This window comes from Lepisma saccharinum, chromosome 15 (genome assembly GCF_977018435.1).
Source record: "Lepisma saccharinum chromosome 15, izLepSacc3.1, whole genome shotgun sequence".
NCBI classification, from domain to species: Eukaryota; Metazoa; Arthropoda; class Insecta; order Zygentoma; family Lepismatidae; genus Lepisma; species Lepisma saccharinum.
The window spans coordinates 65,810,719-65,878,766 of record NC_139243.1 but is presented as its reverse complement, the minus strand read 5'-3'; the positions used below and the strand labels follow the sequence as shown (position 1 = coordinate 65,878,766).

Genomic DNA, 68,048 nt, shown 5'->3' with positions numbered 1-68,048 from the left:
CCTCTAAAGGCACAGTTGCCACATGACCAGTTTTCCCGAAAAAACAGGCGACCATTTGTTTCAATGTGCTTCGAGTGGGAACAAATTTTGTTGGATTGGGTTCATCTTGAAACACCCATACAGTCGACTGCTGTTTACGTTCCGGCTCATATGCATATATCCATGATTCGTCACCTGTTACAATCTTATATACGTCTTTTGAAGCACCACGATTGTATTTCTTGAGCATTTGTTTGCACCAATTGACGCGAGCGTCTTTTTGAGTTTTTGTCAAATTGTGTGGGATCCAACGAGAACATACCTTTCTCACAGCTAAATGATCATGTAATATTTTATATATGCTGGTGGGACTAATGCCTATGGTTGCCTCAATTTCACAGTATGTCACATGACGATCTTGCAGTATTAGGTTTTGCACAGCATCAATGTTTTCTTGAACAACAACTGATTTTGGACGACCTTCGCGAATCTCGTCGGTGAGCGAATGGCGGGCACGATTAAATTCGTTATACCAGCGTTGCACAGTGGCAAAGGATGGGGCTTCTCGTTTGTTACGAACTTGCCATCAAAGCATGCCAATTTTAACAAAGAAAACACTATGCATTGCATTAAACAGCAAAAATACCAGCTTCCTTCCTTCATGCAATTCCTGCAAGAACATTTGACGGAGCCGAGAGTTGAAACACAGAAATGCTCATGCATCCACATAATGTATTTCTTTTGAGCAATTCTAAAGTGATGAAGTATGAACAATAGTACTGGAGGCATTATGGAATTCAATGTTCACTAACCAAACAGCCACATACACATGCAATACATGCACACAACATCAAACTGGTCAAGTACTTAAAATAATATTATGGTGCTTCCAATCCAACAAAACTCACAGTCACTTTGTCTTTGCCCTTCCATGATAGAAAAGTGCTTCATTAATACAGTTGGCACACTAGTTGCTAACTAGCCAATGAAAATGCACTGCATGAAAGAAGCAACCATTACGTCATGATATATTTCCAAATGAATGTCCCTGTTGGACAGTGTAAGCTGGAGCTCTATTCAATTGTTTTCAATTATGTTTGCATGAGTGTGTCCAGGAATGGAATGAGAATTGGCAACAATGGCGAAGGTTAGCGAGCAGGGTAGAGCACGTGATGCTAAGAGGCAGGGAGATGAAACAAAAATTGTTATCTGGGCCGCGGCAGAGATGAGTGTGTCGGCCTTTAATCACACAGACTCTTTAGATTGTTAATTATATTTGTGGGAGGGTGAGAGGTGGTAATATGTAAGGTTGAAATAGAGAAAACATCTGTTTATACCCTTGATTTTTTGGAAAGTTTGCCTTAAACCAGGAATTATACTTGTATTTTATCATGGTCCAATAGTGGCCATACTGAGTAAGAGATGTGAATGTAGCTAGGAAAGTGAGGACACACAATATATAACTGGAATGAGCAAAATATAATAGGAATAGAAATATGCAAAGCTTTGTATAATTTTAAAATGCAGTTTACATTAAATTTTACAGGAAATCCAGATGTTCAACTGTAACAATTGCAAAGAGGAATGTTCATAGTTTTGTCTCAAGACAAAATATAAACGGAACATTTAATTTGTAATAAATATCTACTTTTGAGGTAGATAACTAAAAAAAAAAAGGCATAGGTATTCCAGTTTGTTGTGCACACATGCTGTGAAGGCACATGGGGTGTGTGAAGGTATAGTGCTCCACATATTCTTGATCATAGCCATAGTTGTGATGTTGATTAGTATCCTGCCTTTACCCTCCAGGTACTGATTTATATGAGTCTGGGTGAACCTCAGAGCCATGCAGAAACAGGGAAAATTTTCCCTTGTGCAGATCACCTGCCCCGGGATGAGCTTAGTTCTTGCGAGTGATAGCCAGATGCTCTACGAACTGAGCTATGGTGGTTCTTGGTAGATGACTATAATTTTCATAAATACCCTGCATTTACCCAAATTTTATTTAGCTACCCAGTGTTTAAATACCCATGTCCCAACCCTACCCTACTTATGACTTCAGATTTCTTCATTCTAGGTTTGAGATGATGACAGTTTGCCAAAGTTTGTGTGCTATCCGTGCATAGACAAGCCAGACAATCTTGCAGGACTTCCATAACATGTCTTCTGAATCGGAAAACCTTCTGAATGAAAACCCATCATCTGCAGAAGAGAAGCAGAGAAAGGAGATGTGCTTTGAGGTAAAGTTACTATTTTTTACTTGAAGGAGTTGTGATGTACTAAAAAATACAGTCAACTCTTATTTGCTCTTGGGGTGGTAATAGATGTATTTCTAAGAAATGAAAAGTATTATTTTTACACCTGCTGTTACTAATAATGTAAGCATGTATACTTCCTTGAATAACCACTGTGAAAGGGATATGTTAGTATCAGATTTCTTGTGAATAAAATTGTGTTTCATATTACACTATTCTCTCCTGTTTGGCGCAGCAAATCAATTTTGTGTGTGGCATGGACCTCATTGTAAAACTATTTTAAAATACCTGAGGAATGGAATATATCTACAGAACAAGATATTGCCATGTTAAAAAATATATTTAAAATTCAATTGAGTTACGTAATGTGCAAGAGTTGCATGTGTTCATTATATTTTACCATACATTCTTGATAAATGTCGATGTTAATGCACTTATCATAATAAAATACTAGTAATGAAAGTCGCACCTAGAGTGGATAATGAAATCACCACATCCAACTTTTCAATCTTATGACATGAGTGTTCATCAGGAACTTTGTAAAATGAGGAGGTTGAAAGGCTAATTTGTAGGACAAATGTATAATAACATATAACAACATTCCTGATGGAAACCTTTGTTTAGAAGATCAAAACACTGCATTTTATCTTTTAATAACCAGTCATAGAAGGTATTTCATAGCTTTTGTATATTTTACACAACAAAATCGAATCACACACACACTGGAACCCCAATTTCAAGTTTCTGTTTTTTTCGCCCTCAACTTTAGTTTACCCTTTTAGCTACTACCCCCTGAGGAATATTTATTCTAAGTTACACTGTAAGTGTATGAAATGCTTGTTATGATTTTCTTACTTGGAGCAGCATTCAAATACAGCATGGACAAAATGGACCAAAGAATTATTTACCACTGTTATATTAGATTGCTCCATTGGAACATGCTGACTGTCTTCTGTATTATTTCAAGTATTTCTGCCTGTCTATTCAAGTCTCTGCCCATCTGTCTTTTTTCAGAAACCATAGAGCATGTTTCATGCCCAAGTGGGTGATCTGAGGTCAGAATTTTTCTACCCTTGTCCATGTGTATAAAGCACCTCTGAGGTTCATCCAGCCTCAAATAAATAGATACCTGGGGGTAAAGAGCAGCTGGAGAATGGTGCTGATCACATCACCTCCATAGTGAACCAAGATTGAGAATGTGTGTAGCTCTATCCCCCACATCCCCTTCCCCTAAATGTGCCTTAATGGCACGGTGCAATATGCATGGGGGACTTTTATTATAGTGCACGCCACAATTGATATTGAAAAGAGGTGCTACATCTGGTTGTAGCTAATTTTCTTTGCCCTTGTATCCACTAGGGTGTATCAAAACTCACACCCCCTTTGTTTTAGAAAGTCTTAAGGCATGCAGTGTGCAGACGTTTCTGTGGTGTTTTTGTTTTTTTTAACAACCTGTGATTTTTGAGGCTCAGTCAATAAATAATGAGGCAGAGGATATTACACCAAATCTATGGTAGTTAGAAATGGGTTGATGGGCCTGAAATCGAGGTGCAGGTGTGACAAAACTGATTCGCACATGTTTTCTAGCTAGATGATGTTACGAGTCTGGCAAGGTATGTGCAAAGGCTGCTAACTGAGCAGCGGCCGTGTCCAGTCATTCCGTGTAGGGGCTCGTGAAATCCATCGACGAATGGAAATGATATATGGGTATATGGGGTGCACTGTATGTCCCGGACAAGAGTGCAGGAGTGGAACAAAACTTAGGAGTGTACCAACCAGCATTCTTTTTGGTATTTTCTTCTTATTAACTTTAAGACTAACTTCACACTTTTTCTGGGGAATACCCCTATCATCAATATCTAAAAATACTGTTAGAAACTTTTCAAATGTTACATCAGCCAATGTGTGTTCTGTATCCAAGGACTAGAGGTTTACTTAACAGATCTAGCCAGTTTATATTACAGAGCAAGTTCCTGAAGTTTAATATTTTATCATCCGTTATTGGTCTTGAGATCTCTAGTTTAGATTCCTTACAGTTACAATCACATGGTTTTAAGTTATGTATTTTTAGCCAAGGAGAATCATGATCTGAGTATGCAAATACAGTTACATCACATATTATACGAGATGTTTTTATGTTTGTAAATACCGTATTTATGAGTGTATAATGGGCACCCTTGTTTTTGAAGGGTAAAAGTTACAAAAAATTATATCTCGTTTATAATGCACACTACAATCCAGTTTCAAGAAATTGATTCCTTAGTTGTAGGTCGTAGAGCTGTTGCTATGCTGATCAAGAGTGAATAACATCATACCTATTCAATGAGTCACCTGTTGCTATGTGACCAAGAGGAGAATATCCTCTTGTGTAAACAGTAAGTCTCCAACACATACCACCTCCCCCTTCTCCCTCTTCTGTGTTTAGCATCCCAAAGCTTTCACTCTTTAACCACCTTATTTTATTCTGTAATAGTAGAAAGCGAGATCAAAATTACGTTATGGATTTGCAGTGCTCAGGAAGTTATTTTCTATTATTTCTCGCCCAACAAATACTGCTGATATGCATCCCATGTGAGGGAAGGTGCAGGCTGTAATTCTGCCAGAGTTGCACTGCTTTTCTTGGTGTCGTAGAACATTGCATAATTTCAAAGTGAAAAATCGTGTGAAATGACCTTCAAAATTTTATACGTGGTTTTGCTCATTCCTTTTTAATTTTTCTAAAATAACATCAAAATATATACTTTTACCATGAATAATGTAACATTTATGCAAGGCACATTCAGGACCTTCAAACTAACAGTTAGCAGCACAAGATTTATTCTATTAAGGAATTTACACACGCCATATATATATATATATATATATATATATATATATATTATTTGGCCAGTAATACATTTTAATTATTGTTTTATTTTTCCTTATGTTTTCTTTCATCCAAAGCACCATAGAAATCAGAACGTTCCTTCATTTTGTGATGAACTTATTTCAACCGCATTTCACATTAGTGTCGTTATCTTGGATTGAATACTGTTGCCATATTCAGAAACTGCAGGATTTAAGCTTTACAACGATATATAACATGATAATGTTCCATAAACATGAAAAATCAATTCAAGTGTCCCAAAATCATGGAATGACCCTGTACGGTGTCACGTTGGCTGTCAGAATTATTCCGTGAATAATACGCATCACAGTTCTTGGGAGCAAAAATGTTAGAAGGAAGTGTGCATTATACATGAGTAAATACGGTATATTATCCAGGCATGCTGAACCTCTAGTGGGTTTATTATTCATATAGTTAAAGTTAAATTGCCTGAACAGATTTTTACATCATCACACTTTGTTTATCTCCTGTTACATCAAAATGAGAGTTTAGGTCACCACCAATTATGATACTAAAGTGTTTCCATTGAGACTTACTGAAAAAATCTAACATTTCCTCAAGTTTTTCAAGAAAAACAGTAGGAACCCCATTTGGTGATCTATAAAGCACAACTATTACAAGTTTCAAGTCTCTAATAAATAAACCTTTGGCTTCAAAGTTTAATTCACTACAGAGGAATTCAAAATATAACTTATGACTACCATGTACAAATGCATTTTTTACATATATAGACACTCCACCATGTTGAATTTTTCCCTACTATAACTATTAAACAGATAGAAGTCATCTAGTGTTTCGAAGGAAATTTCACTTTTATGACACAAATCCTCACTTAGACAAACAGCATCAAAACTATTTTCATTAGCAAAATCATTAATAAATTTCATGTTTTTTTGCCGAATCCCTGTGTATTGAGATAACCTATCTTTAAATCCAATGGAGTGTGAGAGTTAGAACAACATGCTCTAACTTCCTCATGAGAATTCTCAAAACAAAATTAACACATGATTGTTCAGAATATGAAGAAGTGATACATTCGGGTTTACTGATGATATTGTTAGGAATACTTAAGTTAGATTGGTTTGTAGATATAGATATAGGCCAAGTTTCACTAGTATTACACTTGGCCACTATTACAGGTTTCCCTGCTCCGTATGATCAGTTACAGCAATATTCTTATGTTGTCTAACAATTAGCATATCCTGAATAACCCTGTGTATAATTTTACACAATTCCAATTTTCCATTTGCATTGAAATGTTGGCCATGCCTGGTATGCATTTCTCTAGCAAGTATGGAACTATCCATAGCCGTTACATTTTCAAAATTTTTACATACATTACTGTACATGCTATTAGCTTTCTCTACTTCTTTATTGACAATAGAGGAGCTTCTGAGATCACGCCAGTGTGGAACATTTACTACAATCACATTTGTGTGAGTCAGCCTCCCCGAAGTCTTTTACAGTGTAGCTACAGCATCAAATGTTTGATCTTTGCTTACGTCATTTTATCCACCAAGTAATATGGCAAAGTCATCACATGATAATTTTGAATATTCTTTGTTCCCTACCACCTGTTCAAAAGTTGCACCTGGTTTCACAACACTTTCAATTTTTAGATTATCAGCACATTTTGAAGAAGTTAGCATTGAAGATAAACCATGCCCATGACTATCAGAGTATATCTTGATCCTACCCATTATTTTATTCTTATTTCTTTGTATCTTAGGTTGCACGTCACCTATTTCAACTTTCCCAGTGAGCCCTGGTTCACCAACCTGGTCCCCTTATGTATCCTCCTCTCTGCCCAAGACTGCATACCTATTATCACTAATAACAACACCTTCACCCATTATGCGATTCCTCTTCTGGCTCATAGAGTGTATTCTCTTCCCATGTGAAACAATTTGCCACACAGTTGAGCCCTCGATACCACTTCACCACAAGATAATCCCTTGCCCAACTGCAGGTCACATGCCTCCAGGTTTTTATTTAACTGCGCATTCTCACCCAGCACTGTTTCAATATCAGCACAGATATTATCTCCAGAAGAGTGCCTTCTTCCCCCTTACCACCACCACTCTGTGCACTCGCCACATGTGTAACGGCCATATTGGACTGTAGACCTACATACCTCGGACACATCCATTCAGTTCCCTCACTTGGCAACTCGTTGTCACTTATGCCTACGCATCTAAAATGGTTCCACAAATCACACAAATCGCATAAGATACCATTTCGAACAGTTCTTCTACATTTAACACACTTAATATCAGTGATCACACGATTTTTTGAAAGAGCTACACAGGATCGGACCGACTCAAAGGAATGTCTGAAAACATTCAAGTGGGAAGTCTTGAGCCCCTTCCCTGCTCTCTATAGTCCAGATCTGTCCCCGTGTGACTTCCATATCTTCGGTGAGCTCAAAAAAAGAAAAAAAAAAAAACACTGAGGAGACAACAGTTTCAATTGGACGATGAACATCAAGGAGTACGTGTCCAGTTGGTTCCAACAGCAGCCAAAGGAGTTCTACAAACATGCCATTTTGTGACTGGTGTCACAATGGGATAAATGCCTAACAGTGGCAGACAATACTTCTGAGGGACGTTACATAAGTACTGTGAAATATATCCTCTGCCTCATTATTTATTGACTGAGCCTCATAAATAAAAAAAATCTGATTATTTTTTTTATAAAAAGTAAAAAGACATTTAAATTAAACATCATTTTTAATCCACACTGCTTGTGATTGTCTTTCAGAAGGCTTCTCCATCCTGGTCTGATGATTGTGAAGACAGTTTGGCTGTTCAAGTGTCTGACAGAAGTGTCTCTCCTGTGAAAGTGCTCATAAAGTCTGAATCAGAAAGTGCCAATCCATTCGTTTGTGAACAAACATCTCTGGAGAATGTGTGGCTTCCGGATGAGTCATGTGTCAAGACTGAAACAGAATCCTTCAAGGAGCCTCCTGATGTTGATATCTCTGTTGACATCAAACCATCTAATCAGTACAAACAGGATGCTTCTGTTGACCTCAAACCATCTAATGAGTGCATAGAGGATGCTTCTGTTGACAGCAAACTATCGAGTGAGTACATGAAAGGAACTTCAGTTTGTAAAGTAAAAAATGTGAGTGGTGATAGTTGAATTCAATTTGAAGGCAGAAATCAGGAAGTTCCTAGTGGGCAAAATGTTCATCAAAGTGAAGAATTTTATCCATGTTATCATGAACAACTTGTTACAAAAATGCCATCTGAGGACAGTGACAATGGTGAATTAATTTTAAGTGAAGATAAAGACATGAAGTATAGTGTAGAGAATCCTGATGAGGTGGAAGGCGAAATGGCAGATCCCGCAGATAGGTAGGTGAAGAAAATTTTAGTAGAAGCATTGAAAATGAGCATGACAGTACTAAGGTTCATAATTGGACCTTTTTGCTTGTAGATTATGATTCATGTAATTTCTCTATTGTGCCAGCAGTGCTGCAGGGTTACTGGTCATTCAATACAAGATTCTCCAGAAGTGTCCACCCCACCATGTCAGATTGGGATAAAATTTGTTACGTGATATACTTAGACATATATAGCAGGGTGGCTACTCACCGGAAATTCCTATGCATGAATTCTACTTGAATTTTTCTCCATAGACGTAAAAAATTACAATTTTTATTACCGCCCACAACTTCACCTTTTATGCAAATAAAAATACTTTTGTAAAAATTTCTTGCTCGCTTCTCTCGCAATTCCTGTTTTTCTTAGTCTTCCGGACTGCTGTCCCATGTGCCTCCACCTGGTATCGAACCTGGGACCCTTTGATCACAAGGCGACGATGTTACCACTACACCATCGGGGGTCACCAAAGTTGTTAAAGAGAGAATGCATTGGCATCCCGTGAAATTAGTTGCGCCCTATTAAATCAATATTGATTTCAGGCTGCAAAAAATTGGATCATTGGAAATTGGTCAAAAGTGGCACAAGAAGCGAAGTGAAATAAAGCAAATCAATAATAGTAATAATGTTATAATAATAACATTATTATTAACACTATTATTATTATTGTTAGTTTATTCTGGAACTTGCCCTGTGAAAAAAATTCGTGGTTGCGCCTCTGATAGTAAATAGAAACTCAGCACCTTAAATTAAATATTTTAATTATATTGCGTATACCGTTTAATTGAATCAGAATTTTTGGATGTTGGAATCACATAGACCCTTGATATTATTAAGATATTTGTCTGTGGATGTTGAGAGACACTAGTATACGTAAGGTTAAAATAGAAAAAAAAATCTGCTTGAATTTTTGGAAAGTTCGCCTTGAAATCCGGGAATTATACTTGAATTCTATCATGGTCCTAGAGTAGCCACCGTGTATAAGAACCCATATATTTATTTTTGCTTCTGGAATATGAACTCTAGTTTTGAATTTATAGTCCTCTAAAATTTCCTGCCATTTGACGCCTTTTTTTTTTTATGAGATCAAGCCGTGTGTAGAGTGGTGTATCCAGGATTTTTGGAAGGAGGAGGGGGGTTATATATACTTTTTTGATAGTCAGCCCTCATTTTGTCGTCTTTTCCTGGCTTTAATTTTTTCTTAGGAATAGAGGGCCAAAGGGGAGATATGTCCCCTACATTTTCCCATCCCCTTAAGGTTACACAGCATGTAAATATTTTGGGCCCAGGTTCCTTTTGTTTTATTGCGATTTCATCATGCTACGAATGCAATACAGGAAAACCTCGTTAATACGATATTGGTTAATACGAAGTACCCATTAATCCGAAGTTCTTCCCATTCCCCAGCCGATAAGATAGGATTTATAATGTATTTCAGTATGGATAAATCGAAATACGGATAAATTTTAATACCAAGTTGTTTAGAAGACCCTTCCGCAAAACTGGTTTCACTTAATTCGAAGTAGACACCTGCGTCAGTCGACAAGAGAAGATCGAAAGTGGAGAGAGCTTGGACGTTATTTTAACTGGACTTTGACATGTTTCCTTGTACTAAGAGCTGCTGACAACTGAGGGAAGCAGCCCGAAATGCCCGCTGGACATTGACATTCTTTGTCAATGTGTATGGGAGGTCAAGCTCTTTCCCCGCTAATCGTTTTGGCCACGATTTTCTTGCTCGTGTGCGCACACAGGCTCCTTTCCTTTGGCGTCTAAAAAAAAAAAACAGTTCTGAATACCTTCTTTAAGACGAACCAAAACCGCATGATAAGTAAAAGAAAAGTGACCCCCTTCCTTCTCCTACAACAGCTCATTATCCGCCACTGGTGTGCATGGTTTCGGTCTTCGACAACTGCGTTATCTTTAAAATGCGGATGATTTCTCTTCTGCCGAATCTTGCAAAGCCATATAATCCCCACTTTTCTTCAGAACCATTAGCGTGCTGCTGTTAAAAAAAATAAAGAAAAATGCAATGCTCAATGTAGGAATACGAGAGGAAAAGTTTTGGCGGAGCGAGTGTTTGACCTCCAGAATACTCCTGAAACCTACAATAAATTGTCGATTAATCTGAAAATACGCAAGTTTCCTAAAAAACGGACAATGTTCTAGTGAACGCACATAAAATCCAATATTCCTTCTGTCCAATTATCTCCCCTCTCTTGCTCGCTCGCGCTAGTGTCACTACTGTCAAGATTCTTCCGAGTTTCACTTATTGCAATAAACAATATTGTTTTCCTTTCCGTAGGTCTCTGTAAAAACGGGTTTCTTATGAACTAAAATTTTTAGAATTTCATGGAAGAGCAAGGACTTTGCACAATTAAAAGAAAATACCGTTTTTTATAAGACTTTTTGCCACAACATGCATCTCGTGCATAACCGGTTGTATAACTAGCCAGGATAAATGGTGTTAACCGTCTCCTTGGAATCATTGTGTCCGAATTAAGCTCCGTGTTCTCATTTTGTGTAACATTTTTTACACTTTCTTTAAAACGTACAATATTATTATATAGTACATATAAAGCTTATTTTCTGAGCTACCACCAAGTATAAAACATCCTTTGTGGGGGTAATTTATACTCTACTTTATTTACACCTGAAAACAGGCGCCATCTTGAAAAGTTTGGATAACTTGAAGTCGTTTAATACGAAGTTGACATTTTTTGGTCCCTTGAACTTCGTATTAACGAGGTTTTCCTGTATTTACATGGTTCATTTTTGATTTATGTTTGTTAACACATACTGGGGAGTTTTAGCAATTACTTAAGTTTTGTTAAATATATGCTTTCATGGTTAGGTTAGGCAGATTAGGTTTGGTTTTCTTAGCATTAAAATAAAGTCCCCCAAATGCATTCTACTAAGGTTCTGATTTGCTTCTACATTCATTCCCACTAGTCTACCATACTAACTGTAACTTGTCAATGAAGAATACCTTGTCCATGGGAAGCACACATGCTTGTGTAAGGTAATTTTTAAGTTTTATTTTTCAACATAAATAAAGGGCCTCCCCTATGGTATAGTGGTAACGTTGTCGCCTTGTAATCAAGGTGTCCCTTTTTCGATACCCAGTGGAAGCACATAGTGTTTCGGATCCCACTTTAAATTGTAGGTTCAGTCCCGATTAGCTTACTGTGCATAAAGTGGACTTAAAACAACAATTCAATCAATCAATCAACATAAATAACTTTTTTTAGAATCCAAGCAGTGCTTCTTTAAGAAAGTTTCAAATTTCGTGTGACAATGATTTCCAAAATTCTACGATAATTAGTTTTTCTGCTAGGAGAACTTTAAAAAAATCATAAAACAGTCGGATCTGTTACCTTTAAAATAGTTAAAAAATTAAGTTTGATGCAGCATGCATATCACCATGCCAAGCAACATAAATGTTATCAATGTTTTAAGCAAAAATGTGCACACCTGAGATGAGATACCAGATTGTGGCATTACGTGTGTAGTAGGGGTGTTCAGAAAAAAAATATTGTCAGGTGGAATTTCACATAGTGGCTTATTTTGTTGCTTTCACATTAGAGGATATACCTACCAAAATTCAAGAAGATCGGTTTGTGTTTAGAGGTTGCTCAGCAACCTCGAAATAATACTTCTAAATTGATTTACAGAAAATGTATTTTTTCTATATCTCAACTGCTTTTAGACACTAAGAAATTAATCTAAAATATTGAAGTAAGAGTGTGTAGATGTGTTGTTCATGAAATAAATTAATCATCCATCAGCTATTCATTAATTTAAAAAAAGCATATGATTCGGTCAAAAGAGATAAATTATATAATATATTAGTCGAGTTTGGAATACCCAAGAAGCTTGTTAGTATGATAAAAGTATGCACCAGTGAAACAGAAAGTAAAATTCGTGTGCGTATTAATGTGTCTGACAAATTTACAATTCTTTATGGGCAGTGGCGGATTAAGCTTCCTCGCCCACCCTAGGCACAAACGTAATGTGCGCCCTTCTCAAAAGAAAAGTAATAACTTATTTGCACTGACCCAGTACGTAAGTTCCGTCTGAATATGTGATTGAAAATGGTTCCCCAAGGTCCCAACAGATTTCTGCCTTGTTAAGAGCGCCAACTCGCAGTTTTTGTGTTCTTCAGAATTTTCGTGTGATGCTAGAATATTTGAAATGTTTTTCCAGTCTGAAATGCCGTGAGTTGCGATGTTTGTCTTGCCCTTGAACAATCAGCATGATGCACAATAAACGGCACCAGTGCTGCACGGATATACCAAATAATTCCGCAAAATTGATTCTCCATTTACAAGTTTACGAAAAAAACACTATTATTTAAAAATCTTGTCTTACCTGCTATGAGTATTTGCGATTTAGAAAAATCGTTTTCAGCATTCTGATTAATTCCACGTCTTAGAACAATGTCAATTGTAGACTCATTCAGACACCACTCGGCAGGATCGTCACTAACGAAATTTGCACTCTCACTGTCACAATCAGGAACTCCTACGAACTGAGGGGACACTACCTCAGGTGCACTTTCTTCCTCCACTAAACCCACAATATTTTCGACATTTTGCGTTTCACAGAGTTCACTCGATGTAGCCGCTTCCACTTCAATTTTTGGACGGCTTTCGGAAATCACTTGTTCCTTTCGCCTAAAAAAACGTGTCCACTGTACCAAGCTTTTTCTGTAAGGTTGCTTCTCTTTCACGCTTTTCGTTTGCAAGTTTACGATAAGCCACCTCACTTAACTTTATTCGCTTCATGCTTCCTTCTGCATAAAGAAAAAAAAATCTCAAACGCACTAGCAACAAACTGAATGCACCAGCCAGAGAATCCAGTAAGACAAAAACTAGTTGCGGTCCACGTGAAAGCTGCACTCACTCACTCACTCACTCACTTATCAGCAGTGTTTATGTGTTTATTTTTTTTTTAAGACTGGCATTGTTACAGATGCGAGTTTCAAACAATCAGTCTGCTTTCCTGCCTGGACATAACAAACGCTTAGTGGAAGATCGAGGGGTATGTATTTACAAAAACAAATCAACAATGGCTGGGCGGCTTGCATTGTCATTGTAAACGATAAAAGCCACAGCACGGGTTAAAAACAAATTGATTGGCGCCTGAAGGAGGCAGAGCAACGAAACATTTTTTGATAACACATAAATCCGATACATCAAGGTTTCTTTCCTATGAAGCGAAAGTGTTGCAAACCGTTGATTTGAAACATTGGTTTCATAGGTCTAAATTGTCACTGTGTACGTAAGACACTTTTTATTATTCTTGATATTCTAGAAAAAGATTTGCCGCCCCAAGAGTTGCCGCCCCTAGGCACGTGCCTAGTGGGCCTAGTTGGTAATCCGCCACTGATTATGGGTTAAAACAAGGAGATGCATTATCTACATTGTTATTTAATTTTGCGTTAGAATATGCTGTTAGGAAGGTAAGAGAAACTAAAGAAGGACTAAAATTAAATGGTGTGACTCAGTTGTTAGCATATGCAGATGATGTAGACTTACTGGGGGATGATGTGAATACAATTAAGAATAATGCTAAAATATTTTTCAAAACTGCTAAAGAGAATGGTTTGGAAGTTAACAAAGAGAAAACTAAATATATGCTTACAGGCCGAAACCAAGTGTTAGGTAATAATCAAAATCTAATTATTGATAACAATTCGTTTGAACCAGTTTCTAAATTCAATTACTTAGGAGTAATACTAACAAATGAAAATGATATTAAAGAGGAAATAAAAAGTAGGCTTAATTCAGGAAATACATGTTACTTCTCTCTTCATAAACTTTTGTCTTCTCGTTTAATATCTAAGAAACTAAAAGTTAAAATATACAAAAGAGTAATTTGCCTGTAGTATTATATGGGTGTGAAACTTGGTCCCTTACATTGAAAGAGGAACATAAATTGAGAGTATTTGAAAACAAGATCCTTAGGAAAATATTTGGACCTAAAAGGGATGAGGAGACTGGTGAGTGGAGACGGTTACATAATTAGAAGTACATAATTTGTATTCATGTCCAGATATTATTAGAATAATTAAATCAAGAAGACTTAGGTGGGCAGGCCATGTGGCACGAATGGGAGAGGAAAGAGGAGTTTACAGGATTGTTGTTGGGAAACCTGATGGTAAAAGACATGTAGGAAGGCCAAGACGAAGATGGAGGGACAACGTTGAGATGGACCTAAAGGAAATCGGTAGGGATGGAAAGGATTATATAGATCTTGCTCAAGATAGGGACAGATGGAAGGCCTGTGTTGCTGCAGCCATGAACCTTCGGGTTTAAGAAGGCTAGAGAGTTAATTAGTTAGTTAGTTGGATATGGTGACGACAAGCAAAATATAGCAAGTTACGATCGATGTTATTTTCGAGAAGTGAACAAGCACCTTTTCTTAGTCCTGTGTTTGATGCAGTAGTGTCGAAACTCGTCCCTACAATGTCATCACACAGTTCCCACAATTGAAGCAGCTCATAAGTAGCTTTGCTTGTGCTTCTCCTGTTCCAGATAGTATTTTGGCAATTCCGAGTATTTTTTCCAAGATATGGCCAGTGACAATGACAGCCAGTCTCTCTAAACTAGTTGTTCTGTAAGCAGTTTCATCAGCTCTGCTGTTTTTCATAATTCTTGCATTCCAGTGAACAGTAAGGGTTGGTTTCGCTGCTTGTGTGAAATAGGCTTTATTTTGTCTGTGGTTTTGGCGCGATGAGCTGACCTTCTATGTTGCACAGTTGAACGTGAGAGTGGAGCGTCTGCAAGATCCTGACAATCTGCTTTTGCTATAGCTGCAGCTAAAATTGTAAATTTGATGTCTGACATATTAATACAATCTAATGTTGAAGAAACTTCTGGGGAACTCAGCATGTTTTGTAAAATTCGGGACTTCTTGGAGGTACTTGGGCCAGGATCATCAGATTCAGCCCGAGATATGTCACGTTTTTTTTTATATAATAAAGTGGTATCTGAATATCATAAGCGTCATCATCACTATTTGCATCACTGCTATTGTCTTCCTCACTGCTATTGGAAATGCCAACTGCTGCAATGGGCGTCATTTCCTCTTTTCTTCGTTTCTCACATTCCATTCACTTTTCATCTGCTTCTTTCCATAATTTTGCCCTTTCTTCCTGTTTTGCCAAATGCACATCTACACCAGCCATTCACATCTTTTGCTTCTCCACACTGATCCTTCAAGAATTGTCTGTCGTCTTCAATCTTGATCAAAGTCATTGCTTCTTTATGAGCAATGTCAAAAATAAAATTTTTTGACATTCTCTTTGAAAATACTTCCTCCCTGTCTCTCTGTGCTTGTGACTCTCATGATATGTTTTTCTTGATCAAATTATATTAATCTACAACACCCTTCATCTTCGAGATAATGTTTGGCTCAAAAGCCGTAGGGATACGGGCTTTTTCCAATATGGTCACCAGCTCCTCACAAGTGCACTTCAAACTGACAGGAACTGTCTCTTTCAGTGAGATACGGTAATGGAAGAAGGTTCGAAGAACATCTCCTGTTGTAGGTAACACATAATCCGGTAGATGAGGCTCTTGATGTCCAATAAGCCATACAGCGGTCTTGTTTCTAGTGGTGAGGTGTTTAGACTCCATTGCTCAAAACAGCTCAGTAACCTGGAAAAGTAATATTATTTCAGTAACACTGTCAACATTTTCAACAGTACAACTCCACACACAAATATTCATTTCTTCTCAGTACAGAGACTTTCATAGTGTAAGAAAACTATACAAAGTATACAATACCACAGTCAAAATATATGTGCCTTGAGCAACCTCTGAATGTTATCCAATCTGGAAAAAAATTCACACATTAGTTTATTGGACAAAGTGGAACAAAATGAGCAACTATGCAAAAAGATCAGAAAATATTTTTTAACCCATATGTGTATGAGCAGCCCTTGTGCATAGTTTTGAATGCAGAAAGGGCGTTGCTGGTGTAGTCTTGTGCATTCTAGCAAGTTTAATTTTGTGGACATTATGCCTATATGTACAGTGGGATCCATGAGTATTACCATGCAAATTGTCATCACCATGTTCATGCCCTCTATTTGACCCAATAAGAGCTTCAAGAATGAAAAGAAAACTCAAAACAAGCTGTTGACAACTTCTGCACAAGCATACATAAAAATCCATTGCTTAAAATCACACAGGTTGAAAGAGAAATATTAATGAAAATAGTCGTGGACAATTTGCACCTTAATAATCATGGATCCCACTGTACTGTCTAGATTATAATTTTACCTCATGAAACTAACCTGTTTTCTTCTCTCTTCATGTGATGGTTATAACCAAAATCTCATCAGATAACTCAAACCACCTTAACTATAGGACTCACAATTTTTGCTCTTCATTTTGATTTATTTATCCAATTCTCAAACAAGCTTGAGGGCCTCCCTGATGGCGCAGTGGTAGCGTCTTTGCCTTGTAATCAAGGGGTCCCAGGTTCGATACCCGGTGGAGGCACATAGTGGTTCGGATCCCACTTTAAACTGTAGGTCCAGTCCCAATTAGCCTTACTGTGCATAAAACACCAAATCAATCCAATCCAATCAAACAAGCTTGAGATTTTGCATATTTATTGTGCAAATAAAATATGAAACTTGTTTTTAGTAATAACTCCTGTAACCAAACTGAAGCATATAACTTGACTTTACAATTTTGACCAGTATTTCCCCCTCCCATCCAAAAATTACTGAAGCAAGTTTGGACCCAGTCACTAAAGCCTGCATCACACGGAACTGGATTTCCAGTAGGTATGCCCTAGTTGGCGCTGGACTGACTACCAATTTACTAGTTTTCGCCTCACACAATAATTATCAGCGTACTTGTCGATAAACTTTTGTTCCCATACGAGGGAAGTTGTAATGGCAGCTGCGTGAGATGTCAACAATGTATCACTTCACATTTGTAAAAGCTGATAACTATTCAACTGAACGTTATTAGGTACAAAACAATGGCGCTGCTTAAATACATGCTTTACAACTTTTACTGTACATGTATGGAAGAATATTTTACTTGTTTCAAATGTAAACACCGTGCACTCAGCATAGATGGTGTAACTCAATGCGCCTTTCATGCTGTATATGTTATACATTGCTGGAGTAACACTCTGAAACCACAGACAAAAGTGCTCCTTTGGACACTCACAGATTATCTTCACATGGTGAAACTTTGCTCGGATTGGCTGTTCCACAGAATCCAGTCGAAGAAAGCAAATAGCAATTAGAACATGTCCTATTCCTCCAAACCAGTGAAGCAGTCAACCAGGCGGCCATGATTGCTACCTAGAAAGTTAGTTCAGCGCCAACTAGGGCATTCCTACTAGAAATCTAGTCCCGTGTGATTGGGGCTTTACATATGTGTGTGTGTGTTAAACAAGGGAAGTACTGCATGAATGACAGAGCACACTGACCAATATCATCCACAGTTTTCGTTTTCGCACTTCAGTGGCCTTTTTTTTAATAATATTAATGTTTTTATCTTCCAGTACATTTTATTGCCATGTTCTTATAGCACTGATTGTTGTAATCACTGAATGTTAGCAGTAACACAATAAAGAAACAACGGTCCAGACTCAAAATTGTAAATTGAGTAACTGTTGCAAGCAATGAATGTGTAATCATGTTGATAATGAACACAAACAAAGCATAAGGCCACAGTATTGAGAATGCAGTGAAATATTTTACAAAGCACCCAGTTGGCAGGGAGGAAAAATGTTTCTTTGACCAAGTGGGGAATCAAGACTTAGTATTAGAGCTTATAGACAACACTACGGAGCCGAAGTTTTGTCAGCATACACAAGCGTCATGTGCCTAATATTGGCCACATATTTATATAACCCATGGTGCAACAACCCAATGAGGGCCCAAGTCTACCACCAACTGTCGGCCTCACTCCCACCTGATCCTACTTACTCACTCGCCCGAGGTGGCAGATCATCCAACCAGTTACAGGGTTTCGTGTGGTCAGCACGACAAACCTCCAGTCTTTGTTGTAGGTTTCCATGGCTGTGTTACGCTACTCAATTGCAGCTCCCCAATTTCCTCACAATGGTGGGTGGCCACCGGTCCCACACACAGGCCGAAATCTGTTACTGCGCTTTCCCTAGGGGACTCAAACCTATGCAGGTCTCATTGTCTGAGTGCAAAGCATGGCACCTTAGACTGCACAGCCATGGTGAGCGAACATATATTTACAAGGAAAATCATAAATTATAATTTCCCACTGAAATTTCACACCTAGGTGTAAAATTCTATACACCTGGCATTGCTATCAGTACATGCCAGATGATGTAACTTGTTTTGAAATTGCAAACTGGTATTCATTTTAATCTCTATTACTTCCTTTTAAAAAAAGTACACTTTGGCCATTAAATGTGCCAACTAAGTCTTCAATCTAATGATGTACGCTATCATTGAGTCAATAAATTTATACAGTTCCACATACATGTTTTCTTGGAACACACTTGCATGCAAGGACCTCCCCAGTGATGTTGTGGTTACATGTCACACAGCTGAGGCACACAGCATTTTGGATTCCACTCCAAACTGTTAGTCTGGGTGCCAAATGCCAAAAAGTGGCATAACCTTGTTTTGAGGTATGAATAAAATGTTTTGACTGTTTTTGAAAGCTTTTGTTACGTATATTTCAGATCCGATTGATGCCAGTCTGTCAACCTTGAGCAATTTGAGTAATTCAAGATGGCATCCAAATATGGCGGACTATGCAGTTAATGACCTACATCTCAGTAACCAATGTTTGTAAAAATATTTTTTATTATTATTATTATTATTATTTATCCTCATTAGAAGGACTACAAAAAAGATTTGGTGTAGTTTTTTGCTAATGTCAGTAGTTTTACCGTAATTTAAAAAAAAATTCCTTAAAATATGTAATTTTTCTAGCACCTTTTGAAGTTTTTGCCTTGTGACTTTTGAACAAATTAAATGACAGAAAATTGTTTTTTTTTTTAATAAAAGTGGTAGCCCAATTCATAACCTTTACAACAATATAAGACTTCATGCATTTGATTGAAAAATACACTATAAAATGTGTCCCAAAATGGAGGATAGTGCCAAAAAAGTGCATCTTTATCACAAGCCGGCAGCTAAGTCTCGAATCATTGACTTTTTGATAAAAGCAAGAGACTTGGTAGGATTAATTGTTAATTCTATCATTAAAGATATTTTCAGTCGAGTAGAATCGATATCTGCACTTTGACGGCTGCCATCTTCAAAATTAAATGTCATATTATCAGATATATTTTTGGTTTGTCATATCTCGGGAATGGTGTCTCCTACCAAAGTCCGGTTTTCTCAGAAATGTTCCAAATAATGTAAACTTTCATAATAAATCAATAAATCAATTTTTTTGAAAAATAAGAAGTAGAAGTTTGCAGAGAAACTATTTTATTTAGATTTATTTTTTCAAGTGCAAGCCATAAGCTCTACGCACTACATAACATTTGGATATTTTTCTACAATGCATACATACATATATATATTTTCTGCAACTAGTTTATCTTATATGCTGTCTCTTATTTTCTCCCCTATGTTCACCTTCTTTCTCCTCCCCTAACAGCTCATTCATTCCACTCATTCTTCCTCCAGTCTTTCTTCCTTCTTCCTCGCCTCACTTCCCTTTTCCTTCACTTTCACCAAAAACACTCCCACTTTCTCCAACTTTTCCACACTTGCTGCACTCTGTTCCACAACTAATTTCAGTTCTTCTTCTTTTCCCGATTAGCGAACCAAACGATGGTATTTTCTATTTTGTAAGATTACGAAGTGTTTGTTAGAAGTCTTTAGATGAACTGAACCCCTATTTTTTTTAGATTTATAAAATTACCTTAAATAACATTTTAAGAGAAATAAATTTACAAACAAGTCAACATAATTTCTCAAAAAGAAAAAGAGTCATTGAAATTTATATAATATGAAATTGTTGCATTATTTGAAAGAAAAAACACATCTTTATTGTAATTTATGATAAAAAAACTAGTGAAAATTGTCTAGATTTAACAATTAATCCTACCAAGTCTCTTGCTTTTATCAAGAAGTCAATGATTCGAGACTTAGCTTCCGTCCTGTTATAATGAAGCACTTTTTTGGCACTATCCTCCATTTTGGGACATATTTTATGTAAAGGTTATGAATTGGGCTAACACATTTATTCAAAACAATTTCCAGTCTTTTAATATATTCAAAAGTTACAAGTCAAAAACTTCAAAAGGTGCGAGAAAAATTACATATTTTAAGTATTAGTTTTTTAATTATGGTAATTTAGCAAAAAACTACACAGAATCTTTTTCGTAGTGCTTCTAATGACGATCAAAACTAGAAAAAATATTTTCTGTTTATGGCCATTGGTTACTGAGATATTGGACACCATCTTGAATTACTCAAATCGCTCAAGGTTTACAGTGTGGCATCCATCGGATCTCAAATATACTTAACATAAGCATTCAAAATCAGTCAAAATATTTTATTCATATCTCAAGTCAAACTTTTCCATTTGGCACCCGGACTGTGTAGGTCCAGTCTCAATTAGCCCAAATATGCATAAAGTGGATTTAAAACAAGAAACTCAAACAAACTCTTGCATACAAGTTTAAGGACAAGTAGTACAGAAAATGCTCTAAGAATGCACACGTGCTTTTCCAATGAACCTTTTGAGAACTGGGCATTCCAGGCAGGCACTTTTTAAATATGATGGTGACATGTTCAAAAGTGGTATTTTGTCATGATTACCTGCAAATTTCAAACTATTTGCATTCACAGGGCCGATGCGAGAGCCTGACTTCTATAACACAAATCCTTCAGAAAAATCATTTTTACAATGTATTTCATTATTCGAGCATGTCATAAAATCAATAGTATATTAATGAAATACAAACAGATCTAGAAGTATCATTAATAGTTTTGGAAATATGTTGTTTTAAATGCAGTCATGTGTTACTGATCTAGTAGTGTAGCAAGGGTTGCATTCGATCCACTTGGGATTCCCAGTTTTGGTGCAAAATACAGGATTTGTGGTGTTTCATTTAAATGCAGTGTTCAAATTGAAGAAAATGCAGAGAGGGGAAATACTTCAGAACTACTGATCAGTAGGGGGAAGGACTAAGGGAGCATGGTGGGGCACTTGCCCCCTCCTCCCAGCCAGTTTTTGATCTACATTATGACCTCTTAATGCTAAGCCTTGTTTACACAGAAAAATTAAACTCCTTTTGCTTCTCCCTCCTCCCCTCAGTTTTGGCACCCAATCCCTGCTACTGATTTCAATGTGTAAATGATGTGTTGCAGTATGGTCTCCTTCCTGTAGCCTCATTTCAGAAAATTTTGTCACAGGAAGGTAGAGTTGAAAATTACCTGGAAAATAGGCTTTTTTTTGGAGGTGGGGGAATCTGTTTTTCCTGTGGCTTTTTGTTGGCTTTCTTTCTACCTCTTTTGCAAAATTTGTCATTACATACCTCAAAACTCACAACTAAAGCTGGAAGTGAAATACTGTAGTTTGAAGAAAAAAAATCATACATTCAAAAAATCTGGATTTTTTGCAACTGACTTTAGAGTTCTTCACAGCCAGTAGTGTAGCAAGGGGTGGGCAAAGTGGGCAACCGCCTGGGCCCTCGTGCCTGAAGGGGCCTCGCATCCCATGGAGCTTATACAAAAAATTTAATAAATAGAAGTGAAAAAAAAGATGGAAAAGGAAATAAAACTGAATGCAATAATATTAAAACATTTTGTTTTTATCTGGCATAAATTGTAGTTAAACGTTATAATTTGAATGAGTACATTAATACAGGAGTAACTAGTGATGTTGATTAAGGCGGAACCACTTTTTGCTACTTTCGCTCCCGCACTATGCTAAACCTAATGAATCTAGGGAAAGTAAACTGTTATTGCCCCCAAGCTTTGGAACCCAATTGCCGCCACTGGGCATAACATACAGGCAGGAAGTCCCAAAGTGTAAGGAAGCCAGAAATAAGTAAAAATTATTGCCGTGTTTCTTATGTGAAACATTTACTAAAAATTCACGATAGCTTGCTTGGATATTTACCCATTCATTATTTTCTTGACTAAGAAACTGTGTGTCTTGTCTTTTCATCTTTCTCTTGACCTTGCATTCCCAATTATAATATGATAACAATAAAGCACTACCAACTGCCACGAAGTAAGCGTGAGGGCATTTAAATGCTTGCATTGTTTTCAACTCAAGGAGGGTTTGAATAATATTAGTTTCTTCCTTCCTTCCTACAGCTTTAGATTTCAGCTTGCGGAAAACAGAGAAAGACATTTTTAAAGTGAGTAAAATTATTATATATAATTTTCGTCAGTAATTTTTTATTATTATTTAAATATGAAAATTTCCTGACATATCCCTGAAGATTTTGTATCAATTCACATTGAGATGTCAAATTTAAAGAACGGATGGGGGCCTCACATACTAATCTCACCCAGGGCCTCACGATATGTTCCTACACCATGTTCACAGGGATAAATAACAATGCTTATAGTGTTCCATCCTTCGTTCGATTTCGTTGTTTGGTAAGAACCACATACATTTACTGAAACCTCTTCCACAATCAGTTGTTGATATTGGAATGGTCTGTAGTTTACAAAATGTTCACTCAGCAAAGCACCTATTGAGCTTGTCTTTGTTTTTGCATTCATTGAAAACTAACCAGTCTCTTTCTATTTTAACCCTACCACACATCAAAGTGATTTCTTTGTCACCGTAAAACATATGTTTTGTTTCATTCTCTGGCTGCTTCTCATGGTTCAAAACAGTAGTTCCTTCGAATATTTCATGATCTTCAAATCTGGAATTAATGTTTATCAGCAAGTCCCTAAAAGAAATGATGATCTGAAAATATGATATTTTTTTTCAACGTATTCAGATGTTTCGGTTAGCAGTACACTCATAAATGCTTTGTTTTGAGAAAACTAAAATTCTGCATCTTTACACTTTCTCCAAGGTACTCTTTCATTGAAGTTAGTGATTTCATTTCCACAACCAGTTTCTACTGTGCAGTAAATACACTTGCACCCTGTAGAAGGAAGCAATGAAAACTGTTTGAGGAAATCTATTCTTTCTTTTCAACTGATAGCTGCACTGAGCTCAGGACTCTACTGCCGACACAAATTGATAAGATGCCACCCAACAAATGTTCAACATTTTGTTAATTTCCATTATTGTTGTTGCCACTGCTTGACAACTCTCGAAGAGATCCCTCTGATTTTGCTGTTTTGACTGAATATACAAAAATAAAGTACACCCATAAAAGATTTTAAGTGCAATGGCTGTATCTTTTCTTCACAACAGCAAGCTTGAATTTATGACTCAAGCAGTGAATAACTGTCATGACATCCAAACTAATAATAGAATACACATTCAGAGGAGGGAATTTTCTTTCTCTGGTTGGGAATAAAAATATAAATGTAGAGCCGGGGATGGAAAAAGTAGAAGGGGGAATTTCCCTGGGGAAATTCAATTCAAACACTGTGTATGGCCAATACTTGAGTACATTTGATCTGTGTCTGTTGACAAAATTTCCACCAACCACAATGCGAGGAATACGAATACAGCAGTCCTTTTTAGGTTATACCCATCACAGACTGTTCACTGGACAAAATGATCAGTCAAGCTATTGATGATTGCAAAAGTGTTTGTTTATGAACAACATTCAACAACTCTTAATTAAATAAACTTCTTCGAAGATATCAAACTCTGGAACAAGTGGTCATGCTGGTGAACTATCAGAATTTCTAATGCTTCACATCCCTTGTAGAAGTATGCACACATTATGCACTAACTTTGGTTCGTTTGATGTGGTCATGCAGGTCAGATTAGAAATTGATCTGATAGTTTCTAATACTTTGAATGCCTGATAGGAGTGTGTGCAAATTCCAGGGTAGCATGCTCAAAGTAGCAAAATTGTGCACTCAATTTTGGCACTGGTTTAGGTCCATTTTGAGCTAATGGTCAAGCAAGTGTGAAGTTGGCCCAACCATTTTGAATTACAAATTCCTGCCAAACCATGTATATAGAAAATGTGGAATAGTATGCATATATTATGCACTAATTTGATTATAAACTTATGGTAGTAAATCCCTTTTGCCCTCCACCCATGCCCACTATGGTGTGCAGCCAAAGATCCCACATGAGGAAGTGACCGGTAACTAAAGTGCTATCAAGGATTACCTATTACAGGATGGGACACTGAACATATTCTCTATTGACTTGTGCGAACACTTTTCTAAGGCCTTATAAACCACAGACTATACATATCCAGTACAAGCAGAACCATGTGGGGGGTGAAGACAACATACTCGAAAAGTGAGGAACTATCAATTAATACACATATCGATGTTTGAGCTCAATACTTGGAAAGCAAATCGACTTTTTTCATTGGAATTTAATAAATTAAAAAAAGGATTAATTAAAATTGTTGCATCTTGTCTTGTGCAAAGGAAATACCTGGAAAATTTATAATTTGTTATATATTTACTAAATATATATGATATTGGGTCATTTTATGGTTTTCATAAAATTCAAGACAAGAAACATTTCAATTGTAACACTAAAAATCTTATTTAATACTTCATTATTGTAATTGAGTCTAGATTTGTTATTTACATTAGAGTTTATTAAATCAATCCACGTGATATGCAATGAGATTAACAATAATAGGACCAAATTATCTTCCCCTTGCACTAAAATAACAAACTGCCTGTAATGCAGTAAATTTACCACAGAAGAAATATTGTACTGTGGAGCTACAATGAAAGTTCATCATATGCAAATGCAGAGGAAGATCATACCCATATAATATTAAACAGAATTTTTAACTTTGACCATACACATGTTTTTATTTGATTCATTAAAAGTTTGTCTTGTACATTATCTTCTGTCTATCTGACATTAAAAATAATTTACTGTTCCAAAATTGTTATCCTTAAATATCATTTGTAGGATACAAGAAAGATTTATTTTCCAACTAAACTTAAATTTCAATCTACACAAATTTAAATTATACACACACACAAAATGTACATTTTCTATCTTTGCTGAGAGCGATGAAACCCAACTTGTATGTTTTGAGACTTCTTAGAGGATGGTAATTAATCAATATAGATGGTAAAATAGTATCTTACACGATGCACACAAAAGCATACAATTTACTGCAAGGTGAAAAAATGATTGTGGATATTTGCATCCCTCCACGGCCAGTTCTATTTAGGCCAGAATTCTTAAATTTGGCAATGCTGTCTCGCCAGCTTAAAAATCAAGCTACAAGGTATGGCCGCGAATAGCAAAATTGCGGTTGACTTTTAAAGAAACATGGGGATCTGTGTAAAATGTTTTTCCCTTTCCAAACCTGGACAGAAGATTGACATTACAATGTAAGTGGAAAACATACATTAACAATAGAAATGGAAAATTATTGTTAAATAACTGGAAATATACAGAAAATGCAAGGCACACTTTACATATCGTATGCAGCATGGAACTTTCCAATAATGTGTACAGTTGTTTGAACCTATTTTATTTGCTAGAAAGTCGGAATGACTTTAGAAACTAAATATTTAGGTGATGGAAGGTCTAATACACTGGTTTTACAGTTTTAAAAGTAAGACGTAAGAGTATTTCTGGGTGCGATAAACCAGCATGGGAGAGTATTACAGAGTGTAAAATGTATCTTGAACATAATATTTCCGTACAGCGTCTCCATATTTTATGACATAATATAATGATAAAACGTGATTTTGTCATTATTATTATTAGTATTAGACTTAGCTACAGTTTGGTTGACATAAACTGATTTCAAATATTATTATAGATTTTAATGTTTGGATGAAAAAATAACCAATTACCTTTACTTTCTTTTATTACAGAAGAAAACTAAGAAATAACTTCACAACAAAAATTAAAGGTTCACACTGATTCGCTGGTGGTTCTTGGTTTACATGAGTAAACCCAATACAAGAGGTCACACCAGTACTTTAGATTATCTTGGTAAAAGAAATATAAGAAAAATTACTCTCACATATATTTATAAACAAGAACAAATTTAACCTTTTTACTCACGATTACATGGCCGGCCTTTAGGAAGAATTAGCACTTTTCAAACTTTAGTGGGATTTTTTCATCAGAAGATCAAGCTTGTCGGGGTTAAAACATGAGAGCTCTTGTCACTGGGGATCACTTCACTAAAATCCTCGTTGTTCCGTCCTCTTTTTCTGACAATCCTCGGTGTCTTGTTGCTGGAGAAAATCCTTCTCTGCAATCTCGGCTTCACTGAATGAAAATCTGCTAAACTGCTACAGACAAAGTTCATTCCCGGACGATCTCTTTTCCGGAGAGACTTAATACCGATTTAACGTTTCTTGTGCCTCTGCATACAACGGCAGACTAGCGTGGTCTTCCGACTGAAGAGACTACTTTACCACTTCGCCAGAAGAAAATGTCACCGGAGGTATGCAAAACTCAACAGACAGAGCACTAAATTGCGCGACCACCTTCCAGTAAAAATCTCCGCGCCAACTGCTTCAACTACTCCGCGCGCAAATCCATGAGCGCTTACTTCCCTTTGTGTACCGGACTCAGTCTATTATCTCAAAAAGGGGTGTTTCGATTTCTTTTGCTTCTTTCTTCCCGGAACGTTCTGTTAACAATCTGTTACAATAATTTGCCAATATTTGTAATTACAATGTACATATGAGCATATATTTGTTTTGTGTGCATACTAGGGTGATGACATTTTTACAACCTCATTTCCCTGTATCATAATTTGATGAGCTTTCATTAAAGATAAGATAAAATCTTACTTTCAAGGTGATTAGATAAAAAAACCTCACGCACAAAATGATTTTAAAAAAAATTATGAGTTTTTTTGCCCATTTTTTGAAGTCACTGTAAGCAGATATAAAATTGAACACAAGCTTTAGAGCCACATATATACAGCATTATATAGGATCATCAAACACACAAGGAAGTCAATTATTCACGATAATGTCATTGGACAGGATGAATCTCAGTGGGAGGTTGTCCTTGTTGCGGTAGGAGTCGTGCAAATCTTGCATAACTTTGATCGCACGCTCACAGCACTGGTTGCTTCGGGCAATGTTGATTGGAGATTCATCTGTTTTCCATCGGGTTTTCAAGCATTTGAGACCTGTTGTGTAGTCATTCAGAACTGCAGATAGTTCTTCAAAATCTTCAGTGCAGAACAATTGACTGCTGATCCAATGGTCAGCCCATGAGCAGGAAATGAATGAACAAATTTTACGCACCCTGTTCCGGGTTTCAGGCATCAGAATAAACGCAAGAAGGGCTAGAATGGCACGAGAGTTTCATCGTGCATTGCTGATGTTTGGGATCTGTTGAAACTTCACGAAGGGGATCTCATTCCTGTCAGTGAAGTGACGGAAGACACGAGTGAGGTGGTAGAGAAACTTCATGTCGTCTCTCCAGCCGCCTGTTTCCTTAATCTCAGTTTTGCCGTTGCTGAAGGCTGCTGTCAATTTATCATAATTGCTCATCGAACCATGGAGCTCATCGTCCATGACAACGTGAAGAACACGATCCAGCACATGGTGCTGGCAACTGATGAACTTGGGTTTGGGGTGACCTTTCTCTTCGAACATTTGCTGCAGCCGAACAACAATGCCTGTCTTCTTGCCGGTATTCATGCTTCTGGTGTCGGCAACAATCGTCAGAACTGATCCCCACAGGTTGAACTCCTCTAACAAATCCTGGAGTCCTTCTGTGATTGTTTGAGCTTTCCCATCTTTCAATTTGAGTACAGACAACTTAATTTATTTTGCTTCATTCTTGAGAACCACAGCCTGATATTCAAAGCCATCAATGTGTTTGCCGTCAAAGTGTATGCTCCACTTCTCCAGATGAAGCGTGCTCACCAAGTGCTTCTTCATCTGAGCATCTCTCGTGTAGATAGACTTGTGGGTTGCTGACATATGGGTTGGGATTTCAATGCCCTCACCAGAAAGCTGGCGGCACACCTTTGCTGCTCCGTGGAACAACAGCTTTGAGCTTGTAACAAGGTGTCTTGCAATGCCTGTTGGGTTATGCTTCCTTGTGCTTGTTGATGCTTCATTCTCATCCTCCCAAGGACTGTCTTTGCTGTTGTCAGATGAGTCCGTGTAACTGCCAGAACAATTAGGTGGCGCCGAGCTGGTAAGTGTTGGCACAGTCGCTTCCATTGCCTTCTTTCGCTTGAATGGGTGGATGGTCTTTGCACTAGCACGTTTGCAATTGAAATAGCCAACCTGGCCCTTGCTCTCAATTTGCAGTTTGTAGAGGTTCTCATCCTCTTTGCACATCCATTCACCTTTCACCTTGGTCACATCAAACAGTTCATTCAATGAATCAAAGTTTTGTTTCTTTCTGCATTGCTCATACTGTAGTCTTTCAGAAGGTTTGCTAGTTTTGCACAAATGGCTTGATCAGATACATGCGGGAAGTTCAATGTTTGCTCCATAGGGCTTTAACCACAGCAATTAGACCAATCCTCTCTCTCTCCATTTTTTGGCAGTGGATTCTAGAAATTTGAAGCGTCCAATGATGTGGCTTTTCAGGGGCATGCGACTCCGTTCACTCAAGGGTGCTTCATAAATTGCCACGTTGCCTCTTCTTGATGGCGCTTGAAACTGGACTAAGTTCTTTGTCCAGGTTTCCTTGTTCTTCTCCATGTTAGAAGAGCTCTTCTTGAACGACATGTTGTCTTCTACTCAGCAACTGAAATAGAAAAGGCCTTAATGTAAATATTAAATTCTTAACAAATTAAAGAAACTGTTATTGAGTTTCCATATATTTTATTTAAAAACAAGCAAAAAAGAATTATAGAAAATAAAAAAAAGACAGACACTAATAATATATTAGATGCTCAATTATAATTAGCGAGAGAGTTCAATGTAGCTCACCAAATAATACAAGGATTTCTTTATAATATACTCTGGATATTGCGCAATAGTTATAATAAGGCAATAATAATATTGACACCAAATTAATCTAATTAAAACTCAACTATCCGCTTTCAACACCTCGCTTATATAGCAGTTTATACCACACTGCGAAACAGCTGAAGAAAATTTTAGTACTGTACAGAAGCTTCCCGAGTAATTACGTCACCTTGACGTCTCAGTCCGGCCGGATGGTGCACAGCGTTCTATGATTTTCTGGAATATTCGATACAATTCTCTGGTGCATCAATTATTACATAACTCCATTTGCTGAATTATATTATATATAAATATTGTTAATACAAATTTATGAAATGATAAAATGGCATACATAAAATTTAAAAATGGTTTGTGCGTGACCTTTTTCAATATTTCAATGGAATATACCTCATTTTAGTCATTAATAGGCAAAAGTTCATCCATTTGTGCTACAGGAAATAATTTTTGAGAAAAAAATGAAAAAGTCATCACCCTAATGCATACATATTTACAGGCTAAAATAATGCCTTCCACGAAATTAATTAGCTTAAAATAAATATTTTCAAACAAGTGGCATTTTTGATGTTGGTGGCTAAATACTCTCAGAGAGAAAGTGGATAATTTTGCATGGTTTAGGAATTAGTTTTACATTTCCATTGTTTTTGTCTTGTGGAGATATGTTGCAGTGAAGGAATGAGTGTTGTGTTATACTGTTTTCGATAGGTTAGGCTTGTTAAATTTTATGCTCTTAGAGGTTATATGAATTGTTGTTTTATGGGTGTTCTAGTTTCGGCCTTGTACTTAATATAAGTAACATTAAAGCTTAGCGTGTGGTGCCTCATGCACACAACTTTTCTCAGCGTGGAATTTGCTTTTTGCATAAACATGTTTTAAATTATTCTCTATGTCACGGTTATAGCTTTTTGACGTAGCTGATTTATTTTGCACATAATTAAAAATCATAATGACATAATGATTGGATATTTATTATATTTGATGATTCACCACATATGAAATGTACGGAATGCTCCGTGAAATGCTGGAATGCATCTCAAAAACTTTAATGCATTTTTTAAACAACTTAATAACATACTGCTTTACTTATGCAAAATAACGAATAAACTAGCGAATACAATTTGAGCGAATGAAGTGATTACGGAGAAAATTTTACTTTTTTTACGTTTGGACGTTCATTCTCTAATTTTTCTTGAGAGTAACATTGGCTGGCTGATGTCATGGTTTACAGGGTTGCCAAATTGAAGGCTCCGGCCTCCCTTGGATTATAGATGATCGTGATCCCTCCCTGCATTACAAAAATAATATGTCAAATGATGTCTAAACATTTTTTTTTTTCAACATTTGCCTCAGGTTGATATTATTTTTATGAGTGACCTGCATGGATTGTGCATCAAAACTCAACCCCCCTTCCTCCTCTCCCCCTCAATGCTGGCTTTCTTTGTTTAATCTCAGTAAATTTTGCCAAGCCCGACTGAGTTATAATTACTGAGAAGCATTTGGTATCATCCTTTCATCATAAACAAACCAGGAAGACAGCATTTAGTGAGATTTTACACTGTAACAGTCCATGCACGCTAGAAGAGCTCTCTTGAATATAAAAGCAAACCTAATTTCTTACTGTCATGCTCATTTTTAGTCTACTCTTTGAGGTGTTGTAATGTTGATCTTTTGTCTCTCGTTTGTTGTGTGTGACTGGAATGGGGCCAGTAGGATTTCAGTGGCCACAGTGCAGGTATATGTAGGGTAGTGGGTGGAGTAAGTAAGTCATCAAGCAATCGGTGACACTGATCTACCTACCAAACAATTATATAGTAATGTAGTATAATATCTTTACACACACATATATACTTGTACGTATTTGAACATGATTATTAACTGTAATTATGTACTGACATGTTCCATACCATGTGTGGAAAACAACCACTGTACAATGGTCAACAGAATTAAATAAATCATACATCATATGAATGTGTAGCAGCAGCCAATCATGGCCATTTGTAGCAGATCATAAATATTGTTTGTAGTAAATTATTATGGGATTCTACAGGGTACACACAATATCTTTATGACTGAAAAAAGCAAATTGTAATGTTCTAAGTGGGCAATATAAATTTATAATGGGACTGAACACGCGGTTCTGAGCGATGAAGTTTCCGGAAGGACCACCCACAGGTTGGAATGCAGGCGGACACACAGTCATATAAAGACAACTGGCAAAATCAGAACTACACTTGGCAACGTCACCTTCAGTTTTACTTCGCAACTGAGCTTGTGGACACCCATTGGATCACACTCCCCCGAAAATGATTGGGGGACAGAAAGGGCCAGAAATAGCCTTCAAGGTCAGCCACCAGTTGGAGTTGTTTTCAGTATAGTAATCACAAAAGTCACTAAGTAGGAAGCTAATGATGCACTTTTGCATGTTGCTTCAGTCTCTAACGAGAACCAAGACCCAGAAACAATCTATAGGGCCAATTGAAAATGTATGCCACTGCTGTACCCTCAAGAACAAATTCTCTAATGCAACTTGTCAATTTTCAATCACGCAGAAATCATCCATTCACCAATCATGCACAATCCTCGGCATAAACACTAAATGAAAGAGAAACACAAAATCACCCCTTCTAGTAACTTGACTTAAAAATGCCTCGTAATTAACACATGAAATGAACCCATTCAATAATCATAGAATCTTGTTAGCGTAAAGAAACAAAATGTTATTTTAGGATAACGAACAACAAGGGATTTTTAGTTTAACTAAGTTAATAGTTATAAAAAAGATGTTAAAAATTAACGTTAAAAACTGTACTTATGTATGCAAGTATGTTGTTCCTATTTTCCTTTCTTTAGAACTACGTTTCGGTGACTCACTATCCCCTTCTTCAGGTTCGTATAAAAAACTAGGTGCATAACATGGTACCACGTCGAAATGTAATAAAAGGATAGTGGACAAGGGTTGGTGTGGATACATTTATGATATTATATACCCCCTCTAGACGTATTTGAAAAACTCGTAGTTCTCTAAAAACTTGCACAATTACCCTATTCCCACGTTAAGAATGTTAAAAGACTAAAAACCAGTATGTATCACTATGTACAACTTGCAGGTTTGGCTTTTCCTGCTGAACTGTGTTTCCTAATCTACGTGAAGATCACTCTTCCAGGAATGCTTTCCTCTCCCCTTCATTTTCTTATTTCCCCCTCACTATCACGTCACAAATCCAACGTGAATTCTCGTTCTTCTCGAGCAGCTTGGATAACTTCCGGAGTGACGTGGAAACCGATGTTGGGTTCAATCTTCCGGGTTTTATCCCATTTTTTGAGGAAATTGTATAGACAGACAGCATGCTCCCGGCCATGAACTGGCTTATAACATTTGTAATTCCTCAGGAGTATATTTTGTTCTGTTCATGCCTAATACGTGCTTTCGGACAATTAATTTACAACTGACATTAATCCACACTTCGTTCGGTGGGGACAAGGCACGTATTGTTTGAGAGGAGGGTCACATCTCGTTCATACAGGCTACCAGATCCAATCATGGCCTATACTTGAATTGATTGATTGTTACTTCGCTTCTTGTGCCACTTCTATCTGATTTGCTAAGAATGATGATATGATGAAATTGATGAATGGACACTCACAAACATTCATGCCCAGGTCAGGATTCGAACCCGGGGCCCCTGGCATCGAAGCGCAATGTGCTAACCACTCTGCCACGGTGGCAGGCACATGCTAAATACTACTTTCACAGATCATTTGGACATGTCAATTTCGATATACAAGTTCAGGGTGGCGACAGACCTGGAAAACCGGGCAAAGTCAGGGAATTTGAGGTGTCAAAGAAAGTCAGGGAAGTGTCAGGGAATATCGTCTTCATTGACTTTTTTTATTTATTTATTTAAAGATATCGTTGTGGATATCTGCACAGGAACAGGAAATCTCGTTCGTAAGTTTCGGCCTCAACTTTTAGGTCCTTTTTATGCGCAACACAACCACGGCGCCAGAAACCAGTGATGGCAGGAGGAGATAGAGAGAGAGAGAGAGAGAGAGAGAGAGAGAGAGAGAGAGAGAGAGAGAGAGAGAGAGAGAGAGAGAGAGAGAGAGAGAGAGAGAGAGAGAGAGAGAGAGAGATTGAGAGAGAGAGAGAGAGAGAGAGAGAGAGAGAGAGAGAGAGAGAGAGAGAGAGAGAGAGAGAGAGAGAGAGAAAATCTCTTGCCCGGTCTTCTCGGCGGGACTCGGCGGGAATTTTAAATTCGAACACTCTTTGGAGGAAAATTGTTATAACTTGGGCACTATGGGAGCAATCTACTTCGGATAACTTTTGTTTTGCAGGTAAAACATCAGTACATGCAACCGTGTACAATTCAGAACACCGGACCGAGAAAGGGGGGCTTGGGGGGGGGGGCACGTCCCCCGAATTTCAATGGAAAAAAACAAAAATCTGGAGTTTGCCTCCTCTTCTCCCGCTATTTTGGGGAGAAGGCGCGAACTTTAGCATTCTTTTCAAAGAATGGACATTTCTCAAGATAATGAAACATGTTTCATGTTCTTGGGTGCCATACAAATTGAATAATGAGCGAAAATGTGAATTTTTTTTCTTACGAAAAATATGTAATTTGCATTTTTAAAGGAAAATTGTTTTAACTCGGGCACTATGGGAGAAATCTACTTCGGATAAGTTTTGTTTTGCAGCTAAAACATCAGAGCATGCAACCGTGTACAATTCAGAACGCCGAACAATGAAGGGGGTTTGGGGGGCGCGACCCTCGAATTTCAACGGAAAAAACAAAAATCTGGAGATTGCCCCCCCTCTTTTCTTCCACTATTTAGGGAGAAGGCGCGAACTTTAGTATTATTTTCAAAGAATGGACGTTTCCAAAGAGATTGAAATATGTTTCATGTTCCTGGGTGCCATACAAGTTGAATAATGAGCCAAGATGTGAAACTCTGTTCGGAAATATGGCATGGATATGTTGCGGAGAGGGAGGAGGTTGGTCATCAATGAATTTCCCAGGCTTGTTCCAGACCTGTGTTGAGTTTCCACCCAAACATAAGAGTATGAAGGTCCAAAAAGCACATTCATTTCGTAATCAGCACCATGATACCGTATGGTATCATCGGGGGAGTAAAGGTCAAGTCTCTAAATATTACGTGGAAAATGCATTGAAGTATCATTTTTTCTTGTCCGTATGGGAGTAGTAAGGGGACTTGTCAACAGATGGAGGGGATAAGAGCGGTTGGTGCCGTCCGATAGATGTCGGACGTCGTAGTAAGGAATTTTGTTGGTCAAACTGAAGGAACATGGAAACAAATAGGTTCCATTGATACATACGATTTTTGTCGAATATCGCCACCCGACAAAGTATCTCACTACAACATGCGACAGAAATTGCATGGACTGCAACATCCAACAAAAATCGCATGCATAAACAAGAAGAGCTTTAGACTGCAAATATGCTGCTGGAATTTTATTACTCTTCTGGCTCACTTCACCTTATTTAATGTAGCAGTGCTTAGGAAGGTTTTCTTTCATCATCCTGACATATTACTGGTTTCGCACAAGTTAACATACGTTTACAATGACATTGCCCTATTCTTAGATATCAAGAAGAATCCAACCAAACGGGATATATACTGCTGGACAAAAAAAACGGACACCTTAATATTTGACATCTATTTTGCAATTACTTATGAATTACGCTCTCAGTTAAGTATTGAACAATTGAACATTCATTATTGAACATTTTCCATAGTTTTTCCGTTTATTATTTATTTATTTATTTACTCGTATTTACTTATTTGGAACACCTAGTAGGCTCAAAATCAATTTAATGAAATTTTGTTTTAAGTTATTGATTTTCAATTCCTGTTGATGTTATTTTGTTTAATGTCTAGAGAGCCATGAATTTTGGTTCATAGTAACCATAGTAACAGATATTATTGACATTGTCATTGCTGGTATTTTTCTTGCAAGTGTATTGTAAGTTTGCTAGCTTGAAAATGAGACGTGAAGAGGTAGTAAAAGCAGTAGTTCTTTGCGATGATGGTCGTAGTGTACACTGTATTGCTAGGGTGCTAAATATGGCACAAAGTACTATCCATGAAGCTCTCAGACGGTATGATTCAACTGGTTCCTATGGTAGAAGACTGGGTTCTGGTCAGAAATGATGCACAACAGCACGGAAAGATCTTTTAATGCGTATCATAGTCTTAAGAGACCGTCGTACGACTTCAAATATTGTGGTAGAGCGTTTGAGAAATGTTCATAGACCTGTGGTTTCTTCACGAACAGTTCGTAGAAGACTGAATGAAAGTGGTTTATCATCTCGGAGGCCGGCTACAGGTCCCAGGTTGTTAGCACATCACCGGAAGCAAAGACTGGAATTTGCTACAAAACACTTACATTGGAATGTGGAGCAGTGGGAAAAGGTTTTATTTTCCGATGAGTCAAAATTCAATCTACGTTCATCAGACGGGCGTGAACACGTGTATAGAAGACCTAATGAGCGTTAAGCGCAATGTTGTTTCTTTGAAATATCACCCTTTGGAGGCGGTGGTGTCATGGTCTGGGAAGATATCTCTTTACAAGGACGTACAGAGTTGGTTCTTGTAGAGAATGGGGCAATGGCAGCTTGCAGATATATTACAGAATGTGTGGAAGATCATGTAGTACCATATGCACCATTCATAGGACCAGACTTTGTTTTTATGCATGACAATGCGCGTCCTCACATTGCGAATATTGTCACAGAGTACTTGGACGAAGTTGCAATTACGCGATTAGAATGGCCACCACAAAGTCCAGACCTAAATCCGATAGAGCACGTCTGGGATCAACTGAAACGACATATCAGAAACCGCGCAATAGTTCCAGAAACAATTGAAGAGCTAAGACTTGCTATTCAAGAAGAATGGGAGCAATTGGACCAAAAAGTGATTACCAACCTTATTTGAAGTATGCCACGGCGGTTACAAGCTGTAATTGATGCCAGGGGAGGTAACACCCACTACTAGACAGCTTATATACCCCACCAGTACCAGTTAACAATATTAAAAAAAATATTGGTAAGATTTCCTTTTCTCTTTTTTTTTTGGTAGTTTTCTGTAACTTTCATTTTTGTTCTAATTTATCTTATTAACAATAAATTTTAATTTGCCTTCTGTTGAATATATTCAGGTTTTCTTATTTCCAATAATTTCTGCAACCTTTAGTTAGCCTTCGAATCAGATTTTATGCGTTATCACAAAAAATGCAAGTGTCCGTTTTTTTTGTCCAGCAGTGTATATTGAATACTATCACGAAAAAGTGAAACATAAATCTGCATTGGTGAATGTTATACAAATTGGCAAGTGCATGCTCCCAACCTCAAATTTACTGCAACACTAGTATTGCAATCAAATTAACACCACACTCTGTCCTGTCTGTTTAAACTCGTGAGAGATGGTCATTAATCTCTCACTGAGTAAGGTTAATGTCCAATATTATGAAATAAAATACTAATAATAAATACGTAAATATTTTAATATCATATTTACTCGAATCATTCAATCATAAAAGCAAATCACTTTCTTCAAGAATTGACTTTTCTCTGCCAGCCCTGCAAAATTTTCACTTTCCATCTACTGATTTATACGAGGGGTGGTCAGAAAGTAATTTCCGATTAGTAGGGACATTAATTTTTCGCAAACGCCAAAACCGTGAAAAAAGCAATTGCTGCGAAGTTATGTTTAGGAATGTCCAGTGATGTCTGGATATATTTTTAGCGTTCAAAATATCGAAGTAATGCGAATTTGGCATAAAATGCGAATTGTTGGCATTTTTAGCGATTTTTTTAAAAAAGAAATGCCCTATAACAACGAAGAATTCCATGAAATCCAACATTCTTGTCTTTTCTAGGCCATGTTTGTGTACATAGGACATGCAAGTTTTCCAACATTTTACTATAGAGTTATACGTGCATGGAATAATTCCGACAGCCACATTAAATCATGTATTTCCCACGATGCGAGAGACCCGTGGTCGATCCCCTGCGGGGGAGAACCGGGATGTTTTCCACCTATTCAAACTGCTCCAGCACCCACCCAGTATCATATGAAGCTGGTACCTTGAGGAAACTTTAGGGATAAAGGTAGCCAGGAGCATGGTGCTGATCACATCAACCCCACCTTCAGCCGTGATCAAGAAAGTGTGGGGCCCTAACTCCACACCTCAATACACCTTCATGGAAAAGTGCAGGGGAGTACTTTACTTTAACTTCCTCAAGAATCTGTTCCAACATATCAAACTGTGACGAAAATACATAGACCATGTGACCTGCAATTTAAAATAATAGTTTAGATGCACAATGGAGTATTAAGTTTTGGTATATTTGGCAGATAAATGTTCTAAAACCAAAACGCGAATTTTCGGAAACTTAACACTAACAAGTCAAAAAAAGATAATGCCAATTTTTGGTGCCATAATATATCGATATCTGTCACGTGAGATTGATTGATTTTATTTTTTTTGGTGCGTCGCCACTTATGGTCATTGTGCACCCTTCAGTATATAAGTCGAAAATTCCATTATCTAAAACCCGTCCTTAAAATTTAAAAGGGGGTATGGAAAATAACTTTCCCAAAATCACTTTCAAGATATGAAACTCTCACGAAGAGGCATAGGCCATGCGACTTACAATTTGAAACAGTAGTTTTAAAACACCATGAAGGTATAATTTCAGATATTTGCCAGAAAATGCGCTAAAATGAAAATGTGAATTTTGGGAAAAATAACACCGTATAGTAAAAAATTAAAAAAGTAAGAAAATACACCAATTTCAAAAAGAAAGTCAAAATATCAAGGTCCCTACCGATTAGGCATAAATAAAACAAGAATATCAGTTGTAGTTTATTGCATTCGTAACAGTGATTCCTAACCTAATTTTCGGCATAATCACCACTGTTGTTCTGGCATTTGTCGTAGCATGGCACTAAATTTTATATGCCCATGGTATATGTGTGACAGCAAAGACTGCAACTATATCTACCGCAGCGTAGCTGTCAAATCCTTGCCCTGCCAGAAACTTCTTCAGTTAAACAAAGATATGAAAGTTGGTACATTCAAGGCCAGGGCTGTACAGGGAGTGGTCCAAGATCTCTCACCTGAAGTGATGCAAAGGGCCCGTGTGTACACAGCTGTATGGGGTTGTGCACATTCGATTGGCCTTCCGTGAATTGTCTGCACCATCGTCTGACCATACTATCACTCACGACGTCTGGTCTGCACACCACACGATTGCTGGTGGCTCTGTGGCAAATTCTGAGCATGCAATGTAGGCTACATCGCAGTCGGTGGGAGACTGTATGAGAGCTGCAATCTTTAACCTAGAACTGTCCTAAAACGGCTGCATTGCAACTGTACCAGATTACAGCTACATGCCACTTCTTCCTGCCTGCATGTGTGTGTCTCGCTCTCCGACCATTATTATTAGAGTGTTCCTGTTTTAATGTGTGGTTAGCCAAATCAGGTACCTATACAATGCAATTCTATAAATTCCTTGTGTTAAATTTCTAATACCTATATACCCTTTTCATCAGCATTAATGGTATAACTACTTGTTGCCAGTTTCACAGTACTTCATTTGGATATACTGTACTGAAGCAGAAATCCCATTGATAATGTAAGGAAATATGACACTTTATTTTGTTCGATTCAGTTGCTTCACTCATATGCAAGAGTTAAGTTGTTTGCTTTACAGAGAAGAGAGAAGTAGTTTTATGCATTGAAAAATGAGTCCGCACTCACGGTTCTTGCAAGCAGAGGGTTCCAAATCTCAGTGGACACTGGAAATATCAACATATTATACCGAGAATGTATAAGGAGACTGATAAATTACAAATTGTATATCTTAAACAATCACTCTTCTCTGTTATCTAATTTAGTCGTAACTTTAAAAATAATCAAGTATTTTATTTTAAACTTACTGCGTATGACAAAATTCCATAATCTTTCCCTAGCTTGTGAATTGTAACAATTTTCCAAATTCACTATTTTGCAGTTTGAATTTAAATCATAGAGAATAAAGAAATTAAGTCAATTTCATAGAAGATAATATTGGTACTTAACAAAACCATACGTGGCTCTCTATGAGTTTATTATTTCCATTTGCAAAAACATCAATTTAGTTTAGTTTGTAATTGTCAGGGGAAAATGTAAATTTTGTCCTGGAATACCTGGAAAAGTCAGGGAATTTCATTTCTGCTTGTTTGTAGCCACCCTGAAGTTGCATTTTCTCTACTTACATTCATTACGTCCAAATTTTATCCTAATGGATAATCTCGGAACGCAAAATGTTTTAATTGACTCGAATTCAGAATGACTAATATATACTTGACCTACATTTTTTAAATGCAAAGTCTGGCTGACGAAAATGTGCCTCAACACGAAATGAAAATGCAATTTTCATTAGATACACTAAAAATGCTGACCAAAGGAGACTTTATTATATGTTATGAATAACATTGCACATGTAATCCTCTAACAGGGTTTTCTTTGGAATAAGATTCGCGAGGGCTTAATAGGATTAAGTATCATTCAGTGCAAAGCAATAGCTATAAACATGAGATAAACCTGAAAAGAGGGGTTAGTATTCACCATAAGAGAAGTGCAGCAGGTAAAACAAAATACATATGTAAGGAAGAGATGTGTAAGTGTAAGTTTCTATGTGAAAATTGATTGAGTAGTAGCACTAGATGCTTTTACGTCAGGGGTCCCAGGTTCGAATACCGGCCTGGTCATTGGTGTTATTTTTGAATCTTCTATTTATCATATGTTCACTCATCTTCATCGTCGCGATTTCAAAAAAACTGGCAGAAAAGCGACGCTAATGTTATGTTAAGATGTCAAACCTGTAACAAGCATACAGCAAAGTTGTGTGAAGGATTGACTATAAGCTTCTATCACATTTAATCTAAGCTCACACAAAGATAGCGACTGAGCGAACCAGAGCAATGCAAAGCTAAGAAAGCACTTAATCATTGAGAGTAGCAATGAATTTCAAGGCTGCAAATTTCTGCAAATGTCAGAGTTTGAACTCTCAAATAATAATTCTTATGTGACGAATAGTATCATGTTGTAAGCCAGTGGGGATTTCAGGTGCTTTGCGTATTGTTGCTTTTCGAAATAATTTTTGTTGTTACCATTCTTGATATACTCTTAAAATATTCTTCATTTTACAATAAGTTCTTAATTAGTTTCGGTTTTTGTTTCAAGTCCATTTTATGCACAGATAGGCTAATCGGTATAAAGTGGGATCCAAACCTTTATATGTCTCCACCGGGTATGGAATTCAGGGCCCCTTGATTACACGGCTTGACGTTATTACTACGTCATCCTGAAGACCCTCCGCAATGGGTTACATGTGCATGGATTAACATAAATTCATTTTAAACATATTTCGGACACTAAATAAAGTTCATTATCACCACAGATTGGAAATTAGTTTTTTGCGAAAAATACGAGGAATACCTATCGTTCTTCTCTTGTTACTATTCATTAGAAAATAAGAATTATTTCATTTCACTCTCACGATCTATCGTTGCTGTTTGTTGATTGACGAAACAACAATGCTTCAAGCTCAAAAGCCGACACCGAAACTTAGATTTTTGTTATTTCACGCCATTGTTCTACCAGTTTCCGTTAATTGCGATGATGAAGATTAAAGATGTGATAGGTGGAGGCAGGATGAAGACCAGGTTCAAAACCCAGCTATTGGACTTTGAAGCGCATTACGCTAACCAATTTGTCACGGGGTTGGTTTTCAGTTCATCAAATCACTCTATTCGTCATTCAAATTCCAGAAGTAGCAAAGCAACGTAAAATAACGAAAACAGAAAGCAAGAACATATCTACTTATCATCACCCAGCAAATCGACACACTAACCTCTTCTGGCATTCGTTTTGCAGAATGGCCTTGAGGATTAAAGATCGCCATCTTCCTGGTTCAGCTCGAGACAATTCAGGTGCCTTATCATAGCTGTCCTGAAGCATACAGGGTTTCTAACCCACTTCGCCGTGAGGTCTACTATTACCTTTGCTGTTGTTTGTACACATGATCATATTTCAGCAGATTACATAATTCAACATATGTCACTGTTCAGCATATTAAGAACAATTTTTACAGAACACAGAGGCAGTAAACCCCACCAAGCGACTCATTTACTTCTTCCTAGCCTAAAGTTGAGTATCACCATACCAAAAGGTGGCAAGATTCCAAGGCTTTTTGGTTTCAGTATTTACGTTCAGTAATAAGTCTGGAGTCTGGCCTCTCCAATTTTGACTGTCCAAGCTAAAGCTCTTATTTTCTCTCGCACCTGCACTGGTCTATAATTCTAGGTTCATCCTTTCATCAAATGCAGCACACTTTTCATTTTTATGAGTTTTTATATACATAATTTATTTGTATCGCAATAATATAAAAGTTAGAGTAGACAGCATTTCATTGTGCTTTGGTACTGCACCAGTATTGAGCAAATATATTAGCAGTAATCAGAAGGCTACACTTTAAAAGTAGCTTCTCTACAGCTACAGCTAATCTTCCAAAAATGTAACTTTGTTACAGCTACATCTATGTTTACCAAAAATACACTTCCTTCTATGTGATAATGGCCGCTTTACTACTTCTGCATAAGAAATAAACCAACCATATGGATATTCAAAATAATTGCTTAGCACTTGTACTTACTAGAAAGTAGGTTCCATTATTATTAACATGAGACTCTCAGTGGCAATAGATACCAAATCGAAATATTAATGTACATTGATAATATCTTCCAAAATGATATAATTTGGACTTTTTTATCCAATAAAAATTGCGTTGAATGCAGTTGTTTTTTCCTCCTTCAACCTGTGGTGCAACAGCCCGTAAGGTTCAGGGTCTACCTAATGACTGCCTGTCTCACTCCCATATGCCTCAGCAGAGGTGGTCAGCACAACAAACCCCCAGTCGTTGTTGTAGGTATCCATGACTGGTTTATGCTACTTATTCATAGCTCCCCAATTTTCCCACGATGGTGAGTGGCCATGGTCCCATGCTCTGGTCGAAATCCCATGAGAAAAGTTGTTACAGTTACCCAGGATACTTGTACCTGTAAATATGTAGAGAATATTTTTGGAAGCAATTGATAATTTCTGTGGCATTCACCTTTACAAGCATTGTAGGCCTCCCCAATGGCACAGTGGTAGCATCGTTGCCTTGTAATCAAGGGGTCCGGTGGAGGCACATAGTGGTTCATATCCCACTTTAAACTCTAGGTTTAGTCCCAGTGAGCCTTACTGTGCATAAAGTGGACTTAAAACACCAAATCAAAAAAAAAAAAAAAAAAAATTGGAAGCATTGTAAAAAAGAGAAAGTTGAAAGGTAACATGTACTTGTGCCTAATAAATTTTATTGGAGTGGACATAGTGTGGCTGAAAATGTCAACTGAATACAACACCTAAATCATTTTCTGAAATACTTGAGCCATCACCCAATTAGGACTACTGTGAATGTTTTACTTTTGCAAATATACAGCTTCCAGAGATTGGTCCCCAGCCTGCAAGAGACTTACAAGTGTGAGTTCATGTAAGACCAGGGGCCTACCTTGAGCACTGAGAGAGGGATGAGACCTAGATGGAGTTCAGAGGCTGAGGGCATGTGAGGATGGAGGTTGACCTTGAGCTTTGACACTGTGCAGTGGCAGCCTTAAGTCAAATGGAGGTCACAAGTAGATATGGTTGTAGTAACTCTTTTTTACCCCGCAACAGAAAGAAGAAAAGGAAGATTGAATGAATGTAACTATGTGAGACAATGACAACATATTGTCACACTATTGATGTGTACCAAGCTTTATGGCCAACCTAATGAAAATTAAAGCAAAGATATGAATATTTTTTGACTAAGTAGTAGAAAAAATATTATGTATTTATTCTTGCAGGAGTAATATACATTAAATTAGGCACACATAGATTTACTACATAGAACTTTAAGTGAAAACTCATTCAAAGTCAAGCCGGCTCAGTAGCTCAGTGGTAGAACAATGGCATCGAATGCCAGAGACCTGGGTTCGAATCCTGGTCCAGCCTGCATTTTTTTGCTGAAAGTTCTACATAATAATATGTACGTCACCTTCAACAGTCTATTCTACTCTCCTTTCTTTCCATTGATTTATACATGTCAGTCTTTCTCATTATTTACTCAGAAAGTGAAACTACATTTGTATCATATTTTTTTCAGCTACGTCATCAAGAACACCGTGGAAGAACAAGTACAAGATGTCCCAAGGTCAGCTCCACATTTGCCAGTGTCTGCAGGAAACTTAAGAGAACAAGAGCAGCCAAAAGAAATTGCAGAATGTATTAGTACAAATGAAAAATTAGAGGCTGAACCTGCAACAAAAACCCTTGCAAGCAAGGCACATGTTGAAGGTTCCAAGCCTAACAATAGGAGAAAGCAACGTATAGCTCCCATTTCCAACAACACTTTCCCTGACAAAGGTGATTTTATAACCCATGAACCACAGATGTTTTTTAAGGATTCAGTTTCCAAGAAAACTTTTGTCCATGAAGCTGAGCATAATACATTTATGAGTGTTCCCACACAAGAGAGACATTTTAGTTGTTCAATTTGCAACAAGTATTTTGCCCGTAAGTTTCATCTTAATGAGCATGTCAAGGTTCACACTGGAGAGAAGCCTTTCAATTGTTCAATTTGCAATAAATATTTTGGCTGTAAAGGAGTTCTTAGTGTACATATGACTGTTCACACTAAAGAGAAGCCTTTCAATTGTTCAATTTGCAATAAAAATTTTGCCCGTAGAGGAGATCTTAGTATACATATGAATGTTCACACTAAAGAGAAGCCTTTCAATTGTTCAATTTGCAATAAATATTTTGCCCGGAAAGGAGATCTTAGTGTACATATGACTGTTCACACTAAAGAGAAGCCTTTCAATTGTTCAATTTGCAATAAAAATTTTGCCCGTAAAGGACAACTTAGTGTACATATGACTGTTCACACGAAAGAGAAGCCTTTCAAATGTTCAATTTGCAACAAAGATTTTGCCCTTAAAGGTCATCTTAATAAGCATGTGAGACGTCATACTGGAGAGAAGCCTTTCAATTGTTCAAATTGCAATAAATATTTTGGCCGTAAAGGAGATCTTAGTGTACATATGACTGTTCACACTAAAGAGAAGCCTTTCAATTGTTCAATTTGCAATAAAAATTTTGCCCGTAGAGGAGATCTTAGTATACATATGAATGTTCACACTAAAGAGAAGCCTTTCAATTGTTCAATTTGCAATAAATATTTTGCCCGGAAAGGAGATCTTAGTGTACATATGACTGTTCACACTAAAGAGAAGCCTTTCAATTGTTCAATTTGCAATAAAAATTTTGCCCGTAAAGGAGAACTTAGTGTACATATGACTGTTCACACGAAAGAGAAGCCTTTCAAATGTTCAATTTGCAACAAAGATTTTGCCCTTAAAGGTCATCTTAATAAGCATGTGAGACGTCATACTGGAGAGAAGCCTTTCAATTGTTCAATATGCAACAAAAGTTTTGTCCTTAAAGGTTATCTTAATAAGCATGTGAGGGGTCACACTGGACAGAAGCCTTTCAATTGTTCAATTTACAACAAAGATTTTGCTCATAAAGAACATCTTAGGGACCATGTGAAGGTTCACAATAAAGAGAGGCCCTTCTAATTGTTCAATTTCCAATAAATATTTTGCCCCTAAAAGAGATCTTAGTGTACATATGAATGTTCACTCAAAAGAGAAGCCTTTAACTGTTCAATTTACAACAAAGGTTTTTCTCCTAAAAGCCGACTTAATGTGCATGTGAGCATTCACAGTACAAAGAAGCTTTTCCTATGTTCAATTTGCTAAGATGTTTTGTCTGGTGGTGTACACTTAATGTACACATGAAGCTTGACAATCAAGAGTAATATTTCAAATGTTTAATTTGCAACAAATGTTTTGGGAATAAAGGACGTCTTAATTCGCATATGTGCATTCATGCTAGAGAGAAGCTTTTCAATTGTTCAATTTGTAACAAATGTTTTGGCTGGAATGATAAGTTTAATAGAGACATACGAGGATGTTTCATCTCAAAGAGAAACTGTATTTATGACAAGATTTTCCTGTAAAGATAACTTCAGGGTACATATGGGGAGACACTTGAAACAAAATCTATTAATTGTTTAATTTGAATCAAATATTTTGTCTGCAAACATAAAGTTATTATGCATGTGAGGAGATTACACACCAAACAGAATTCATTAAGGAAGTTTTGCAAACATCGGTATTTCTAAATGGATTTTTAAATAGAAATCTCTTGACTCTGTGCACATCTCACATGCTTCAGGATTTTGACATCTGCATTTCAGAATCAATTGTCTGCACATCAGGAGGAACGTCTCTATGTCCAGCAGGGATCTCATCCATGCTTTCAAACATGCCACCAGTAGTTGAAAGATAATACCGATATTTGATTTTTAACTGACAAACCAATTTTTATGCTTATTCCTTATCCAAGGAACAAAACAGAGATGGAAGCTGTCATAACAGGCTCTTTAACCTGTACAGTGGGAATCATTTGTATTCCCAGACAGTGGGGAAGTTTTTCCTTGCAGACAGGTAGAACGCTGTCGCTGGGTACGAGCCAAGTGGTGTCGGCAATGAACAGCCTCTCCCCACCCCCACCTGGTGCACTTCTAATCACAGGCAAGCTGCAAAACCAGTTTTTGCATGCTCACAACACTCCTCTAACAGCATTCTCCAAAGGAAATATATAGGGAGTAATTCATTCGTAAGGGTTTCGAGACGAGTGAAGTATTTATTACTTTTAAAGCACATGTGATTATTTTTTTTAAAAAAATATATATACAATAATAAATCATCACCACAGTGCGCAATGTCAGGTCAAGATGATAACTCATCTGCCAGTAGACCAAACAGGTGTTCATTCTTGAGTTTGAATCTTCTGAAAATGATCCTTTATATTCAATATCATCAATTTGTTTTTATGTTTAGAAAGCAAGGTTACAGATTGCACAACACAGTAATTTACACAATTACCTTCCATGTAGGAGGAGGGAAGGGGCGGCAACTTGAGAAGTGCTTGTTAATTTCCATTATTGTCCCAACTATTTTATTATCAATAGTATAAACACAAAGCTAAGAAAGTATACATTATGCATATGCGCGTAATATAACTCATCAACTTTGTTAAATGCAAAATTTTGAGCTATTAACTCATCAACATGATTCGTTAAAAGTTTGATTCTCACTGGATGACTATTTTTACATATAAATTTTAATGCAGTTAACTATTTTCCAAGCGTGTGACAGAAATGAAAATGAATTATTGAAAACTGATCTGAAAATGGCCTCTCCCGCGTATAGACAGATTACAGACAGATCAAGTGCTTGTTGCATTCAGACTTTGTAAAATTACTTCGTAAAAGAAAGCCAGTTGTAGTATTTTGCCCACAATGTGACTAAGACAGTTACTTTTTATGGAGTGTAACTGATTTGCATAGTTTACCATTACTTTAAAGAGTAACGATGTTATTTGCATATAAGCTAAACCTCGTAGAACATGTAACATGCTTGAACTGAAGGCAGCCTTTCCTCGTCTTTATCCTCAAAAGTGAACATTCATTTTCAAAAATTATAATAAACTCACATGAAAATAGACACGAAATTGAAAGTGAACCTGAAAAACCACATCATCCAAAATAACCCACATTGCAAATGTATACACATAACTATTAACTTTTAAAAAAAAAACAACTTTGAGTAAATCAATTGAACTCCTTACCATGGGCGTAGCCAGAATTTTTTTGTGACGGAGAGGGAAGGGAGGAGGGCTGAGGCCATCTATAGTCGAAATAATATAGAATTGAATTGCTTTATTGAATTGTTGTTTTAAGTCCACAGACCCCTCCCGATGCCCATGTTCCTTACCCGAAAACGTAACCCGAGGCACAGTTTATCGTTTCACAAAGTAACTACTTACAGTTACTGGGTACTTTAAAATCCTGACTGAATTTGCTTTACTGGGAGCAAATTTCTGCCAACAAACCTTCACACACATAGCTATAAATTTTGGTCAGTTTGGACATTTTCAAACACTGCCTAGGTTAGATTCCTGGGGAGCTTAAGAGAAGGAGACTCACAAGAGGGTTTAAAATATGGAATAAATATAGTGCATAATTTAGATGGGGCGCGTGACGCTAAGATAACGTCACCAATTGTGTGTCCATGATCACTGCAACAAATGTAGATCCTTTCAGCTGGAATTGTTATAGAAGTTGGAAACTCCGAAGGATGGTTAGCTATTGGCACACTTTAAAGTCTAACTAACAGAATTTTGGAAAATACACTTCACACGTTTGATGCACAGAATATATATATTATGTGTTATGAAGAAGCAAGCAGTTTGATCATGACCGAGAAATATTCATTGACATACCTTTCTACGCTGTTGGTATCCAAGTGCCCGTGAAACGCTGTAATGAGTGCATTAGTTTAGAGCAGGATTACATGATAAATAAAAGTATTTTCTATCCATCCAAATGTGTTCCCTTATTCTGAAAAATCAAAACTTCCGGTTTAACTTGAATGCCTCTCCTAGCTCATAATATAATTTATTTAAAGAAATGTAGAGAAGATTGAGTGCAACATGTTCTTGTCATTTACGTATTATTATTCTAATAAATAAATTTTATGACACAAACTTTTATGCTTTCTACACTAATAAGCTAACCAGGTTTCGGTTTGCAATAATCAATCATGTTTCTACCATCAATCACAATCTATAACGTCATTAAGGACATATTGAACTAGTCTCTGGTTCAAACTATGGGCGGGTTTGAATCAGATATATTTTGAGCCTTGGCAAAACACTGATTGAAGTTAGGCGCGATTTGACGTTTGCACGGAATCGTCTGGCATTATTGACCGTAATGTACTTAAAATGTTTTGTCAATAGCTTCATTTGTGTTGTTTATGTTGCCTTGGAGTTTGCTTGACAACAATAAAATGGAATTAACTCGTGAACATTTTCGTGCGATGATTTTTTAAGATTTTCGACGTGGATTATCAAGACAAGAGTGCATCGATCAACTTACTTCCACATTTGGCGATGAAGCTCCATCCTTTGCCACTGTGAAACGCTGGTATAACGAATTTAATCGTGGCCACCATTCGCTCACCGACGAGATTCACGAAGGTCGTCCAAAATCAGTTGTTGTTCAAGAAAACATTGATGCTGTGCAAAACCTAATACTGCAAGATCGTCATGTGACATACTGCGAGATTGAGGCAACCATAGGCATTAGTTCCACCAGCATATATAAAATATTACATGATCATTTAGCTGTGAGAAAGGTATGTTCTCGTTGGATCCCACACAATTTGACAAAAACTCAAAAAGACGCTCGCGTCAATTGGTGCAAACAAATGCTCAATAAATACAATCGTGGTGCTTCAAAAGACGTATATAAGATTGTAACAGGTGACGAATCATGGATATATGCATATGAGCCGGAACGTAAACAGCAGTTGACTGTATGGGTGTTTCAAGATGAACCCAATCCAACAAAAGTTGTTCGCGCTCGAAGCACATCGAAACAAATGGTCGTCTGTTTTTTCGGGAAAACTGGTCATGTGGCAACTGTGCCTTTAGAGGAACGTAGAATGGTCAACTCTGAATGGTACACAACAATTTGTTTGACAGAGGTCTTCGGTCAAATACGGAAAACAAACAAACGCCGTCGGATCATTCTTCATCAAGTCAATGCCAGCTGTCACATATCTCGTCTAACAACCGACTTTATGAACAGTCAAAAAATCGAATTGATGGGTCATCCGCCATACAGTCCTGATTTGGCACCCAATGACTTCTTCTTGTTCCCGAATGTCAAGAATAAATTGCGTGGACAACGATTTTTGTCGGCGGAAGATGCATTTGATGCGTTCAAAAACCATATTATGGAGGTGTCTCAAGAAGATTGGAAAAACTGCTTTGACAAATGGTTCGAACGAATGCAAAAGTGTATTGACCATAAAGGAGAATACTTCAAAAAACAATAAAGCAGTTTTCAATGCCAAATTCCTGTTTTTTCATTGTTAGGCTCAAAATATAAATAGTGACCCTCGTATAATTGTGACCAAGCGAAAAGTGTCTTTGGTATCATCTCCCATTTTTGCCTTATCAATGCTTTATTCCTGTCATCATATCAAAGTATAAATTTCCATTGTTAGTGGAAAATCAAAAGTAAGGAATGCCAGGGAAAGAGCCTACCCTGTTGATTGATTGATTGAGTTGGTGTTTAAAGTAAACTTTATGCACAGTAGGGCTAATCGGGACTGGACCTACAGTTTAAAGTGGGATCCAAACTACTATGTTCCTCCACAGGGAATTGAACCCAGGACCCCTTGATTACAAGCCAACGATGCTACAACTGCAACATCGGGGAGGCCTAAAAGGCAATAAAAGTAAAGTTCGCAGTCCATCAATTCAGAACAAAGAATTAATGAAAATCATGTAATATTAAGTGGCATTTAGAAGAGTGATAACGTGTTTGGGGAGGGGTCGGTGCTTCCCCGAGACGTAATCCTTTTCTCTCTCAAAACATTGAAATAAATTACCATGACTTCTGTAAAGTTAATATGAATACGTGCGTGTAATTTTACTCTAATCGTGGATTGGAATTACAGATTAAAGTGGGATCTGAACCACTACGTGTATCCACCAGGTATCGAACCTGAGATGACGATGTTACCGCTATGCCATCGGGGAGGCCCTGCACATGTATTGATTAGGAATTACAATGACAAACTATCAAGCGATTTTAAACTGACAACATGCCATCCCTCGTGGCTGAGAGGTTAGCACATTGCGCTATGATGGCAGGGGTCCCAGGTTCGAATTCTGGCCTGGGCATGGATGTTTGTGAGTGTTCATTCATCAATTTCATCTAATCATCACTCACCCCATCTTTGAAAAATAGCGAAAAGTGGCACAAAAAGCGAAGTAAATTATAGAAAATCAATAAATAATTAACTTTCAACATACCTGGTTTAAAATTACATCTTTACAAATTAGGCAAGATGGCACATATAAATAAGTTTTTATTGAGGTTTTTTATGTGCAGAAACATATGCAATTATCATCATTTGATGTACAGAGTAAACATCTTTAAAATATAGTTACTGGAAACAAATTGTGTTCCCTCCCTCCCCCGAACAGTCAAATCCTCATGTGTAGCTTTGGGCCTATAGCAAGAGCAGTCTACATATTAAAACGTCAATACACCCCACCCTTTGCTCCTTAGGAAAGACACTGATTATAGAAAGCAATGAATGTATAATATTATGTTACAGATCATGCCAAAAGATCTGTTTAGCCTTCATGTATACAAATTATTTGCATTTATCTAGATATGTGCACAAGCAATTAGAATGAGTGATAAATATTCAAGTCAACCAGTGACTTGTTTAATTGTTTTAGGGAGGCAGTCGTTTTTCGTTTTCTACAATGTGTATTTCAGAGTAAGCTATGCAAACAAAACTTGATGTGTGTTTGTGCTTCTGGGAACATTATTACTTCAGTGTAAATGTGGAACATTTTGACAGTAGCCATAAGTTGAACATATTTTAAGAGTTTGAATAATATTTTTATCCTTCTATTCAACACACTGCACAGATTGCAATAAAAAAAGAACAAGAAGTAATATTTGCAAGTTTTCAGATATCTTTCTTTACTCCTAGGTCAATAATCTGTGCTAATAAAAATCGCACTTCTGAAAATTGAATTGAATAGGGAGAAAGGGAGAATTCAAACTGAGAAATTATATCACCACTATTCACATGAAAGCGTATATAGAGTGAGATGAGTGAAAATGTTAATAAAGCCACTAACCTTGCAATTCCCTTGCTTTTTTCCAACCCTTTGCCAGGTTCTTTGTTTGTTTTTGTTATCACTTTAGTCAAAACACGTTGATGTTTTTAAAAATGCCTCTATAGTTTGGAACTCGGGAAGACTGGCCCTCTATTTAATTGATATAATTGTATTAATTGATAATGCTCATTTAGCCTCAATCAGAAACGAACTGTAAATGCAGTGTGCATCGGCACTGTATTTCATATGATAATTACTATACACATATCCCCCTTGCAGACATAACATGCAGTACATCTGAAACACCTTTCCATTTCCTTCCCACAACCTTTGCAGTTGGGGCTTGTGACCTCCACGCAGGGCGATTCCCGGTGTAACGTAACAGGCAGGTAGAACCACCTGACGTGGCTCGTCGCCAGCGACAGCCTCGCAACGACAGCTGTCTGGAAGGAGAAGCTTCCCTCCCCATCATCCGGGAATTAGAATGATTCCCACTGTACATTGTGACCATTGTGGATAGGGATTTTATTGGCCTGAGCTGTGCATATTGTCACCTATGTACACAGGATCACTTTTTAGTAGATTACATAATACAACATGTTAAAATGATATTTAGAAACCACTGATGTAGCTCGTAAGAGGATCTCTCTCTCACCCACAGCTGATGCACTGAGAAAAATTAATATTGTAACATTTAATGTGAACTTAAAATTGATGAATTTAATTTTCGTTATTTGACTTTTCTCGTAGATGTACTTCTCAATATCAACAATATGAGCATTCCTATAGAATTTTTTTCGCAAGCATTTCTAAAACCATGCTTGCTGCTTCTTAGTGACCACAAACACTTTCCTTTTGCATCAATTTCTGAACGAGTTTGACTACTGCGCTATGAACAATTGGCCAGCCACCTCTCAGTATGTCTGCAGTTGAAGAGATCTGCAACTTTCCTTGCACTGTCCACCACAATGTAAGGTAGCATCAATGTGCTCTTTGATCAATGGCATGTTGGTTCACTGCATAACTACAAACAAACATTAATGAATAGCATGCACGTAACAATGGCAGTCTTTATCCTTAACATTGAGTAAATTTAAAATGATTAAAGACATTGTTAAATGCATTTCATCATTCTCTTTGCCAGAAAATTTCACTTCATTTTGGTGTTTCATTTCCCCTATTCCCATTTGAAGAAGTTAAGTTGAATTCAAGATATTAGATTGGGATGATGGAAGTGGTTTTCCAGTTACTTCATATGGTTCCATTCATGTACAGTGATAGCTGAAGAAATGATATGGGTGGTTCCACACTTTTGGATCACACTGAATTTGTAATCAAGTTTGGGTTTATTTTAGAGTTACTCTGAGTGAATCAGAATGAATATATTGTTTTATGCATGTTGAAGAATTCTGTAATGCTGTAATGCAGTTTGGCACAGAAATTTCCGACAATGCCTTGACCTCGTCCTGAAATAATCTTAATGCACATGTGAGGGATCACACTGGAGAGAAGCATTTCAATTGTTCAATTTGCAACAAAGATTTTGCATATAAATATCATCTTACTGAGCATATGAGGGGTCACACTGGAGCTAAGCCCTTCATTTGTTCTACAGTGTAGGAACATTTTTCCAGCTCCCACTGTTGTCTAGGATTACTACTGTAGGAGTTGGAGTCCTGTCCAATACTGGTTATGTTCCACATTTGATTTCACGCCATTGTCAATTGGAGCTAGGTAGAGACCCCGGATTTGCTTTATTATTGTTGTTATGATAAGATATTTCAAACGATATTTTCTTGGACCCTCCTTGCTATTTCAAAAAATTGAGTCGACCCCAGTCTACAACCTTGTGGGGGGCCCGGGTAGGGAATGGTTGGCATCAAAACGTTTTCCACTGAACATCATGGAATACGTGTTTCGCCATTTCTTCCTATTTACAGCCGTTCTCACAATATCCAGGTTGGGGTGAGACTTTATGGATATCCTGTATATATTTAGCATAGACAGTAGCAATGCACATCATTTTCAGTTCGTGTGTTTTACGCATGAGGCCTGAGTGAATCAGAAGCTTGTGACTGTTTGCTTGTTGGTGAGCGTCTTGTTATTTGCTACTATTAGCGATTGAATCAGAAACGCTACAATACACTGCATACAAGAATCCGCTGGATATATTTTGAATATTTGTGTCGGAAGTTCTGAATATCCAATACATATCCAGGAATGTCCAAAAGACATCCACTGGATATCCATTTGCCCACATACGTGATATCCCAGAGATATCCAGAAATGGATATGTTTTGGACATTTTGGACATCAAATGGGACGTAATGTGTACATTGTGCTTTGATTTAGACATTTTTGTACATACTTTGGATATTGTATGGACACGAAAAGTACAATTTTTGGATTACATAGTACGTTTGGATCTTATCTGGATATTTTTTCGATATGAAAAGATGCATGCAACAATCAACCACCAATTTTTGTCGTTAATTTTCTTGTTTCCTCTTAAAATAGGCATTAGTCAAGTTGGATAGTTCAATGAACTAACCGATCTGTAACTACGCACTGATAATGAATAGGTTTTATTTTATTTTCTCCTCGTTTTCCATTTAGAAGGGCACACCTTCTCTTTGGTAAGTGAATTATTTTCATAAATTTTCCTAATACAAGGTGATGGTCTAAGTGTTTTTTTTTGTGTATTAGGAGTACATATTTACTTATTCTGAGGGTGTTTCATTCAGATCTTATTTATTCAGTGACGGTAGTGCGAAATTTACTTCGTTGAGGAAAGTAATAATTTGTTATGGCGCGGCATGTGTTGGATATATCACGTGCTGTAGTTTCGAAGGGTGATGGATATTATACAGCTGATAGTCAGGATGCTGTGGATCTATCAGGAAGGTGTACATGGTTAAGAGATGCTGTAATGGTGTGCAGTGGCATGTAGGAAGGCAGTCGTGAAGAGCATCTTTGTACATTGTGCTGAGAAGTTGTGGATGGTGCGAGTTCATTCGACCAGTTATATATTTGTGACGGATGGCTTCGATGTGGGTTGTGATTTCAGGAAAGGTTATTTGCTCGTACAGTAGTCGTGTAGGACTTGGTAGGACTACTCTGAAGGTCAAACGAAGAGCATGTCTTTCCAGAACATGTAGTTTATGAAAAAATGAATCTGGTGCTGATATCCATGCAGTGTGGCCGTAAGTAATTGCTGGTCGAAGGAAAGCCTTGTAGGTATGTAAGACGACCTGGGAGTTGAGTCCCCAGGAGGTTCCAATTAGATGTTTGAGTAACCTTAGCCGATTTGCAGCTTTCTTGACAATGTTGAGCAAGTGAGGTTTCCAGGTTAGCTTGGAGTCAAATATGACTCACAGGTATTTTGCAGTGGTGGCAGGCAGAATAGGAGTTCCCCGTATTTTAATGTTTAACAATGTTGGGTTCCTTTGGATCTTCGAGCGACAGCCTGTCTGTAGAAACACCAATGCTTGTGTTTTGAGAGCATTAATTGTGAGACGCCATGTGTCACACCATCTTTGGAAGGAGTTTATAGCTGGTTGAAGAGCTTTGTTGATAGCTTGGATGGTTGAACAACATGCGAGGAATGCGGTGTCGTCGGCGAATTGGTAGATAGAAACTTATGGGTTTCTTGGCATATCGGCAGCGTATAGTATGTAGAGTAATGGTGATAGAGCAGCACCCTGTGGAACGCCAGAGTAAGGGAAAATGGGGTATGACATCGCTCCATTTACATTGACATAAGCGACCCTATTTGTTAGAAAGCTGTGTACTAATCTGACATAGGAAAGCGGTAGGTGGAATTTATGAAGCTTGTAGATGAGTCCAGTATGCCATACTTTGTCAAATGCTTTCTCCAAGTCGAATAGTACTAGACAGGATGGTTTGGAAGAGCTGAAGTGATTTGTGATGCGAGTCGTTAGTTTTAACAAATTATCAAGGACACTGTGTTGAGGTCTAAAGCCTGCTTGGTGCGACGGAAGTAAACTGTGTGCTTGTAAGTGCATGTGTATGCATCGAACAATGATGCGTTCGAATATTTTGCTAAAGGTTGATGTGAGCTGAATAGGTCGATAGTTTGTGGGGTTGGTACTATCTTTGTTTGGCTTTGGGAACATTAGAACCCTCGAAATCTTCCAGCCTGTCGGGTAGTGTCCTGTGCGGAGGATAAAATTGTAGATAATAGCCAGAAAGGACAGCAATGCAAGCGGGGCCTGTTTAATCAATACGTATGTGATATTGTCCAAGCCAGGAGCAGTGTTTCTCTTCCTACGCACAGTATTCATAATATCGTCTGTTGTAATAGGAACCGTTAGAGCATTATTAGGACCAATAGTGTGCGTATTACTTGGTTGCAGTTGTCTGTTATTGGGGTTGGTGACTCTGTCAATTTTGATCTGGAGGCGGAGATTTGGAGCTAGTTTTGGTGTTGGAGTGAAAGTGTCTTGCAAGACATTTGCGAAGGCATAAGCTTTTTCAGTGTCGGTGTTTAGAGCTGCGTCCTTAATTGTTATCGGATAAGGAGTACTACTGGATTGTCCAGTGAGCACCTTGAAACATTTCCAGTATTTGGTGGCATGGCTCTCATCAGTCAATTGGTTGCACATTTCAATCCATCGACTTTGTTTATAAGCTTTTATATAGTTTTGAACTGTACGCAGCCATTGACGGTGTAAGTTAAGGGATTCAGGATTTCTGGTCTGGAGGTAGTCCCTGTATGCTCGTCGTGATGCTGTGATTAGATGAAGATATTGCTGAGGTAGCTTTGGTTTGTAACTATTGAGAGTGGTGGTAGGTATGTTAGTGGTTGCCGCACTGGTAATCTGTGCCGTAAGATGTTCCACCGCCGTATCGAGTTCCTGTGAATTGTTTGGTGGTGGAGGTGGGTCAGAAAAAGCATGCTATAGCTTTGCACTATATGCCTCCCAGTTCGCTTTGTTGTTACACCAGATTTTCCGAGGTTGTATTTTACTGCTCATATTGCGGTTACCAAGATTCAAGGTGATTTTCACTGGATCATGGTCACTGCCGATGGAATCCAGCACAGATATGTTCCAAAACAGGTACTAAGAGATGTTGATGTTATAACGACGTCAGGGGTAGTGTTACTTATGGGACGTGTGGCTCTGGGCAGTACATGGAATTCCGCTGTAGTGTTTTGGTCCAGAAATTGTAAAAAGTTTGTTTCGTCTTGCACGCTGCGACTATGATAATTGATGTCCGCTGCTATGATATAATGTTTGCTGAGGTTTTGGATATGTTGAAAGAATTGGTATGGAACAGTCTCCCCTGGTCTTACATAGATGGTAGCAAATGTAACGACCCGGGATGGATAGTAAATGGTACTAGCAGTATGTTCTGGCGAGTGGAAGTTTGGTGGGAAGGTACTGTTCGATATTGTAATTTTCTATCTATTCCAATTGCTGTGCCTCCGTTTACTCGTAAGCCCGGCGGACCATCGTGGCGTAAAATGTTGTATGGTGGCATATGACAGATCATTTTTGGAGCAAGATAGGTTTCGTTTAAAGCAAAGCAGTGAACAGATTCTTCCATGAGCAGGTGCTGCAATATAACTTTTCGTTTAGCAATGGATCTGATATTTAAAAATAGAAAATTTTACATATTCCGTACTGCCATTCAAAACCTTAAACTGCAGTTTCCAAGTGAGATATGTGGAAATGTACATGAGGACCAGAGTATGTTGCATGGAGTTGCAAGTTGAAAATGCATTTAGCAGATGTTGTTACTTGGGTGAATATTTGTGTTCTTAGAAATTGATGCACATTTTGGAGAGTCAGTGTGAAGAAACGTATTAGATCTTCCACTGTTACTGGATGTCGTAGTGAGTTGTCAGGTTCTGTAGCAATGTCATTGGTGCGCAGGGGAATTGTTAGGTCAGGGTGTCCAGGTATTGCATCTGGCTTGGCTTTGCATTTGTAACTGTATGTAGGATGGTTTTCCGTACATGTGACACATTTTGGTGGAGCAGTTTGGTTTTGACATTCTTTGGTTGAATGGGGTCCTAAACAGTATCCGCATTTATCTCGTTTTGGACATGCAGCAGTAGTGTGCTTGCTATACTGTTGGCATTTTTCACACCGCAATGGAAGAGGTTGTTGAGAACGGGATGGTTCAATTTGTATCTGCGTCTGTATATGTATGCTCCACTGTGTAGTAGTGTCTACAGCATTTTGTGAGTCTGTTAGGATCCGCACCATGTACAGGGGTTGGACAAAATAATATGAAGCCCCACCTAATATGGTGTGGGACCGCCTTTGGCTTTGAGAACAGCCTGAATCCTCCTGGGAATGGATGCATACAAATCTTGGAGGGTAGTCAGTAGGATGCTATACCATTCCTCAACAAGAAACTACTCCAATTCCTTAAGATTGGCTGGCGGAAAGAAACGGGCACGTACTCTGCTATTTAATACTGACCACAATGGCTCGATACTATTCAAATGAGGCAATTGTGCAAGCCAGGGAAGCTGTGTAAGACCGTCCGCCCATTTAGTACCTCCGGTGAAGGTTTTCACCCCTTCTCGCTGTCGTAGCAGCGATGCAGGAAGACCAGGATGCATATCAGAAAACCACAACCGTTAGTTGTTGTATGATCCAATGGAACAAACGCAAATCCTGTGGGAAAAGGCACAAACTCAAACCAACCGACAACGCAATCCAATGAAGCAATTCCAAACTAATTGTAGAGCCCAAGACAACCAAGAAGAGGAAGGATGAAGGTAATAGGGGAAAACAGTTTAAAAAAATAGTGTAAGTCGTATGTCTGCTCCACTCAACGTGTTCAACCAAAGGTTACCGAGTCGAAGCCTGGAGCAGTGTTCCTTTTCCGAGATATGGCGCATGCTATATCTTCTGGTGTTATAGGGGAAGTTAGAGGTTCGTTTTCATCCATATTTTGGTCATTGTTAGGTTTGAGAGCTCGGTTATGCGGGTTTGAGACACATTTTACTGTACGTGATAGGGTTGTTTTGTGTAATGGTTCAGCTTGTGCTGTGAAGATATCTTGAAAGTGGTGTGCAAAGCCGTTGGCTTTCTCTTGGTCTTCGTCTACGGATTATCCATTGACTATAATGGGATATGTAGTTCTTGACCTTTTCCCTGTGAGTTTGTTAAATTGCTGCCAGATCCCTTGTTGTAATATTGCATGTACGAAATTTTGAAAATTCTATATTGAAATTGCTGTACAGCGTAAGTTAGCAAATTATTCTCTTATCAATGTTGTGAACATTCCATAGAATCAGTAACAATTTCTTACACTTTGTTTCCCCCCACCCATTTCCCACTTTCTCACATGATTTAGCGATGTTTTGAATATGGTGATGCTCAGCTTCTTATAGATTGACTGATTTTTGATTGATTTGCTTTATTTTACTTCGCTTTTTTTGCCACTTTTCGCAAGATAGGGATGAGTGATGATATGATGAAATTGATGAATGAACACTCACAAACATCCATGGCGAGGCGGGAATTCGAACCCGTAACCCTTGGTATAGTACCGCGATATTCTAACCACTCCGCCACTTCTTATAGTATGCACAATTGCTAGTAGGTGGTTTCCTGGCGCCTGATTTTCAGAGCTGGCGCCTAGCTCCGAAGAAGATTTTTCGAGCACTGACTATGACCATTTTCTAATATTCGATACACATCCTATTTATGTTCATTGTTGGATAACAAGTTCTGGATCAGTTCTAGACATGTATCAGATATCCAGAATTGGATGTATTTAAATATCCCGTCTTGGACAAGATTGGGATATGTTTTGGATATCCAGAATTGGATGTGTTGTGGATATCCAGTTTTGGAAGAGAATTGGCGACGTATTGGATATTCGGAATTGGACAATGTTTCTGAAAGCCAGTTCTACACACGTTTAGGCTGTGTATTATAAGAATTGGTCGAGTTTCAGATATCCAGTACTGGATATCCAATAGACGTCCCAAGGGTATCCAGAATTGGATATCCAGAAATAATATCCATGGATCTGATCTGGACATTATGGATATCTAATGGATATCCCTGGGAGATTGGTGCTATATGAGTAGCGGGTGGAGGCGGGATAACTTCCGGGGCCCCCCCTTTCTTTTTGTGTATGCTTAACGCACATGCTACGCACTACCGTAGCAGTGGCGTAGCGCAGTTCTATGTGACCCCTCCCCGCAAGTAAAATATCGGGGTCCCCTCACTGAAAAAAGAAATATTGAGAATACTGCAATGTACACTGGCGAACTTTAAAAAAGGTCTCCCTCCTCTCAATTAGATTGGAAGCAACAAACAAAAACCGATATTGAATTGGAAACACTCCAGCGTCAATGCCGAAACTCTATGTAAGATAAGGTAGAGCTGCACAGTTGTCAGTCGTGAAAACCACACAGAAGAGCAATGTTAACCATGAGTCATCAAGGAATTAGCACAGCGTTTCTTTCTGTGGTCATTCGGCCTCGGAAGAAATATTTGTTGTTCATTTTGAGCTTTCAAGAAATCAGGTTCTGAGCTGGCGATTTATTTCCTTCATGAATGAAAATAGGTTGTTCATTTTTTCGTTTCTTTTCTCTTTTTTGTCATTAGCTCTAAAACAAATATAAAAAGAGAACGAGCAAAGAAGGTCGTTTCTTTCGGCACGTGAGAGGCATATGTGGTAACTTTGCTATTTTTACGACCATATTATATCCTTCTTGTTTACTTTCAAGGATAAGGACGAATGTTGGAGTGACCAGAAAAGATGAACGAACACAATAAGCTCTTAAATATTACCCACGCTTCGAAAATAGATTCCGGCCCCAGGGGCAGAGTGGTTATCACATCACGCTACGACGCCAGGCGTCCAGCATTCGAATCCTGGCCTGGGCATGGATTTGTGAGTGTCCATTCATCGATTTCATCATATCGTCACTCATCCCCATATTTGATTGATTGAGTTTGTTTGAAGCCCACTTTATGCACAGTAAGGCTAATCGGGACTGGACCTACAGTTTAAAGTGGGATCCGAACCACTATGTGGCTCGACCGGGTATCGAACCCTTGTTCACAAGGCGACGATGCTACCACTGCGCCATCGGGGAGGCCTCCCCCATATTTGCAAATTAGTCAAAAGTGGCACAAGAAGCCAAGTAAAAATAAAGCAAATCAATCAATCAATAAATCGAACATAGGGTCTCCGGTTTCATAGAGCAGTATGCACTCGGTCATGAAGACCCTCAAAACTGAAATAAGAAGTGGAACAAAAAACTTGATATTAGAGTATTTTAAGAGTTTAGGCAGATTAACAGTTCACGTCAACCTACAACAATTTCAGCTGTATTGTGTAATATATGGTTTTGCCCTAATATACAGTAGTGGCATTAATTCTGGACACTTTTGAGAATTATGATGAAAATCACATTCAAGTTTTGAATTTAATTTAAATTTACGTTTTTATTGAAGTCAAATTTTCAGGAAATAGACAAACATATCTTTATGTTCAATGTTTCAAAGAGTGAGCACACTAAATATAATAAGAATTATACAGAAAATGTAACTAAATGTTCTTAGCATAACAACACCTGTAAAATGTTCATTTAGTAATGGCACACACTCATTACGGTTATTGTAACTGCGTTGTGTTAATATTTTGTGGGATATCCTTTCGATTTGATAACTGCCTCGATTCTTCGTGGCATCGAGTCCACCAAACATTTGAGATCTTCCGGTATTATCACTCTAAACCATGATTGGACGATGGCCTCTAACAGCTCCTTCTTGTTGCTGGGATTCCGACGCGCCACCAAAACTTTCAGCCTTGACCACAAGTTCTCAATCGGGTTGAGGTCGGGAATGTTCCCGGGCCAAGGCAGAACAGTAATACCATGGTCCCTGAACCATCGCTGATTGATTCCAGCGGTGTGACACCTCGCGCCATCCTGCTGAAAGATGCACCGCTGAACGTTACCCCCAAACAAATCACGAATAGTGGGCAGCAATTTTACCTGTAAGACCTGTTCTTGGTATTTTTGGCATTAATGTTGCCTTCTAACACTGCTAGGCGCCCGACACCATGCCTTACCATGCTTCCTCAATCCATGACACTGATAGGTTGCTTCATAGTGGCGGTGGTGAACTCAGGTATCATGTCTTCACTTTTTTGGCGACGCACATACCTGATAAGTAGGGGTAAAAAGTAAGTTCTGCGCCAGAAAGTGGTGCGTTTTTTGCAACCTTAACGGAAAATATCGTAAGGCAAACGCGAAAGTGGTGCGCTCGCAGTGTTGCCAGCCCACCCCAAGAAAATTTCACCATGTGATCTTGTACATGCGAAGCTAACCTACAAATAGGAGTTGGCAACACTGACTTTCAGCGTCTTGGAAAACGTCTTAAGACAAATATCTTAATCTTTAAGAAAGTCGACTTCCGGTTTGTTAATTCCGGCTTCTAGAGGCTAATCTACAAATAGGAGTTGACGGCGTAATATTCTGTAGCCTTCTAAGATGATAAGTATGCAGTAAGATAAAGAAGAGTTGGTGACGCTAACTGGCAATAGTGGTGGTGGTGCAGTGTTAATATCCCCCCTCCTCTATTTTTTTCTAGCATACTGATCTATTGCAAGAGTAGTGGTGTGTGGCCGGTTCTGCAACCTTAAGTGGGGTTCAGTGTTGCCAACCCACCCCAAGAAAATTTCACCATGTGATATTTCACAGGCGAAGCTAACCTAGCAATAGGAGTTGGCAACACTGACTAGTTGCTTCTCAGCATCTTGGAAAACGTCTTAAGACAAATATCTTAATCTTTAAGAAAGTCGACTTCCGGTTTGTCAATTCCGGTCTGCCAAGAAAATTTTCTTGAGACAAATATCTTAAGACGTTTTCCAAGACATTGATTTTCTTGGCTCCTAATTGAGCTAGGATGACGATTTTAGTTTTGTTGGATAGGATTCGACGAGAACTATTCGACTGGCAAATAAAATCGATTCTACCTCCCCCCCTTTATTTTTTTCAAGCATACTGATCTATTGCGTGCTAACCAAACCTCTTAGGAGGCAGGGGGCTCTTGTAACGCCACCACATGTATGTATGTATGTAATGTGATTTGTGAGGGGGAAGAGGGGGGACAATTTTGAACTTACAGCTAGAAAATGTTTCTATAAAATAACCATGCCTATGAACCTGTTTGGCTTCAGGAAGCAAGCTATGGAAGTGCCCGTCCAGCCCACGTCGTCGTCAAGCTTCAATGAACTCCTGCCTTCCATGCTATCTAAACTTAACGGTCTGTTAATTATACACTTGAATAGCATTCTGACCCAGTACGACGAGGATGTGGGCAAAACTTTCTATGTATTCAACAACAACTTGAATTATTACCAGTTCCCCATCTCCGGCAAACTTAAGTTCGACATGAACCCCGAGAACGAAGGGGAGGCCAAGGTTTCCTCAGGCAAGAACATCTATCGCATCAAGCATGATAGGATGGACAGTACCACTACGTACGATGTGTCTGCTGGCGATCGCCTGTACGTGGAGCTCTTGGACGACTACGACAAACTCATCCCTCTTTTCATAGAAATGAAAATCACCTACCCTATAATAAATAACCACAGTGGCAACAATGCCTAACGATATTTTCGGTCACACCAAGCGCGACGACTACGGCGACGAGCTTCTCATGCTCGACGTCAGGGTCAAGAAGTTACGAAGCGACCTGCAGGCCCTGCAGTCCACGCTCAACTCCAGCCTCCAGTCAGAGATAGCTAGAGGCGAATGCTTTTGATATTGTGTTTTCTAATTAGTTTTAAAAAAATTACGTAATGTGAGGACTCATATCTTCTGATTGCGCAACAAATTATGACGTAATATGATGACTATATCTAACGTGGTCTTTTTGATTGGTGGAAAAAATACGTCATACTTAACGTGGTCTCTTCTGATTGGAGGAAAAATACGTCATAAATAAACCGAGGTTATATAAGGGGGGGGCAGAGCAGTCAGTCACAGTCTGCGAGAGCAGCTTAAAAAGTACGGACGTCCTGTCGCAGTGTTCCTCGTAGATTTGCCTTACATGGTGATATTTTCTGTTTGATTTTTAAAAATTGTATATACAGTGCAGTGTAGTTGAGTTTTTGTAAGACTGATTGAACAGTAGTTATTTTTTCTTGTAGTGCTTTTTTTGGGGGTATCTATTTGTGCAACACTCAGTACCTAATTGTGCAATACTCTCTACCTAATTGTACTGCACTTTATACCTAATTGTACAACATTTTGTACCTAATTGTACAACAGTACGTGCGGATTCGACATCTAAAAAAATCATACATCAGCATATCTACATATATAAATAAACATCCCCAAAAATATGCGTCCTACGAAGATTTGTATCACATGTAAGAAAAATATTTCCAGTGCTCATTATGCACGACATGGTCGTACCTGTGTGCCTGGCAAGCATTTAACAGCAACCGAATTGTGTCCTAAGTGTAGCAAACACTTTACAATTGCACATGTCAAAAAGCATATGCCTAATTGCAAGGGTACTGGAGACCCTGTCCTGCAACCATCAACCTCGACCAAAAGGAAGGCTGAAGCAGATTTTTTAAACATAGTACCATCTGCCAAACGCGTCAAGTCGGCAACAAAAGCAAGCCGGTTTGCTTTTGATCATATATTAGAGGATTTTGATTTTACCTCAGATAGCGTATGCGATGTACGTAGCTTCCTAGAGAGTGTGCGACCCAAGATAATTTGTATCTTAAGTGATGTACTGGCTTTAAACTCTACTAAATTTTATGCATCGCTGGGATGCCAATACAAAAAACCATCTGATGAGGAATACAGCTTTCACCATAATACCAAGGCAGAAATATTGCACTTGGCAGATGTTGCCAACCTCGAGAGTATCTACGACAAATTCTTGGAGGAGCTGGTTGCCAAACAGGAAGAACATCTGGTTCGTTGTGTGGTACTCCGCATAAACTTAAATTGAGTCTTAACAAGTTTGTACCACTGTCTGGGTCTAGTTATGTTCCACTGCCGGCAATAATTGCAGTCAAGAAGGCTGTTCTAAACATCCAGAATAGCGATTCAAAATGTTTTCTTTGGTCGGTGCTGGCTGCGCTGCATCGTATCCACCGGAAAGATCATGCGCATCGTGTTACCCACTTCATGCCCTACGAATCAAAATTAGAAAATGCGATGGCTGGGATTACCTACCCAGTTCAGTTGTCGGACATAAACCAATTCGAGACCCGTGTACACAACTTACTAAACCTGCAACTAGCTATCAATGTTTACGGCCTTACTAAGAACACAAATATTGTATACCCTATTCGAGTGAGCAACATGGAAGGTGAAGCTGTACAAGAAATCAATTTGTTACTTATCAAGAACGAGGCTTGCCATCATTACACGCTTATTCGCTCTCTCTCACGGTTAGTTTCAGGTCAAAAAAGCAAGCATGATGGTTGTATAGAAGTCTGTCGCAGGTGCTTGTCCACGTTTGATAATCAAAAACCACAAGATTACCAACATATTCAAGGTCCTGACATTGCTGCCCAGAAGCTTGCACACCACATGCGCTATTGTAACGACAACAGGTTGCAGTCTTACGCGAGCCTGGTACTGTAGAGTAATTTCGGGTACATAGTGCTATGGGAGAGCACCCTGCTATTATCATTGCAGATTTAGAGGCCTTCCTTGAACCGCTGTCCACCTGTAAACCCAACGCAGAACTTTCTTCTACCATGCCTTGTCAAATTCACAAGATCTCCAGTTTTGCCTATGTTGTGGTGCGACGAAATCAAATAATTGCCCCTGAGCCATATGTATATCACGGTCCCGATGCAGCCAAACATTTTCTGGAGAGGATGATTGTAGAAGTGAACGAGATACGAGAAGTATTGTTAGATCCTATAGCTATGCGAGACTTAACTCCCGAAGAAATGCGTAAACACGAAGAGGCTACACACTGTCCAGTTTGTAATGAAAAATTTATTGATAGTAGGAAAAAAAAGAAAGTTCGACACCACGATCACTTCACCGGAAGCTATATTGATTCTTGGTGTAACGGGTGCAACCTGAAAGCTAAGGACCCGCGCTTCGTCCCCGTATTCTTCCATAACGGCTCCGGGTAAGATTTTCACCACCTTATCAGGCATCTCGGATAAGACGATGCGCGCATTAATATTGTAGCACAAAATGAGGAGCACTACATTGCCATCTCTAAATGGATGCAAGGCATAGAACTTCGGTTTCTCGATTCCCTGAGGTTTCTCCAGGCAGGCCTCGATGCTCTTGCTGGGATGCTCAACAACAATCAACTAATTATTACCTCAGCCAATTTCCCGAACTTGGATGCTAGTCTCTTCAGGTGTAAGGGGGTTTACCCCTACGAGTATGTCAGCGACCCTTCCAAGTTCGAGGAGGAGTCGTTGCCTCCCCAGGCTAAGTTTCACAGCCGGCTGCGAGGTTCGGGCATCAGCGATGAAGAATATCAGCATGCTCAGTCCATGTGGCTCAAGCTGGGTTGTCGAAATTTTGGAGAATACCACGATGCCTACTTAAAACTCGATGTAACACTCCTCGCAGACGTCTTTCAAGCGTTTCGCGCAAATGCAATGCAAATCTACAAGCTGGACCCTGCATACTTCTACGGTTTCCCCGGGCTGGCATGGTCGGCCATGCTCCTTCTAGCAAAAGTCAAGCTCGAGCTTATTTCCAATGTGGACATGATGCTTTTTGTGGAAAAGTTTGTTCGGGGTGGCATGATCCAGGTGTCACAACGGTACGCTCGCGCCTACAACCAACACATGTCGACCGGGTACGACCCTTCTCAACCATCCAGCTACATCATGTACACGGATGCTAATAATCTTTACGGGCACTCCATGGTGCAAAAACTTCCATTTGGAGGATTTGAGTGGGCTGATCCTTCCAAATTCGACGTAGAAGGTTTCGACGACTCGGAACAAGGCTTCTTTGTCGAGGTGGACCTCGAGTTTTTCGAGAAGCTGCAGGATGTGTTCTGCGACCTCCCACCAGCATCGGAATTCAAGTGTCCACCTGCGTCGAAGCAGAAAAAACTTATCATGGATTTCGAACCCAAAAAGCGTTACGGGTTGCACTACCGAAATCTTCGGTGTTTGATGCAACGAGGGGTCACGATTACAGCAATTCACCGAGTCCTCACTTTCAACCATTCAAATTGGTTGAAGCCATACATCGACCTAAATACTAAACATCGTACTGCTGCTACCTCGGAACTTGATCGCAAATTTTTTAAGGACATGAATAATATAATATTTGACAAAACAATGGAAAACACGCGAAATCGTGAAGACATAAGGTTGCTTACTAGCGTCGACCGTTGTCGCAAACTTGTTGCAAGCCCACTGTTTAAATCTCGAACAATCTACAACAAACAGCTTGCTTTGGTACACATGAATCGTGGGGAGGTAAAGCTCAACAAACCAGTCTATGTTGGTGCCACAGTGTTAGAGTTAAGCAAGCTGCAAATGTTCGAGATATATTATGATATACTACGCTTGCACTATGGTAACAACATCAATCTTCTCTAAACAGATACGGACAGTCTGGTATATCACGCCCACACTGGTAACGCATATAAAGATATCGCCACGATTTCAGCTCTCGTTAACTTGTTCGACACGTCGAGCTGTCCCCAACCGAATCGATATGAAATCCTGGCTCGAAACAAAAAAGTACCTGGCAAACTAAAGGATGAAAAAGATGGGGATATTATATTAGAGTTTGCTGGTCTTCGTGCCAAAGCATATGCAATTCAAGCTGAGAGTTCTCTGACCAAGAAAGCTAAAGGCATAGGCAAGCAGATGGTTCAGAGAAAACTCAAGTTTGAAGACTACGTCGAGTGCCTCGAAACCAAAAAGCCGATTCTGCGAAAAGAGTATCGCATCCAGAGTGTTAAACATATACTTACAACCAACACCGTCAGGAAAATTGCTCTGGATGCACGAGACGACAAGAGATGTGTTCTCGAATGTGGGATTCATACCCTGCCGTGGGGTCACTATCGCCTGAAAACAGGTAAAACTTGCTCTGTGTGCTCAAAATAAAAAAAATTGCCCCTCGAATGCAAAAACGAGGGGGTGAAGGTGGGATATTTTTTTCAAAATATTAATTTCACAGGTTTTTTTTTTTGTAATACATACCATATATTCAATCAACAGAATTTTTTGTTGACCTACACAAAAGAATACAAAAAATTAACAATGTCTGCAAATGTATAGTATGTATATTTTTTTTACGGAACTAACTCCCGCCGTGTCCTACGGGACGAAAATTTGGGGCATGTGCAGGTCCAAAGGGGAAGTTCCCTTGTGCGCTTAAGCATGACTTTTTTTTTATTTCTTGATATTTCCTATGTATATTTAAAACTGTTCGGTCACTCTTTCATTCTTGACATCATAGACAAAAGTTTTCTCTGCAATAAGGATGACGCTGCACAGTGTGTCCGCAGTCAAGGCGTCATGGAACTCACAGAGAATCTTGATGTTGGTGCGATCGTTAACAACCACCTGCTTTCTCTTAGATGTGTTAATAACGAAC

The 68,048-nt window shown here is 38.2% G+C and overlaps 1 protein-coding gene across 1 annotated transcript; it reads left to right on the top strand.

Moving 5' to 3' along the window:
• The first annotated feature begins 7,910 nt into the window (after positions 1-7,910).
• Positions 7,911-45,261, top strand: LOC145999308 (uncharacterized). Its single transcript, XM_083136247.1, has 3 exons — positions 7,911-8,480; positions 43,788-44,533; positions 45,128-45,261. Exons 1-3 carry the CDS (start codon positions 8,365-8,367, stop codon positions 45,259-45,261), a joined length of 996 nt encoding a protein of 331 aa, XP_082992373.1. The 5' UTR covers positions 7,911-8,364.
• Positions 45,262-68,048: the final 22,787 nt, after the last annotated feature.

Coding starts and splice junctions, on each gene's coding strand:
- LOC145999308 (XM_083136247.1), top strand. CDS start 8,365: ATGCCATCTGAGGACAGTGACAATGGTGAATTAATTTTAAGTGAAGAT. Junction 8,481..43,787: donor ATGGCAGATCCCGCAGATAG/GTAGGTGAAGAA, acceptor TATTTTTTTCAG/CTACGTCATCAAGAACACCG. Junction 44,534..45,127: donor TTGCAATAAAAATTTTGCCC/GTAAAGGACAAC, acceptor TTGTCCTTAAAG/GTTATCTTAATAAGCATGTG.